General features: G+C 36.4%; 2 protein-coding genes, 1 long non-coding RNA gene and 2 pseudogenes across 3 annotated transcripts; 3 read left to right on the top strand and 2 right to left on the bottom strand.

The window, feature by feature from the left end:
• The first annotated feature begins 1,711 nt into the window (after window positions 1-1,711).
• Window positions 1,712-2,654, top strand: LOC120140185 (annotated as a pseudogene).
• Window positions 2,655-6,706: 4,052 nt separating this feature from the next.
• Window positions 6,707-24,469, top strand: LOC120140256. Its single transcript, XR_005517708.1, has 3 exons — window positions 6,707-6,717; window positions 10,353-10,360; window positions 24,268-24,469. It is a non-coding gene; the product is annotated as an uncharacterized LOC120140256 (long non-coding RNA).
• Window positions 24,470-24,537: 68 nt separating this feature from the next.
• Window positions 24,538-25,116, top strand: LOC120140329. The gene has a single exon (XM_039155313.1). It carries the CDS (start codon window positions 24,538-24,540, stop codon window positions 25,114-25,116), a length of 579 nt encoding a protein of 192 aa, XP_039011244.1.
• A 577-nt stretch (window positions 25,117-25,693) lies between these two features.
• Window positions 25,694-27,220, bottom strand: LOC120140389. The gene is made up of 6 exons (XM_039155377.1): window positions 27,175-27,220; window positions 26,968-27,087; window positions 26,564-26,637; window positions 26,415-26,494; window positions 26,014-26,165; window positions 25,694-25,832 (listed from the first exon to the last, which is right to left on the bottom strand). Exons 1-6 carry the CDS (start codon window positions 27,176-27,178, stop codon window positions 25,750-25,752), a joined length of 513 nt encoding a protein of 170 aa, XP_039011308.1. The 5' UTR covers window positions 27,179-27,220; the 3' UTR covers window positions 25,694-25,749.
• Window positions 27,221-28,376: 1,156 nt separating this feature from the next.
• Window positions 28,377-53,041, bottom strand: LOC120140390 (annotated as a pseudogene).
• Between the last annotated feature and the right edge of the window lie 967 nt (window positions 53,042-54,008).

Below are 54,008 nucleotides of genomic sequence, written 5' to 3' on the forward strand. Positions count from 1 at the left end.
CAAGCTCCTAGACAGTGGTACAAGAAGTTCGATAGTTTCATGAGTAGCAGTGGTTTTACCAGATGCCAAGTAGATCATTGTTGCTACATCAAGAGGTTCGACAATAGCTTCATTATTTTATTGTTGTACGTTGATGACATGCTCGTTGCAGGCTCAAACATGCAAGAGATTATAAACTTGAAGCAAAAATTGTCGAAGCAGATTGCTATGAAGGATCTGGGTGCTGCAAAGCAGATTCTTGGGGATGAGGATCAAGAGAGACACAAAGTCGGGGACTTTGATATTATCACATGCTAAGTACATCAATAAAGTACTCTTCAAGTTCAACATGCAAAATGTTAAACCAGTAAGTACATCTTTAGATGTTCATTTTAGACTCTCCAAAGAACAGTCACCAAAGATGGAGGAAGAACGTGCACACATGGTGAAAGTGTCGTATGCCTCAGCAATTGGAAGTCTGATGTATGCCATGGTTTGTACCAGACCAGATATTGCTCAAGCAGTGGGAGCTGTTAGCAGGTACATGAATAATCCGGGCAAGGTACACTAGGAAGTAGTCAAATGGATCCTCAGATATCTGCAGGGTACCACAAACAAAGCACTTTATTTCAAAGGTGGAGATACGATACTGGCAGACTATGTAGATGTTGACTTAGCCGAAAATGTTGACATCAGAAGGAGCACTACAGGGTATGTCTATACTCTAGGAGGAACCGCAGTGAGTTGGGTTTCTCAACTACAGAAGATAGTTGCTCTCTCCACAACTGAAGTAGAATATGTCGCTGTTATGGAAGCCAACAAGGAGATGGTTTGGCTCTAAAGTTTCTTGGAAAAGTTAGGCAAGAAACAAGAAAACAATGTCTTGTATTGCGACAGTCAAAGTGCTATCCATCTAGCAAAGAATCCGTCTTTTCATTCCAGGACGAAGCACATACAATTACGGTATCATTTTATCCGGTCTCTTCTGGAAGATGGGATTTTGAAACTTGAAAAGATTAGTGGATCTCAAAATCCGGCAGGCATGCTATAATAACAAGACCATAAATGTTGCTGCATCGATCGAGGTGTGAAGACAGATTAAAATCAGTCTTCAAGTGGGAGATTGTTGAAAATTAAAAGCATTCAAAGCAGCCGACGGCTGTGTTGAATTTCAAGTTTGGGCTGCTAAATTTTTTATTATTTTGTAATAGGGATAATTACAAAATTGAGTCATTAAACTTTAAGATATTTACAAGATTAACCCTTAAGCTTCAACTATAAATATCCTAACCCATTTAGCTTCAAAATCATCCCAAAATCAATTTCTTTCTTCCAATACTAAAGAGTTTAGAGAGTTCTCTAGTGAGTAGTGAGTGTTTTGTAAACACCTGTAAATTTTCTCTCTTTAGTAAAAGATCTGCAGCAGTCCGGAGACGTAGGCAAAAATTGGTTGAACTCCGTTATCAATTTCGGGTATTATTTTTCCGCTTTTATTTCACATTCTCACTAATCTGGTTATAGGAAAATTACTTATACTCGGTTTATTTCGCAACACCTTGCATCCTTAATAACACTGATTAGGCTTACATCAAACCTAGAAGGCCTACAATTTGTATTATATTATGCATTTGTATTAATGGAGGTGAATTCCGAATGTCCTACTAGATCAACACATTGCAGTTAAAATTTCTGTAATTATTGCTGCCCTTCTTCGTTTTCTTTTCACGTTGTTTTTGTTGGTACTTAGCCCTGTTTTTATTTTCACTTGGCAGACATTTCTTTTTCGACATTATGTTGTAATTCTTGAGGTCCGGTTTCACTTACTCGAGAATGACGTTTATGTAATCACTTATGCTCCTTGTATCAGCAACATGTGGAGTTTTGCATCCAAATGCATTGCTGGAACTGTTGGACTGAAAAATGATTCTCTAAAGCAAACTCGTGCATCATCGGAATGTTCTGATGATGAAAGTTCTTCCGTAGTTAGCAGGGATGAAGTTCTAGACTGCCCGATATGCTGTGAATCCTTCAACATCGTTGAAAATGTTCCGTATGTTTTATGGTGCGGTCATACCCTTTGTAAAAACTGCATTCTGGGACTTCAATGGGCTGTGGTGAAATTCCCCACTCTACCGATCCAACTTCCACTTTTCATCTCCTGCTCATGGTGCAATCTCTTGTCGTTTCGTCTGGTTTATCGGGGAAATCTCAAGTTCCCTCGGAAGAACTATTTTCTACTTTGGATGGTTGAGAGCTGAATGGTGATAGACTTAAGTCTCATTCTTCATTCGCCGAAGATTGTCAGCTGGACTTATCACCGAACAGCAATTTGCCTGCAGGAATCCAAATGACTCGGACTAACCATCGAAGGGGACCATATCTTCATCATTCTGAGCCATCGGGATCAACCAACGATCGTACTTATCTTGTTGATTACTTCGATTTGGAAAGAATACACTCAACCCTTCGGAAGTCCCTGGGGTTCTTCGTACATCTGACTGTCGAGTTCCCGTTAATTGTCATGTTTCTCTTGATCATCCTGTATGCAGTTCCGACCAGTGCTGCCATCTTGGCCCTGTACATACTCAACCATTCTCTTTGCTCTCCCTTCACTTCTTATCTTGTACTTTGCATATCCGAGTTTAGACTGGCTTGTGAAAGAGATCGTCACTTGAGATGGTGGCTGTTTCATGTTCACACCTACATTGTGCCGTATCTTTACTCGAAGACCAGTGCATCTCTAATCCGACGACTTTTTTATTTCTGGGATTCGCTAGTCCGAAAACGCCACCGGAAGTTCCGGGACATGGAAAAAAGCTCTAGTGTTTAACAGGGCTCTTAGGCATAAGCTTGTTCAACTTTTGAGTGAAAGCAATCATGGATGAACATGGCTTTGCGGGGTTATATTTTTCGTTTTAATCTATGTTCTAATTTCATATCCACTGCATTTGAGTTTATGATTTGATGATTGGTCAAGAGAAGTATTTTTCTAATGTTGCTTAGACTCGGATGTAGGTATTATTTTTATACGGATATACTTCAGTGTGGGTATATTTCTTATGGGTATTTTGCTTAGACGTTTATTTTACAAAACCAGTGTGTATTAAAATAAATAATTTACAATAAATAATGATAAAATTTGATGAGAAGATGAAAGAAAAGGGAACTCCTGTATTATATTGCAACGAAAATGAATTACATAGACACAAGTAATGGGTGATGTAAAAACAATAATACAATAATTTACAAGATTACAATGAAATCCAAAGGGAAAATCTATAAAAGCAATTGGTGAGAAAAATGTGGCTATACAAATAGCAAGTTGGATTAACCGAGTTGGACAGCTCGTAAGTAGTTCGAATTTGATTCCGTTAAAATTTAGTTAATGCTTGATTCAAGTTAACTCAATTCGAACTCAAGATCTTAATGAGTCGAGTCAAATGAGGTCTAATTTGACTTGATAAGTCCACGAGTAGTTCGTTAATTCTTTTTTAATTTTTTAGGATGTTGATTGTTTTATTTTTAGGAGTAATTATATAGTGTTAATTTTTTTAAAAATGATTTTAATATGTTAGTTTGGTGTATTTTTGAATTGTTACTTTGGTTGTAATATGTTATTTTGGTATATTTGTGGATTGTTAGACTTTAAAATTGCTTCATGTACTATTTTAATTATTTTTGTTAAATTTTTTAATTTTTGTTTATATTAAACTATATTTTGTATTATCATATTTTACATACACTTTTAAAAGTAAGATAAAAATTCAAATGAATTTAACGAGCAATGAGTAAAGTCAAGCATGAGCCAAACAATTTTTAAGTTGAGCATGAGTTGAACAATTTTCGAGTCTAATCGAGCACTATTCAACTCATGATCGACTCACTTAATAAGCATCCCTAATTTCAACAAATAATATTAATAATTAATTGAGCTCGGTTGACACATTTTGAAGTCGTAAATTCAAATAGATTTAGGTATAATTATCTCTGATTTAATGGAATGATAAAAAAATATAAATAATTTATGTTAAATTCCTATATTGTTAGAATATTTCAATGACAATGAGGGTGCGTTTGATTCACGGAATGTAAGATTACCAGTGGGAATGTAAGATTATCAGGGAATAGGATTAATGTGAATGTTGTATTTTGTGTTTGGTTGGTTTAGCAGGAATGTAAGATTACCGTGTTTGGTTAAAGGAATAAAATATTATTAAAATGTATATTTGACCAAATTGTCATTATATATTTGTTTTTTTAACAAGTTGAAAAATATTTATATATTTTCTTTAAAAAAATTTAAATTCATAAAATTTATATATATATTTTTTTACAAAATTGAAAATATAAAAAGGTTTAATGAAAGGGTAAAATTTTATTTTAACCCCTGAACTTCATATAAAATTTTAATTATATAATTTTTTTGTAAATCTAAAATAGTTTAAGGATAAATTTGTAATTTAACCTTCGTAGAATTTTTATTATTCAATGACAAAAGAAGGATATTTTTGAAAGAAAAAAAATTTAAGGGCATTTTAGTCCAAAACGTCGGTAATCCATCAATACCTAAGGAAAGTGAGGTAATGACATTCTCAGTAATATACCCCAAAAAATCCACTATTGGTAATAAAATATTACCGGGAATGAGATTCCCTGCCAAACAAACATGGGAATGTGGATTCCATTCCCATGAGAATCCCACATTTCTTGATCCAAACACCCCCTGAAAGTATTCAATATGACAAGTATTGCCTCACATCAATGAACAAAAACATAGTTCAAAAGAAAGAAAAAATGAAAATATGTTTTGAAATATTTATATCTTTTAATAAATTTCAAATTTCCTTATTAAAAAATATTTAGCAAAAAATTGAGAGAGTAAATATCTTAGTATAAAAGAAACTGAATCAAGTTTCTCAATTCTCATGAGCATATATTTAATTATTTTTTTAATAAAATATTTTGAAATATTATTTTTTAAGAAAAAGAGTTTTTAATTTTCTTATAGCCTATAAATATGTTTATTTATTTTACAAGTGATGTGTCTTGTTTTAAGGCACTGAATTGTGGTTGGTTTTGTAATTTCCTCAAGTCGACCAAATAAAATAAAATAAAATAAACGTGAATGAAATCAACTTAAATTTGTATTAAGAAATAAGGGATCTTTTTCATTTTGATTAACCAACAAATATCAGTTTCCTTTTTCGTATTTCTTGATTTGTACTTATTTCGTTAATTGGTCTCTTTCATGGCAGTTTTGTTAAGTGGAAACCTCTTCTTCCCTCTATATTTCTATCCGAATCTGCAACCAACCAAACGCACAATGCAAAGCTTTCTGGTTAAACAGAGAGGAGAGAGTTAATAATGAGCTTTTCTATATAAAAATAGGTACAACTTCCCTTTGTTATCGGCAGTTCCTCATCCAAAGGGCTGTTTTTGTTTGTTTACTCTTGTTTTTGAAATAATATATAACATGGGTTTTGGTTTCTGGATTGTTTAGAACAAAGGGTTTCTTCCAAACTCTGAAATTTGAGTTGGATATTCAATTTTGTATGAACTGTGAAGATACTATTTTTTTATTCATTTTATTATTATTATTATTAATATTATTATTATCATTATTAATATTATTATTATCATTATTAATATTATTATTATCATTATTAATATTATTATTATCATTATTAATATTATTTTTATTATTATTATTATTATTATTTTATTATTAAATATATTAAATACATATAAATTACAAACCAATTACAATTCAACCGGCCCAGTTACAAACCAAATGAAACCGGTCCAAATCCAACCGGAAACCCTAAATATTTGGGTTTCCAGTTAGGGTTTCCTAACCCTAATCATCCTCAGCCGCCTCATCACAGCCGTTGGATCTGGCACGATCCAACGGTCCACATGGCTCCAGAGAGGAACCCTAGGGTTTGATACCCTAGGGCCACGCGGCGCCGCTCCAGCTTCCACGCGGCTGCCGACAGCCCTCACCGCCTCCGCCGCTGCCACGTCCCAGCCGAAGACTCCAGAAGCTAGAACACCGGCCGTCCACGCCAAGGCTACGGGGTGAGTCACCACTGGTAGTCCGGTGACTCACCGAAGCCCCCTCTTCGGACCGGTCCGAGACGAACACCGGTGGTGGCTATAAAAGCCACCACCCACCTGCGAAAAAAAAAAGAGGAGAGACAGCAAGAAGAGACAGAAACAGAACCGAAGAAAAAAAAAACAGAGAAAAAAAAACAACAAACTATACCAACGATCTCAGCAGCAAAGAATCAAAAGAAAAAAGAAGGAAAAAGGAAGAAGAGACTTACCGAGGAAGCGTCGACCACCGGATCTCGTCAGAACCTTCGAAACATCGAAGGTATTATTTTAGATTTGCTCCGATTGGGAGCAGTTTAACGGGAAAAAACGTCGGAACCGTCATTAGGACGGTCCGATCTACGCTTAGATGAAAGAAAAAATTTTCCGGCCACCAAAGACGGTGGCCGGCGGCGGTGGTTGACGGCAGATGAACGCCGGTTAACGACGGCCGGCCGGCTGGGCTTCTCTCTGTGTTAGAGAGAAGCGAGAGAAATTTCTCTCTCTCAGAGAAGAGAGAGAGAAGGAAGAAATGAAATGAAATGGCTGGCCCTTCGGGCCAGCCGATTTGGACTTTTATAGTCCTTCCCAAACGACGCCGTTTTGGGAAGGACTATACGCGTAATTTTGAAATAATTAAACCCTGTACGCAGTCCTTCATATTTGTAAACTTTACATTTTGGTCACTAAACTGAATTTATAAGAATTTTAATTCGGTTTTTGAATTTTAATTTTATTCATTTTAGTCTTTTTAATTAAAATAATATATTTAGGATAAATGATAGATTTAATCCCTTAACTTTAATAAATAATTCTTTAGTCCCTAGTTCATACTTTTAATTTATTTTATTATAAAATTTGAATTTTAGATAATTTTATTTTGGTCATTAAATTATTAAATTAGAAAAAAAATATTTAATCCCTATAATTTCAATTAATTAGGAATTAAATTTAATTTTATTTTATTCATAATTTAGTTATTTATTTTACATGTTTTCATTTTATTGCTTAAAATATATTATTTTAGTGATAATTTTATGTTATTATACTGTTAAATATTTTTATATATACATATAATAAATAGTATTTTTTAAATATTTATTTTTAATATCGAAGAAAATGACAGTCTTAATACAACTGGATGTCCTATTCTGATATTTTAAAATTAAAAAGTAAACAATATTATTTAAATTAATATTTATCAATATCAAAGAAAAGAGCTGTCTTAAGGCACCTAGAAGTTCTTTTCGGATATTTTCAAATAAATAAATTTTTTTATAATTTTGAAATAATAGAATTATAAATTAAATATATTTCTGAATTTTAAATTTTAATAATAGAGACAATTTATAATTAAAAAGTACCAATTTTGGGCGTTGTAGGGGTGCTAATCCTTCCCTAAACGTAACCGACCACGAATCCCTTTTTATTATTAAAAAGAACGAATTTTTGGTTATAAAACGCAGATCAGTTCATCTTTTAAATATGGTTTTCTTAAAAACTATTTTAAAAGAAAATTTTTAGGTATTCGACCTACCTGATTCAAAAGGTCGATGGCGACTCACAAATTATTTTCAAAATTATTTATTAACATCAATTTCCCCGCCAAATTATAATATTTCGTGCCCGGACGAAAACCGGTTACGACAGCTTGGCGACTCTGCTGGGGAAAGGTCAAACTTTTAAAAATTAATTATAAATTGTCTCTATTAGTTAAAAATTAAAAATTTATATATTTAATTTTTAATTCTTTCTTTTCAAATTTTTTTATTTTTATTTATTTATTATTTTTATAATATTTATATGTTTTATTTGCAAGTATTTTATTTCAGTATTTATTTTTATGTCAAAAGTTTAACATTTCTCCTCACACACAACACTTGCATTGCATTACATAAAGCTCTATAATTGAGTTGTCCCTTTTAAGTGGGAGTGAAAGCGACGTCTTCGTGAGAATTTATTCTCCGTGTCAGACCTAGCAAGTAACTTTCGGGGTTCATATGCTCTATGTCTTCGTGAGAATTTATTCTCCGTGTCAGGCATAGAGAAATGTATCCCCTCGAATTGAACTCGATCCACTTTAGTCTGTAATGGACTAGGATTGAGGGTTAGCAACCCAAGGGGGCACTAACAAGGACAATTCGGGTACCTTTATTCCTAGATCTGAAACCTTGCATATAAAAAACCTTAGAAACTCTTCTAATCAGAAGTCATGCCGAAATTTTGTCCAAAATAGGTGTATACACAGGAGAAATGAATTCTGTCTTTCCTGTTAATTTATTAAATTACATGTTTATTTAAATTATTTAAATTCAGAAGAACATGTTTAAATAAAGAATATTTATTTTATTATTAAATTCCTTTATTATGTAAACTAATTTATTTTCTTTTTTGTGTGTTATTTATTTTTCTGTTTGCATTGCATCATACAGGATAAAAGACATTGATCCTTGTGTTAATTGTCTCATTGGAAAGCCTTCATCTATGGATAAAAAGTGTTCAAATCAAATAATTCTGAACTCAGAAGTAAGACAGTGGGCTGAGGATTTACAAAGACAAGAAGGAGATAGTCTGCAGGATGATTATGTATCTGACTTGGCCAGTTATGCTTCAGTTTCACTAAAAAGAAATGATATGCAAGATTTGCGGAGCATTTGGGAAAGTTGGGATTCAAACAAAAAATTGCAGTTTTATCAGACTTACGGAGACATCCCATATTTGCTCTATGTTGAAGTTGATGATGAATTATTCAGAGCCCTAGTTCAATTCTGGAATCCAGGGTACAATTGCTTCACTTTCAATAAGGAGGACTTGGTCCCTACTATTGAAGAATATACAACTTTGTTACATCTTGAAGGTGCTTTGGAGAGTCGAATATATTCAAAGTCAATTAAAACTCAGCCCTTTCGAGTTAAATTAGCAAAGATTGCTGGGGTACGAGAAGAATGGGTAGCATCCCGTACAAAACAAAAAGGCGAAAGCGAAGGCATTGCTTGGACCAACATCAAGGAACTTATTCAGAGTCATCCAGACGCTAAAGTACGATTCGATCTATTTGCTCTGGGTATATATGGTATGGTCATCTTCCCAAAAGTATTGGGATATATTGAAGCTGCAGTGGTAGACTTGTTTGAACAACTACCAAAGAAGATTAATCCTGTTTCTGCCATCCTAGCAGAGACTTTCAGATCATTAAATGCTTGCAGAAGGCTAGGAGGTGGACGATTCTCAGGGTGTACTCAATTATTATATGTTTGGATCCGTAGTCATTTCTGGAGAACAGAAAAGGTTTCATACCGACGCTTTAATACGGATTATTCACCATTAAAGGAATTTCTGGAGCAGGAATGGCCGAAAGAAATTAAGAAAGATATGTGGATTAATGCCTTTCGAAATTTGCAAAACAATGACGTTGTTTGGCGAGCCCCGTGGCAAATACAAAGGGAATTCATTTACAGATGTGGGGATTACAACTGGATAATGCTGCTCGGATTATGGGGAGGAATTGGATATGCACCACTTCTGGTTATAAGACAGTATGAAGGTCGTCAATTTGTACCTATTACTACTGGATTACAGTCATCTGAGTTTGCATTCCACAGCAAAAATTATAAAAGAAACATCATGGAAGCCGTTACAGCTTGGAAAACAACTTTTTGTATTCGAGCTAAAGCAGCAAAGGAAATGCTAACTCCTGATTATGAAGAATGGAGATCTGTCAGAAAAAACGAAAATATTCCTCTACCAGATCAAAATGAGGATATTCCTATGGAAGATCACATTAAGGTGGTTCCATCAGAGATTGAAATCCTGAGAGCTGAGTTTGAAGCAGAAAGAGAAGGTTGGTCGAAAGAGTTAGATCAAATGAGACAAGATAAAGCTATGTTGGGGGTTGACATTGACTTTCATTCTTCACAATGTGCAATGTTGAGAAAAGATAAAGAAAAAGGTGAAGATGAGTACAGAGCCTTACAGAAAGATTACCAGGAGTTATATAAATCTCGAAAAGCATCAGGACCCGGCCAATCGATGGTACAGATGACCAGAGAATTGAACATTGAGAAAAGACGAGTTGAAGATCTGAAAGGAAAGAATAATCGTCTACTCAAAAGCCTGGAAAAAGGAAAGCAAAAAATGGAAGATTTCGAGGTTGACAGAAGAGAGCGAATTATAAAACACAAGGCTGAACACCGTGAGATCATGAATGAAATGCAAAGAGAAAGAGATCGAGCCAAAGATTTAGAAAAGATGAAGAATGACATCTTTGTTAAATTTGAAAGTGAGAAAAGTATCATGTTCAAGGGATTTGAATCTGAAATGAACCAGTTGATTGCTGAGCTTGAAGTCAGAGGCCAAAAGATGGAAGAATCCTATGTTGAAAAGGAAAGATGGGAACTGGAAAGGAAAAATTTCAACACCAGACTTGAGGTAGAGCAGGAGGTGGCTAGCAATTGGATGCAAAGATGCAGAAACAAAGATGTTCAAATCCAGAAGCTTAATCAAAGAACGCAAGAAGCACGAACAAAACTTGAAGAGGATCTGGATCAGTCTAGAAACAAAAACTCAGAGTTTAATACTTACATTTTGCAACTAGAAGAATCATTGTTTCAAGAAAAGGTTCGTCTAGGACCTAATGATCTCAAAGAAAGTAATGAGGAAAATGCTTCATTGCGAAGACGCATTAGAGATCTTGAAAAAATTCTGCACAATTGCCAAGTCAGAATCACTGAGTTAGAGCAAACTCTTGAAGGAACGAATGAGCAATGGCAAAAGTCAACCGAGTTCTATGTGGAAAGAAGTGAAGAAAGAAGCAATATGGTGTTCGAGGCCATGGTACAGATGAGTGAAGTTGCTAGATATGTTGGGGAACTAGCTGTTGAAGCCAAAATAATTGAGCATCAAGTTGATCCAGTTTCTAGATGTGGAAAGAAGGTGTCATGGTTAATGAAAGAAATTATAGAGCTTAATAGGAAAGCTATGCCTTATCTGTAGTTATGAAATATTATAAAGAAACTTTTGTATGCCGATGAAAGTTGTTCTATGACAGTTAACTTTTGGGATCAATGTTTTTACATACATGCATTTTTCATACATTCATCATTCATTTCATAATTTTCACTATGAATTATTTTATTAAGTTAAAATTCATTAATTAAAATTTGAAAAAATAATATAAAAGATTTTTCAATCGCAGTTACTCTGGCCAAAAGAGAAATACTACATCACTACGGTACTAGACAAGCTACTAAAAGAATTATGGAGGATAAAATACAGCGTATTGAGGAACAGCATCATAAAGAACAAGAAGAAATGAGAATGAAGTTGGAAAAAATTGAAGCCAGCATTGCAAATTCACAAGACAGTATGATGAAGAAGATAGAGGACATGTTTAAAAGGCAGGCTATCAGTGGAAAAATGCATGAAAATCCTGTATCTTTTGACCAAGAACCCATATATCCTCTAGGTTTTCCACTAGAACCAATTTATCACTTTGGTACTACCCCTATACAAATCAATGCTCGTACATCTGCATTACAAGAAGTCAAATCACATGAAGATCAACAAGTGGATCCTGCATCTTCAAGCAAAAATCCACTTATATCTGATGTGAAAATAGGGGATCTTAATACTGATCAGTTGATCCCAGATTTAAATGAGCTGAATGAGAAACAAAAAGCAAATGAAGAACTGACCAAACAGATCAAGAGCTTAGAAGAACGAATGAAATCCGTGGAAATAACTGAATCATTCTATGGATTTGATGCTAGTGAGTTGAGTTTGGTTCCAGACCTAATCCTCCCTATCAAGTTCAAAGCTCCCGAATTTGATAAATATAACGGTACTACATGCCCTTCATCCCACATTACTATGTTTTGTCGAAGAATGGCAGGATATGTGAAGGACGAGAAATTGTTAATTCACTGCTTCCAGGATAGTTTGACAGGACCGGCTCTAAAATGGTATACTCAATTGACCAAAGCCAACATTAGATCCTGGAAAGATTTGGCTAAAGCATTTTTAGAGCAGTATCGCCATGTGACAGACATGGTCCCTGATAGATGGACTCTCCAAAATTTGGAGAAAAAGAATAATGAAACATTCAGACAGTATGCTCAGAGATGGCGTGACACTGCGGCTCAAGTTCAACCACCTTTGTCAGAAAAAGAGGCCACAGTAATGTTTGTCCATACATTGAAGGCTCCTTATCTAAACCATCTAATGGGGAATGCAACCAGAAATTTTGCAGATTTGGTCATTTCTGGAGAATTAATTGAAAATGTCTTAAAAAGTGGCAAGATTGAATCAAATGATGGGTCTAGTTCCAAAAGACCTACATACCGGAAAAAGGAGAATGAGGTCAACAATGCCAATTCTTACAGCAAAGATTCATCGAAAAGTGTTACAATAACCCAGCCAAGGGTTAAGAAAGAGGAAACAAACACTAATCGAGCAGATTCCAGAGGATCTCGAAAGGAAAATGAAAGGTTATCTTTTACACCTTTACCAGTACCATATGCAGAGATCTATGATTCGCTGTTAAAAGCAGATGTTATACGGCCTTATCCCTTGGTTCCCATGCAACCACCATTCCCTCCTTGGTATGATACAAAGGCACACTGTGTTTACCATGAAGGAATTACAGGACATTCTATTGAAAACTGTTTAGCATTCAAAAGGGTGGTTCAAAATTTGATCAACACTGGGAAGTTGGAATTCAATACACCATCCGCATCAAGTCATCCATTGCCAAATCATGGAGATAAAAATGTGAATGCAATTAATGAAGAGAACAGAAAGAAAGCAAAGACTGACATTTCTGAAATTAAATCTCCATTTGTTTGGATATTCCAACAGCTTTCTTTAGCCGGTATAATTCCACAACAATTCAAGCCAAAGCAGAATGAAGGCAAGAATTATTGTGAATATCATCAGGAGAAAGGGCATAAAATTCAACTATGTCCTGAGTTCAGGGATTTGGTGCAGAAATTGATGAACAATAGAGAAATAGAATTCTTTGAAGAAGAACCAGGGGAAAAAGAAGATGATGTTTGTTCATCAGAGGATTCTAAACCAAGTCAAAGAATAAATGATCCTGTGGTCATTAATGTGAAATCATCCACGGTGATTCCTGCACCAATAAAGCCAAAAGTAGTTATTACCACTCCTCTACCATTTCCATACAAAGATACCCGCAGGGTACCTTGGAATTATACTACCAATGTTTCAATGGTAGGAGGATCTGTTTCTCTAGATAAAACAGAAGAGAAAATACAGAGTTTGAGTACAACATCGACATCTGAAGCAGTGGGCGAGGTCGGTTTCTTTACGAGAAGTGGGAGATGTTACTCTCCCGAAACATCCAATGCTTCAGAACAAGTGAAAGCAAAAGGAAAAGCTGTGGCAATACCTCAGAAGGTATTTGAAGAAGAATCCCTTCCAGCATTCAATGAACCTGTGACAGAAAAGCAAGCTCAAGAATTTTTGAAATTCTTGAAACATAGTGAGTATAGTGTAGTTGAACAACTACACAAACAACAAGCGAGAATTTCTATTCTTGATCTATTGATGAATTCAGAAGCGCATAGGAATGCTTTGATGAAAATCCTCAATCAGACATTTATCCCCGAAGATATATCCCTCAATAAACTTGACAGAATTGTGGGACATATAGCCGCTGACAATTATATAACATTCACAGATGATGAAATACCGGAAGGCGGAATGGGGTCAGTAAAAGCTTTGAACATCACGACATATTGTCAGGGTCATGTGTTGCCAGGAGTATTGATTGACAATGGGTCTGCCCTCAATTTGATGCCTCTAGTTACACTTCAAAGAATGCCTCTGGATCAATCACACATGAAGAGTTATCAGAATGTGGTACGAGCCTTTGATGGTACCCAAAAAGAAGTGCTTGGGAAAATGGAAATACCTTTGTTAATTGGCCCAGTCGTGTACAATATTGACTTTGTGGTGATGGACATCCACCCCACATATAATTGTCTCTTAGGGAGGCCATGGATTCATTCAGCAGGAGCCGTTCCTTCTTCATTACATCAGAAATTGAAATTTGTTGTTGATGGACAACTAATATGTGTCAATGCTGAAGAAGAAATCATTGCGTCTGTAACAAGCGATGTTCCATATATCGACCCCAGTGATGAAGCTCTTGAATGCTCTTTTCGAGCTCTTGAATTTGTAAATACAACCTTTGTTGCAGAAGGAAGGAAAATTCCATATCCCAGATTGTCTGATTGCACCAAGATGACGGTACAACAAACTTTAGGCATCGGAGCTAAAGCTGGGAAAGGTATAGGAAAGAGTCTTCAAGGGATTTCAGTCCCTATCAATATAAAGATGAAAAAAGACCGTTTTGGGCTGGGATTTAAGCCCAATCTTCAGCAAAAGAACAAAGAGATGAAAAGAAGATGTGAAGATAGAAAGGCAAAATTGAAAGGAGGAGAAATCTTTTGGAAACACATGTCTTTCCCACAGTTGAGGACAACATTCAGATCAGGGGGAACAATTAATGTGGAACAGCAGCTTGTTGAAGCCTTTAAAGAAGAAAAGTTGACAAAAGATCAAGACATAGTTGAAGAAGCTATGAATGGATTATTTATCAACATGATCACGAATAACAACAAGACTGGCAAGTACTTGGATATGATTCGACCATGCCTTCCTGGAGAAACACTCTCCAATTGGACCACTGAAGATCTTCCTATAGTTTTTAATATTAATGCAGAGTAATATTCAGAACTAATCTTTATGTTTAGATCAAAAATATGAAAACTTTTTGTTATCTTGTAAAAGAAATTATGTTAAATATAAGGAACTTTCTTTAAAATTTTCAGATGACAATCATTCTTTACATTTTCTTACATTTTTACATTTATTTATTTTCATAAATTTACTATATTCTTTCGGAAATGTTCCGACTTAAATTTGCAGGTGTCACCGTGTTAATAGCATGTTTATTCCTAGATTTAATCCAGTGATAAATTTAGAGCAGCCTATATGTCTGGAAGAAATCAATGGTTGTGAAGATGAACTAGAATGTGATGTTCCTACTGAACTATTAAGATTGGTAGAAAAAGAAGACAAACAAATTCTACCCCACAAAGAAGAGGTTAAGACTGTGAATTTGGGAACAGATGAAGAAAGAAAAGAGGTGAAAATTGGTACTACTCTGACAATCCAGATAAAACAAGAATTGATAAATCTCCTTCAAGAGTTCAAAGATATATTTGCATGGTCTTATCAAGATATGCCTGGTTTGAGCACAGATATAGTGATACATAAGCTTCCAATCAATCCAGAATATAAACCAGTCCAACAAAAGCTTAGAAGAATGAGGCCAGAAATGTTGTTGCAAATCAAAGAAGAAGTGATGAAACAAATCAATGCAGGTTTCCTACAAGCATCTAAATACCCAGAATGGGTAGCCAACATTGTTCCCGTACCAAAGAAAAATGGAAAAGTTCGAATGTGCGTGGATTACAGAGATCTCAACAAAGCTAGTCCGAAAGATAGTTTTCCATTACCCCACATAGATACATTGGTGGACAATACTGCAGGGCATGCATGGTTTTCATTTATTGATGGATTTTCAGGATATAATCAGATAAAAATGAATCCTGAAGACATGGAGAAAACAACATTTATAACCATGTGGGGCACATTCTGCTATAAAGTGATGCCATTTGGATTGAAAAATGCAGGGGCAACATATCAAAGAGCCATGGTAACTTTGTTTCATGACATGATGCACAAAGAGATTGAAGTATATGTAGATGACATGATTGCCAAATCCAGAACGGAAGAAGAACATATTCAAAATCTGAGGAAGCTTTTCCAGAGATTGAGGAAGTATCAATTAAAGCTCAACCCCGCAAAATGCGCTTTTGGGGTAACTTCCGGGAAGCTTTTGGGATTTGTAGTCAGCAAAAAAGGAATCGAGATTGATCCAGATAAAGTAAAAGCAATTCAAGATCTTCCACCACCCAACACAAAAAAAGAAGTTCGAGGCTTTTTGGGGAGATTAAATTATATATCTCGGTTCATTTCTCAATTGACTGGCAAATGTGATCCAGTGTTCAAATTACTTCGAAAGAACAATCCTGAAGTCTGGAATGAAGAATGTCAAGAAACTTTGGATATTATTAAGAAATATTTATCCAATGCCCCAATTTTAGTATCACCAATGCCTGATAGACCATTAATTCTCTATTTGACGGTCTTCGAAAATTCGATGGGATGTGTACTAGGACAGCATGATGAATCAGGAAGGAAAGAAAAAGCTATTTATTATCTGAGCAAGAAATTTACCGATTGTGAAGTTCGATATCCACCAATACAAAAATTATGTTGTGCTTTGGTGTGGACTACTCGAAGACTCAGACAATATATGTTATACCATACTACTTGGTTGATATCAAAACTTGATCCTTTGAAATTCTTAATGGAATCACCAGCTTTGACAGGCAGAATGGCTAGATGGCAGATGTTATTATCTGAGTTTGATATTATCTATGTCAACCAAAAAGCGATAAAAGGAAGTGTCATAGCTGATTTTCTCGCCAGTCGTGTATCAAATGATTATCAGCCTTTGAACTTCAATTTTCCCGATGAAGATTTGTTGTGCATATCCATGAATGAAGAAGTCAGAATAAATGATGAATTTGCAACTTGGAAGCTTTATTTTGATGGAGCATCTAATGCTTTGGGACGAGGAATCGGGGCAGTGTTGATTTCTCCAGAAAATGTTTATTATCCCTTTACAAGCAGACTGGAGTTCTTTTGTACCAATAATATGGCGGAATATGAAGCTTGTGTCATGGGGTTAAAAGCAGCTATAGAAAGAAAAATCAAATTTCTCAAGATATATGGAGATTCATCGTTAGTGGTGTATCAATTACGAGGAGAATGGGAAACAAAAGATCCCAAATTATTGGAATACCGAAATTTTACACTCGAATTAGTGAAAGAATTTGAGAGAGTTACCTTCAATTATCTCCCTCGAGAAGAAAATCAAATGGCAGATGCTTTGGCTACATTAGCTGCTATGTTTCAAGCAACTAAGAAGGTTGATATGATGCCAATCAAAATGCAAGTATATGAAATTCCTGCACATTGTTATAGTGTAGAAGAAGAGGTAGATGGTAAACCATGGTATCATGATATCCTGCAATATATCAAAAATCAAAGTTATCCACCAAATGCATCAGAAATTGATAAAAGAACCTTGAGAAGAATGGCTGCTGGATATTTTCTTGATGGAGAGATTATGTATAGAAGAAGCAGTGATCAAATGCTGTTGAGATGTTTAAATACCAGTGAAGCTCGAAATGTCATTGAAGAAGTACACAGTGGAATATGTGGAACACATGCAAATGGTCTTTCTATGGCCAGAAAAATAATGAGATATGGATACTATTGGGCTACCATGTACATAGATTGCATTGATTACGCAAGGAAATGTCATAAATGCCAGATATATGCAGACAAGATTCATGTACCCCCATCTCCTCTACATGTAATGACATCACCCTGGCCATTTTCTATGTGGGGAATAGATGTCATTGGAGCAATCACACCAAAAGCATCGAATGGACATTGTTTCATCCTTGTGGCAATTGATTATTTTACCAAATGGGTTGAAGCTGCGTCATATACCAATATTAAGAGGTCCACAGTCTGCAAGTTCATAAAGAAAGAGATAGTTTGCCGATATGGTCTACCAGAAAGGATCATTACAGATAATGCTCTGAACCTGAACAACAAAATGATGACCGAACTTTGTACACAGTTCAAGATCAAACATGCAAACTCAGTGGCATATCGTCCAAAGATGAATGGGGCAGTTGAAGCAGCAAATAAGAATATCAAGAAAATCATTACAAAGACTACTGAAACCTACAAAGATTGGCACGAGAAGTTACCTTTTGCTCTATATGCATACCGAACTACTGTTCGAACATCTACTGGGGCAACACCGTTTTCTTTAGTCTACGGGATGGAAGCAGTTTTACCAATTGAAGTTGAGATTCCATCGCTCCGAATATTGAGAGAAATAAAACTGGATGAATCTGAATGGATCCAAGCTAGAGTTGATCAATTGAACCTTATTGAGGAGAAAAGATTGAAAGCTATTTGCCATGGACAGATGTATCAGAAACGGATGATGAAGTCTCATGACAAAAAAGTACATCCAAGAGAATTCCAAGAGGGTGATCTAGTATTAAAAAAGATCTTGCCTATACATAAGGATTTCCGTGGGAAATGGATGCCTAATTGGGAAGGGCCATACGTTGTGAAAAAAGCCTTTTCCGGAGGAGCGTTGATCTTGGCAGAAATGGATGGAAAAATTCTGAGAAATCCAATAAACTCGGATTCTGTCAAGAAATATTATGCTTGAAGAAAAAAGAAAAGAAAAAAGAAAAGAAAAAATAGAAAATAGAAAAAAAGAGAAGAAAAAGAAAGGGGGTCAAGGTGAAAACCCGCAAAGGGCATCTTGTAACCAAATGAAGGATTTGAGTTGAAAACCTGAAAAGGCGGCTCAAAGGCAGGTTGATATTAAGCATCCGGCAATTGAATTCTCTTAAGATTTTGGTAGTTTGGAAGAAATTTCACATCTACAAGCATTTCAACAACGTTTGAGATCTTCCAGACAAAAGCTTACATCATCTCTAAATTGTGTCAACTTGATTAATTTAGAAATACTTATGCTTGTAATTTGTTGAGACATTTGAATTTTTATTCTTATGCTTGCCATAATTTTGAATACAATTATATCTATTTCAAGTTCAATTTATTTGAGATTCAATTTATTTTTGGAAATTCAATTTATTCTTTTCTATTGAATTAACATAATTTTGAAATAAATTAAAGATTTCTGAATATCACTTTATGTTAATACTTTTAAATACATGGAATACAAAATAAGCAAATCATCACCATCTTGAACAATAAGGGTGTTATGCTAGATATAACCAACAACAAGGTCGAATCCGCCAAATCTACTCATCAATTGCTCCAACCGATCACCATTCAGTTCTTGCACATCTGTTTTCAAAGATATACTAAAACAGTAGAAGATGATCTTTGCAGTACTGATTCCAGCAAAAAGAAACAAGACATTGATATCACTAGGAAACATGTTTCTATACAAATCCTTGTATATGGTTTTTAAGGAAACCTATAAGCATTTCCACCTCATCAGGTTCAAGTGGAGTAACTTTATTCCTTCCAACCCATACTAGATTCCATTTTCAGCACTCATCAAGAACATACTTCTGGACACTCGAAAGTGGCTCTTTGTCATAAGCTTCAAAAACATTACAAATCTTTTCTATCAATTTGGCACTTTTTGGTACATAGTTATAAACAAGTTCAACTTTGTTCTTGGATCCCATGAAGGCCATCACTTCTTTGTCAATGGAAAAGCATCAGAACATAGCATCTTCTGGAAGTGTTCTTTGAGTTATCTGATCTGGTTGATCATAACATAGCATCTTCTGGAAGTGTTCTTTGAGTTATCTGATCTGGTTGGACAGAACATAGCATCTTCTAGAAGTGTTCTTTGAGTTATCTGATCTGGTTGGACAGAACATAGCATCTTCTAGAAGTGTTCTTTGAGTTATCTGATCTGGTTGATCATAACATAGCATCTTCTGGAAGTGTTCTTTGAGTTATCTGATCTGGTTGATCATAACATAGCATCTTCTGGAAGTGTTCTTTGAGTTATCTGATCTGGTTGGACAGAACATAGCATTTTCTGGAAGTGTCCTTTGAGATATCTGATCTAATTAGATAGAATCAAGCATTGAATGTGGAAGATGAATTTGCCAATAGCATCTTCTGGAAGCGTTCTTTGAGTTATTTGATCTGAAGAAGTGCATCAGCAGCCTTAGTCATTTGAGCAGCACATATATCAATTGATGAATCTGGAATACATTTCTACATGGATATTGAAGTTTTAGCATCTGAGAATCCCATTTTTGTCAAGTATAACAGTTTATTCTCCTCATCAGAATCAGAATTCAAGATTTCTCGGTATTAGAAGAACAATTGATATCTGTGAAATCATCCTGAAAGGTTACTTCATAATCAGATGAGTTGTTATCAGAATCAACATGTTGCCTGAATGCAAGCTTTTCAAGAGCCTATACTATTGAATTTTATTCTCAAGAGATTTTTGTGACATTATATCTACATTTGTCAAAGATGATAGATTTCTTTCATTTGAAGAAGAAAAATCTATTGGGTTTTTACAATTAAAGAAATACTCAATTCACCAATCTGAAATCAAATAACTCAACATTCATGCATCATATTTTAAGTGTTTACAAAAATAGGTGCATTTTCATTCATTTTCATCTATGTTGAATTTTTAACAGGAATTTCAAAGATTTTAGCAAAAATTTAAATCCATCACTTGATGGATCAATCTTTTCCAGAGAAAGAGTTCATAATGAGAAGAACTCGTCATCTGCAGAAGGAAGAAAAAGTTCATAATGAGAAGAACTTGTTCAATCTTTTGCTTGAATTCATCAAATTGATGGATCATCATTTCCAGAGGAAGAGTTCATAATGAGAAGAACTCGTCATCTGAAGAAGGAAGAAGAAGTTCATAATGAGAAGAACTTGTTTAACCTTTTGCTTGAATTCATCAAATTGATGGATCATCATTTCCAGAGGAAGAGTTCATAATGAGAAGAACTCGTCATCTGAAGAAAGAGGAAGAGTTCATAATGAGAAGAACTTGTTCAATCTTTTGCTTGAATTCATCAAATTGATGGATCATCATTTCCAGAGGAAGAGTTCATAATGAGAAGAACTCGTCATCTGAAGAAGGAAGAAGAAGTTCATAATGAGAAGAACTTGTTCAACCTTTTGCTTGAATTCATCAAATTGATGGATCATCATTTCCAGAGGAAGAGTTCATAATGAGAAGAACTCGTCATCTGAAGAAGGAAGAAGAAGTTCATAATGAGAAGAACTTGTTCAACCTTTTGCTTGAATTCATCAAATTGATGGATCATCATTTCCAGAGGAAGAGTTCATAATGAGAAGAACTCGTCATCTGAAGAAGGAAGAAGAAGTTCATAATGAGAAGAATTTGTTCAACCTTTTGCTTGAATTCATCAGTTGATGGATCAACATTACCAGGTAAAGTTCATAATGAGAAGAACTCATCTGAAGAAGGAAGAAAAAGTTCATAATAAGAAGATCTCATCAAGAGCTTATTCAACCTTTTGAATGACTCTATCACAAAAAGGAGGTCATCATCATCCCCAGCAGAAAGTTCATAATAAGAAGAGCTTATTTGGAGAAAAAGAAGAATTTATTCAAAATCTCCATAATAATCAAAGTAAAGTCAAATGGATAAAAAAATTTTATTATCTTTTCATCTTTGCCCTATTCTTGTTAACACAAGAATGAGCAAAGAGGGGCAGCTGAAGATACTATTTTTTTATTCATTTTATTATTATTATTATTAATATTATTATTATCATTATTAATATTATTATTATCATTATTAATATTATTATTATCATTATTAATATTATTATTGTCATTATTAATATTATTTTTATTATTATTATTATTATTATTTTATTATTAAATATATTAAATACATATAAATTATAAACCAATTACAATTCAACCGGCCCAGTTAAAAACCAAATGAAACCGGTCCAAATCCAACCGGAAACCCTAAATATTTGGGTTTCCAGTTAGGGTTTCCTAACCCTAATCATCCTCAGCCGCCTCATCACAGCCGTTGGATCTGGCACGATCCAACGGTCCACATGGCTCCAGAGAGGAACCCTAGGGTTTGATACCCTAGGGCCACGCGGCGCCGCTCCAGCTTCCACGCGGCTGCCGACAGCCCTCACCGCCTCCGCCGCTGCCACGTCCCAGCCGAAGACTCCAGAAGCTAGAACACCGGCCGTCCACGCCAAGGCTACGGGGTGAGTCACCACTGGTAGTCCGGTGACTCACCGAAGCCCCCTCTTCGGACCGGTCCGAGACGAACACCGGTGGTGGCTATAAAAGCCACCACCCACCTGCGAAAAAAAAAAGAGGAGAGACAGCAAGAAGAGACAGAAACAGAACCGAAGAAAAAAAAAACAGAGAAAAAAAAACAACAAACTATACCAACGATCTCAGCAGCAAAGAATCAGAAGAAAAAAGAAGGAAAAAGGAAGAAGAGACTTACCGAGGAAGCGTCGACCACCGGATCTCGTCAGAACCTTCGAAACATCGAAGGTATTATTTTAGATTTGCTCCGATTGGGAGCAGTTTAACGGGAAAAAACGTCGGAACCGTCATTAGGACGGTCCGATCTACGCTTAGATGAAAGAAAAAATTTTCCGGCCACCAAAGACGGTGGCCGGCGGCGGTGGTTGACGGCAGATGAACGCCGGTTAACGACGGCCGGCCGGCTGGGCTTCTCTCTGTGTTAGAGAGAAGCGAGAGAAATTTCTCTCTCTCAGAGAAGAGAGAGAGAAGGAAGAAATGAAATGAAATGGCTGGCCCTTCGGGCCAGCCGATTTGGACTTTTATAGTCCTTCCCAAACGACGCCGTTTTGGGAAGGACTATACGCGTAATTTTGAAATAATTAAACCCTGTACGCAGTCCTTCATATTTGTAAACTTTACATTTTGGTCACTAAACTGAATTTATAAGAATTTTAATTCGGTTTTTGAATTTTAATTTTATTCATTTTAGTCTTTTTAATTAAAATAATATATTTAGGATAAATGATAGATTTAATCCCTTAACTTTAATAAATAATTCTTTAGTCCCTAGTTCATACTTTTAATTTATTTTATTATAAAATTTGAATTTTAGATAATTTTATTTTGGTCATTAAATTATTAAATTAGAAAAAAAATATTTAATCCCTATAATTTCAATTAATTAGGAATTAAATTTAATTTTATTTTATTCATAATTTAGTTATTTATTTTACATGTTTTCATTTTATTGCTTAAAATATATTATTTTAGTGATAATTTTATGTTATTATACTGTTAAATATTTTTATATATACATATAATAAATAGTATTTTTTAAATATTTATTTTTAATATCGAAGAAAAGGACAGTCTTAATACAACTGGATGTCCTATTCTGATATTTTAAAATTAAAAAGTAAACAATATTATTTAAATTAATATTTATCAATATCAAAGAAAAGAGCTGTCTTAAGGCACCTAGAAGTTCTTTTCGGATATTTTCAAATAAATAAATTTTTTTATAATTTTGAAATAATAGAATTATAAATTAAATATATTTCTGAATTTTAAATTTTAATAATAGAGACAATTTATAATTAAAAAGTACCAATTTTGGGCGTTGTAGGGGTGCTAATCCTTCCCTAAACGTAACCGACCACGAATCCCTTTTTATTATTAAAAAGAACGAATTTTTGGTTATAAAACGCAGATCAGTTCATCTTTTAAATATGGTTTTCTTAAAAACTATTTTAAAAGAAAATTTTTAGGTATTCGACCTACCTGATTCAAAAGGTCGATGGCGACTCACAAATTATTTTCAAAATTATTTATTAACATCAATTTCCCCGCCAAATTATAATATTTCGTGCCCGGACGAAAACCGGTTACGACAAACTGGTTCCTCATGATCTTTAACTATTGATCAGGTACACAAATTCGAAGCAAATACCCGAATAGAGTTTGGTTAGTTCTCTTCCATGCTTTACATCTAGCACTCTGCGTACATGCATGTATATGTATGTATGTATGCATGTATAGTCGACTAGTTTTGACAGAGTTTTGCCTGGGTTTCAGGATTGTCTGTTCCAAGTATTCTTCCTATTTGCTACATATTTGATGGCTGCTGAGAGTTTTAATTCACCAATGACACCTGGGATTAATGGTGGTAACCCGAGAAGAACCTCGTTAGCTGGTTCTGCAAACAGAAGAGAGAAATCTGTTTCTCATTTCCGGAGAGCTTCAATAGGTACTTCTAATGATATCTGCATACCAGGGAAGAAACTTGAATCTTTACCCAAGAGGATTATAAAAAAGCCACTGGATGACCCCAATTTGTTTGATAGCTCAAAGAGGAAGAAGATATCAGCAATTAGATCCAAATCTTTACCAAACTCTCCGGTTGGAAATGGTTCTACCATACATAAAGTGTCTGAGGACAAAATGAAGCCCAAATCTTCACCCAGGTTAAAATCACAGCTATCTGATGCCGGTAGAGTGTTGCAGCACGACGGATCATCACCTTCCGGGAGAGTACATGTAAAGAAAGTTCCATTAAATGCTAATGAGAAAAGCTTTTCTAAACGGCCTGTTACTTCGAATACGAAATCTCGGGTCGAAAAGCTTCTTCCTGCTGCCCTGTCTGAACGTCTAAGCAGAGGTTCATTGTCCCGAAGAGCTTCTCTTTCAGGAGCTATAAGATTAACTGCAAGGAAGAACATGAACTTAAAAGTTGTGGTTCCACAGAAGAATCGGAACGAGGTCGTCGAAAGCGCTAAAACCGAGCAACTCGACACCCTTAAGGAGAAAACGCTGTATGTTATCAAGCTGGAGACGGAAAATGTGATGTTGGATTCTGATAAAAATGAAAACTGTACCATTGAAGTGTCTCCACCCGTTCGAGATGAATCCGAGTATACCCTGACCGAAGCCAATCATGACTCGCACTCAGCATACAATGAAGACAATAATGGTCCATGGCAGCTCAAGTTCAGGCAAGGAAGTGTACTTGGGGAGAACCAAAACAGTATCAGTGAAGGCCATGGAAGCTTTACGAGACAAGTCGATGCCGAACTCGATGGTGAGGCAAATGACAAGGAACATGGTGAGGGAAAGGATGTTTTAAGACAGCAAGAAGTGGTGGGAAAGGGTTTGTTTAATAAAGTGATCGAAGAAACTGCGAATAAACTTGTGGAAACACAGAAAAGTAAGGTTAAGGCCTTAGTTGGCGCCTTCGAAACGGTGATCTCCATCTCCCTGCAAGATGCAAAAGCTTCAACAAACACTGTGAGTGAGTGAAGGATGAACTTGATCATTAACAATTGGTGTGTAGTGTGATCTTTGATATACTTTTTCATATATGTAATGTGAATTGATTTGAATCATATAATATGCGAATCATTTACTTGTATCTTTCTTTGTGTTCCATTTTGATGGTGCTTTGCTCTAATAAAATTGTTAACAATATAATTAATTTTTTATACTATAAATATTATAATTAGCCAATTTAAAACTAAATATTTTATCTTTGTTATAACTGTTTGGTTAATAATTAATGAAAAAACTAAATAAAAATTAGTTAAAAAGCAAAATTTTTAAATAAAAAATAGTATAGAGATTTAATAAAGTGACTCCAACGAAGCAGTATCGAATAGATACTGTAGTTAAGTAATGATATTATGTTGGCTCGTACGAAGAGGATATCTGATCGTTGTTTCTTTTACGCATATCGAATAGAGCCGATGATTCTAATGAAGCAGTATTGTTGCATACGTCGATGATTCTATCGAAGCAGTATCGTTGCATACGTCGATGATTCTATCGAAGCAGTATCGTTGCATACACTCATCAAGCTGTCACAAAAGGGAATCTAAATGAATAGGTGATTGTATTGTTTTCATATGTTCATATTCTGTTGTACGTAAATCTAACTCAAGCAGTTGATAAATACGGCTTCGGATCTGGAGTTTCTGCTTCAAAGTCAATTCCTGATATGCTCATCCGTCCAATATTAACTGCAAAGATTCGAAAGTAGGAAGTTAGGGTCTTACCCGGCATTTCCGAAGGGAACTTAATTAGCTTAGGTTAAACTGAAGTTGCCATGAATCTAAGACGGTTCGATAGCTGATTTGCAGAGCATTGTGAACAAGAGTTTCCCAACATTTGGTACAAGGAAGAAAAGGCTAGATCACATACCAACAGCATCGAGTCCGGATAATTTAGGCATGAACTGCTTGATATGTTCTTCAGCCGCTTTGTCAGATTTCAGTGTCTCGCACTCGAACGAGATCGAAATCTTCTTCTTCACTTCTTTTTGTTCAACCATATCCACAACATCCTGTTCCCAACTGTCTCGAACAAGGATTTCAATCACTCAAAGTAAAGAATGAGAGCAACATAATAACTGAGAATGCAACTCCAACTCCAGGTGAAACCGAAAAAGTCCGGCTCGGGTATGCATCCCACAAATGTATACTCAATTTTTACTAAATCTTTTCATATATTTTGAGGGTTGTATCCAAACATATGTTGGACAACACGTACACTTCAAGAAGGAAATTAACGAGCTAAAGAAGTGTGTTTTGACATTGACTTACCCATGAGCATGGTTGATGTTATGGAACCGAGCAGCATCATGCCCTCTGCACTCCACTACAACCGTATGATCTTTCTTTTTCTGTCAGACACTGATACTAATTAGAAATAATAGATAGATGCAGATTTTTTTTACGGATAAGATTCATACATTGTAGTCTATGATTGTGAGCTTTATCAAGCGGTAATCTTCACCTCTGCTGCACTCCATCTCACAAGCCAATTCTTCAATCATGGAAAATCAAAGATACAGTGAGAAAGAGTGCATAAACACAACTTTTAAGTTACTAATAAAAAAAAATACGAACAGTTTGTGTGGAGTGATAAGAAACGCAATTCGAACGAACAAGTACCATAAAATAAACATAAAGGATTAAAAATGAAACAAACCCAAAGAAATAAAAGTACCAAAAAAGTAATTTACAGGCAGATACTTTAACTTATCAACAAATTGTTCATAGTCTCAGATTATATTTTTTACAATTTACTAAAAAGTTAAAAGCAGAGCAAAAATGGAAGAAGCGAGGATAATATAACCGAATAAAAAGGAAGTACCGGTGCCGTGAAGTCCATAACAGATAGATTGAGGAAGCTGAACGAAATGACCTGAAAGGGACCCATCCGCCAACAATGCTATTGATGCCACTCCTTCCTTTGTATCATCTTCTTTTGCTTCTTCAAATCATCAAAATCCCATATAAGAAGGGGGGGGGGTAAATCAATTCAAAAAATAATTAAGAAGCAACTGAGAAAAAAAATTACCCATTTCTTCAATTCTTCAGGAGTGGAACTGTTTGTTATCGGTACTCTTTACTTTACTGGTAGTACGGTTGCTGACATCAGAATTTAAAGACCTTAAAACGGTCCGTTTTAGTATCCATTAAAATAACGCCTCTATTAAATTTAGTAAACTTGCATTAGTACATATACTATTGTTCTATTTTGATACTTAAACTTTATGTTTTTTTTTAATTTTATTTAACGTTTAGTTTAAGTTTCAATATGATATTCGTCGTTAAAAAATTGATGTGAAATTTTTTAACTTGTTTCATTGATGACATGACATTACCTTCGACACGTCAATATCACCGTTAAATTTTTAACAGCTTGTAACCAAAATAAAATCAAAACTAAGTGTTTGGTATGTTTTTGAAAAACAAAAATAAAGTTTAAATACGAAAATAGAACAAAAGTAATAGTTTATGTGCTAAACTTGAAATTTACCCTATCTTTTAACGTTGAGAAAACTGCACTCAATTGTGATCTTTAGAATCCCATAGAACTTTACAGGTAACCTGTGTTTCATTTCAACTGGTTTTTGTTTATGGTTTCAAGCTTCTAGCTCGATTTGGGCCTTTTCCGTTTGTTTATTTAAGCCTCAAAGTTGTAATTTTTTTTCTGTGTTTGTGCCAACTAGCATACTTTCTTGGAAGAACTAATAAGGATCTACTGGTTAAATAGACGCTTGTAATTTAAGTCACAGTTGGTTTATCTACGCTATTATAATTGAGGGTTTTTATTATTTGGTTCATTTATTGGTATCATATAGTGTTTAGTTATGGGAGAATTGCTAAGGAATCCAGCTTCTTTTGTCATAATATCAGATGGATTTGGATTGCAGTATCATTCATGCAACCAAAGCAGAGATACTGTTTATTGTCGGTGGTTTTATGGCTGTTTAAGTAGTGGTTTAAAACATTTAAAAAAAAAACTTGTGCTAAAAAAACTTAATTGCATTACTTATTTTCAAGAGGGGCTTAAAACATAATTAAAACATTTTATATAAGCCGCCCCTAGAAAAGATGAATAACTGTTTATTCCTGACTTAAATCTGGAATCATATACAATGCATGCAAAATTGTTTAATACTTGGACTTCACGCAAAAACATGAATACCAACTTTTGGACAGGTAATTGATAAAGCTTCTTAACTTTCGGTTCCAAATTGATGTCGAGTCTGTTCAACTTTCAGACAGTTGACGATAAAGCTTCTTCGGTGCCGGTTGATTGTGTATTTGAATCATTGTCGAGCTTCTTGAAGATCAACTTTTGCTGGGGGAGTTGGCCGTTTGCAAACGCGGTTAGCTCAGTGTCTACTAAGATGGTATCCTCATCTTTGAACTCTCCTCGCAATATGCCCTTGGCGAGTTCGTTCTCGATGTTCTGCTGAATCACTCTCTTGACTGGTCTAGCACCGTAGTTCGGATCGTAAACCAGATTTCCAAGAAGCTGAACAGCACTGTCTGTCACCTGAAGTTTTATTTTCCTATCTGCAATTCTAGCTTGTACACGTTCCAACTGTAAACAGAGACAAAAGGCGGATAAGCACAGATAAATGACATGATCGGCTTAACGGTGTGTAAGGAACCAAGGAACTTACCTGTAATCTCCCTATACTGTTTATTTGTTCTCTGTCCAAAGGCTAGAACACTATATACTCAGCAACACGATTCATGAACTCGGGTCAAAATACTGCTCTTGCAGCCTCCATCACCCTTTGCTTAATAGTTTCATAAGTTAGGTCTTTCGGTGTGTCTTCGTCGGAGTTCAGAATGTATTGTGAACCAACATTCGAAGTCATAATGATGACAGTGTTGGTAAAGCTCACAGTACGACCCTGTGAATCGGTGACTCTTCCATCTTCCAAAATTTGAAGGAAAGCATTAAATACATCACCGTGAGCTTTCTCGATCTCATCAAAAAGAATCACAGCATATGGCCTCCGAAGAACGGCCTCCGTTAGCTGCCCCCTTCTTCATACCCCACATAACCTGGTGGAGCACCGATAAGTCTCGAAACTGCATGTTTTTCCATATACTCACTCATATCGATGCGAACAAGTGCTTCTTCCGTATTAAACAAGTAGGATGCAAGGGCCTTAGCAAGTTCAGTTTTCCCTACACCAGTGGGACCCATAAACATGAAACTTGCAATTGGACGACGGGGATCTGAGAGACCAGCTCGAGATCGTTGAATGGCCTCAGCTACGGATCTAACAGCAGGATCTTGACCCACTACACGTTTATGTAACACTTCCTCCAAATATAATAGTTTCTCCCTCTCGGATTGTTGAAGTTTGGAAACAGGTATGCCAGTGCTAAAAGTCATCACCGAAAGGTGCAAAATTAATGCACCGAAAAGAAGCTAGAAATTGTTGATTTTTTCAATAATGGTAAAATCTCATTTTAGTCATTATAATTTAGGATATTTATAAATTAGTCCTTAAGCTTCAACTATAAATACCCTAGCTCATTTAGCTTCAAAACCATCCCAAATTATTCTAGCTTTCTCCCAATACTAGAGAATTTAAAGAGTTTTCTTGAGAGTTGTTTTCTTCTTTTTATCAAGAGAGAATTATCATTGTTTCCTCCTTGGAAGATCGAGAGAGGTTGTAATTCTTATTTTCTTATAGTGAAATTCTTCTACCGTTGCCCGTGGTTTTTACCCTATATTATTTAAGGGTTTTCCACGTAAATTTTGTGTCTTATTTATCTTCATATTTATTTTCTCAAATTATCAGTTACGATTTTGCTCTATCCGATAGCCTTCTTCCGCAACAATTGGTATCCGAGCCAGATTAGAGTGTGTAATATATGCTTATTGTCTTTGTGGTTGCTACTAAAAAGTGGATCCTCCAACATAAGAAAGTAAGAAGGTATTACCCATTCTTTGAAGGTTCCATAGAACTATTCACGATAGTGAAATAGTGGGAGTTATCCGTAAAAGAAGCTATGGCAACGAAATTTGATATTGAAAAATTCAATGGGAGAAATTTCTCATTGTGGAAATTGAAGATGAAGGTCATCCTGATGAAAGACAGTTGTCTAGCAGCTATCAGTGAAAGGCTGGTGGATTTCACAGATGACAACAAATGGATCGAAATTGATGAGAATGATATGGCAAACTTTCATCTAGCATTAGCAGATAAAGTATTGTCAAGCATTGAGGATAAGAAGACAGCTAAGGAGATATGGGATCATCTCACCAAATTGTACGAGGCCACATCGCTGCACAATAAAATTTTTCTTAAGAGAAAATTGTACACTCTCCGTATGCCAGAATCTACTTCAGTGACGGAACACTTAAATACACTAAACACTTTATTTTCTCAGCTTACATCCTTAAGCTGTAAAATAGGAGAACAAGAACGTGCTGAACTTCTACTTCAAAGTCTACCGGATTCATATGATCAACTCATCATCAACTTGACAAACAGTAATGTCACCAGTCTAGTCTTCGATGACGTTGCAGCTACTAGTCTACAAGAAGAAAATCGGCGCAAGAACAAGGAAGACATACAAGTAAATATGCAACAAGCAGAAGTGTTGACAACGATGAGAGGGAGATCAACAGAACGTGACCAAAGCAGCAGTCACAAATATGATAGATCGAAGTCGAGAAGCAAGAAGAATTTAAAGTGTTACAGCTGTAGAAAGAAGGGTCACTTGAAGAAGAATTGTTGGAGTCTAAATAAAAACTTCAATCCACAAGGCAATACCGCAAACACTTCAGATGATGGAAATGCTCTATGCTGTGAAGCGCCAACCACCGTGGAAGGTAGAAAAAGAAATGCAGATATATGACTCATTGATTCGAGAGCAACATATCACATGAACTCAAGAAGAGAATGGTTCCATCATTATGAACCTGTCTCAGGAGGATATGTGTATAGTTGCAATGATCATGCCTTAGAGATCGTTGGCGTGGGAATCATCAAATTGAAGATGTATGATGGAACAATCAAAGTTGTTCGAGATGTGCGGCACGTGAAAGGCTTGAAGAAAAATTTATTATCCTACGGATTGTTAGATAATAATGCAAGCAAGATTGAAACAAGAAAATGAATCATGAAGGTGTTCCGTAGAGCGCTTGTGGTGTTGAAAGACGAAAAGATAGCTGTAAACTTGTACATGCTGAAGGGAAAGACTTTGCTAGAAGCAGAAGCCTCTATTACCTCATGTAGTTCAGATTCTGCAATGTTATGGCATCAGAAACTTGGACACATGTCAGAACAAGGAATGAAAGTCATTGTGGAGCAAAAGCTACTTACAGACTTAACAAATGTATCACTTACTTTGTGTGAGCATTGCATAACAAGTAAGCAGCACCGGTTGAAATTCAACACATCAAATTCTAGAGGCAAAAGTGTTCTAGAATTGGTTCACTCTGACGTATGGCAAGCACCAGTTACATCCTTAGGCGTAGCAAAGTATTTTGTCTCATTTATTGATGACTACTCCAGGAAATGTTGGGTGTACCCTATTAAGAAGAAGTCAGATGTGTTTTTCACTTTCAAAAGCTTCAAAGCACGGGTGGAACTTGATTATGGAAATAAGATCAAGTGTTTCAGAACAGATAATGGAGGAGAATACACAAGTGAAGAATTTGATGACTTTTACAGAAAAGAATGCATCAAAAGACAGTTCACAGTGACGAACACTCCTCAACAAAATGGAGTGGCAGAGCGGATGAACAGAACCTTGTTAGAAAGAACAAGAGCAATGTTGAGGGATGCAGACCTAGAAAAATCATTCTGGGCAGAAGCAGTCAATACCGTCTGTTATTTGGTGAATCGAGCTCTATCAACTACAATAGAGCTGAAGACACCAATGGAGATATGGACTGGTAAACCAGCTGATTATTCAAACCTCCATGTATTTGAAAGTATTATATACGTGATGTACAACTCCCAAGAAATCTCAAAGCTGGATCCAAAATCCAGAAAATGCAAATTCTTGGGGTATGCTGATGGTGTAAAGGGGTATCGCTTGTGGGATCCCACTGCCCGTAAAGTGATCACCAGCAGAGATGTTATCTTTGTAGAAGATAAACTAAAAAGAAAAGAAGACGCTGATAGCGCTGAAAAGTCAGAGACTACCCAGATACATGTGGAAAAAGAGTTTGAACAAAGAGATTCTTTTGAAGCAGAACCAGCACATGATGAACAAGAACCACAGAGTTCTGAAGCTTCAACAACTCGTCAATCAGATCGTGTGAGAAGATGTCTCAATTGGCACTCAGATTATGTTATAGAAGGTAATATTGTATACTGTCTTTTAACAGAGGACGGTGAGCCATCAACATACCAGGAGACAATAAACAGCTCAGATGTTTCACTGTGGATGATGGCGATGCAAGAAGAAATCGACCCTTCATAAAAATAATACATAGGACCTTGTGCCACTACCACAAAGAAGAAAGGCAATTGGTAACAAACGAGTCTTCAAAATCAAGTGAAATGGTGACAATCAAGTTGAGAGGTATCGTGCAAGACTGGTGGTCAAAGGATATGCTAGAAAGGAATGTATTGATTTCAATGAAATATTTTCTCCTGTGGTTCGACTGACAACAGTTCGAGTAGTTTTGGCAATGTGTGCTACATTGAACTTACATCTAGAGCAACTAGATGTTAAAACAACTTTTCTTCATGGAAATCTTGAAGAAGAGATTTACATGCTCCAGCCTGAAGGTTTTGAAGAAAAAGAAAAGAAGAACTTGGTTTGCAGGTTGAACAAATCTCTGTACGGTCTAAAGTAGACGCTGAGGTGTTGATATAAGAGATTAGATTCCTTCATTATGTGTCTTTGATACAACAGACTTAATGCAGACCCTTGTGCTTATTTCAAGAGGTCTGTTGATAATTATTTTGTTATCTTGATATTGTATGTGGATGACATGTTGGTTGCAGGACCCAATAAAGATCATATCGAAGAATTGAAGGCACAATTGACTAGGGAATTTGAAATGAAGGACTTGGGATCAACAAACAAGATTCTATGGATGCAAATTCACCGAGACATAAGTAATAGGAATATTTGGCTTTCACAAAAGAATTACTTGAAGAAGATTTTGTCAAGATTCAACATGCAAGATAGTAAGAAAATTTCTACCCCTCTTCCTATTAACTTCAAATTATCCTCCAGTATGAGTCCTAGCAGTGAAGAAGAGAGGATAGAGATGTATCGAGTACCGTATACATCAGCAGTGGGAAGTTTAATGTTCGCTATGATATGCACAAGACCAGACATTGCACAAGCAGTGAGAGTGGTTAGTCGGTACATGACGAATCCAGGCAAAGAGCATTGAAATACAATAAAGAGGATCCTGAGATACATCAAAGGGACCTCAAATGTTGCATTATGTTACGGATGATCAAACTTACTAATTATTGGGTATGTAGATTCTGACTATGCAGGGGATTTGGATAAAAGCAAATCTACTACATGATATGTGTTCAAAATTGCTGGTGGAGATGTAAGCTGGGTTTTAAAATTACAGTCAGTTGTGGCTACATCCATAACAGAGGCAGAATATGCAGTAGCTACATAAGTCAGTAAAAAAACAATTTGGTTGAAGATGCTATTGGAGAAGCTTGGGCACAATCAAGAGTACGTCTCTCTGTTTTGTGACAGTCAAAGTGTCTTGCATCTAGCAAGAAATCCAACATTTCATTTAAGGACAAAAGACATACGAGTTCAGTACCATTTCATTCGTGAAAAGGTGGAAGAAGGGATTGTAGATATACAGAAGATCGATACCAAAGACAACATAGCAAATTTCATGACAAAGGCAATCAATGTTGATAAATTTACCTGGTATCGATCCTCTTGTGGCCTGACAGAAATGTAAGCAACATGAATGTATAAGGTAAAAAGAATGGTATGAAGATATGATTATTCCAATCAAATTTTCAAGTGAGATATTGCTAAAAATCAGCACCGAAATGTGCAAAATTAATGCATTGAAAGGTGCAAAATTAATGCACCGAAAAGAAGCTGGAAATTGTTTATTTTTTCAACAATGGTAAAATATCATTTTAGTCATTATAATTTAAGGTATTTACAAATTAGTCCTTAAGCTTCAACTATAAATATCCTAGCTCATTTAACTTCAAAATCATCCCAAAGCATTCTAGCTTTCTTACAATACTAGAGAGAATTTAGAGAGTTTCTTGAGAGTTGTTTTCTCTTTTTTATCACGAGAGAATTATCATTATTTTCTCCTTGGTAGATCGAGAGAGGTTGTAATTCCTATTTTCTCATAGTGAAATTCTTCTACTGTTGCCCGTGATTTTTACCCTATATTATTTAGGGGTTTTTCACGTAAATTTTGTGTCTTCTTTATCTTCATTTTTATTTTCTCAAATTATTAATTGCGATTTTGCTCTATCCGATAGCCGTCTTCCACAACAGTTAGTCCATTTACTAACTACTTCGGCGATATCATTTCCAGTAACTTTTTCTCTCAGGATTGATTTTCCGGATTTCATATACTCATCTAATTCTTTTTCGGCATCAGCAAGTTGACGCTGCAAAGAGTTCAAACTCCCGTACTTCAGCTCAGCAGCACGATTGAGATCATACTCACGCTCGGCCTGTCGGATCTCTACATTTACCCTATCAATCTGTATAAGTAAAACAGTTAGTTGACTTCAACCATAATAAAAACCGGAAACACTAGAAGATGACCTCAACCTCACAGATGAAAAATAGAAAAAATGTATGACGGCAGCAAGATAAAGCTTTTAAAGAGATTCTTACAGAAAGCTTGCATACCTCTTCCTTGATCGACTGAATGTTTGTCATCACGGTCTTCTCATGCTCCCACTGTTCAGTCAGTTCGGACTGTTTCTCCTTTAAGAGTGACAACTCAGCCTCAAGGCGGCTCAGTCTATCTCTTGATGCTTTGTCAGTATCATTTGTAAGAGACAGCCTCTCCATCTCCAGCTTCAGTACTGAACGATTGATCTCATCAAGGGCAGTTGGTTTCGAAGTGATTTCCATTTTCAATTTAGCAGCTGCTTCATCAACTAGATCAATAGCTGCAATTTGGAACCATATATTAGTACGCAAATATGAACGTCACTAACTTGACAAAATCTGTTTGTTATGTTTGTGCATATGCTACCTTTGTCAGGTAAAAATCGGCCACTGCAATCTGATATAACGGTCAGACAAGATTGCAGCTTCCACAAGTGCACTGTCGGAAATACGGACTCCGTGATGCAGCTCATATCTCTCACGAAGCCCCCGGAGCATAGAAATTGTATCTTCTACCGTTGGCTGATCAACATAAACCTGCTGGAAAAGACACTCCAGGGCAGGATCTTTCTCGATGTATTTACGATATTCATCCAGTGTCGTTGCCCCAATGCATCGCAGTTCTCCTCGACCAAGCATAGGTTTCAGAAGATTGCCTGCGTCCATTGCACCATTCGTGGCACCTGAAATAGAAGACAAATTCCACAAAACACAAAACAAGTATTATTAGCCTATCAGCCTTAGAATTTTATCTGGGGAGAAACGCATAATTTCCATGAAGAACAATTATCTCAAATCTGATGGAAGGGCACAACATCTCACAAACTGATATAACCCATAAACCCAAACAGAAAATGAAAAAAAGGCTTTCACAGTTCAGCCAACTTTATCAATATTGAAAAATAAACCTATAAAACTAGAAACTCGTAGAAAACCTTATCGGCCCCTACAACAGTGTGAATCTCATCTATGAAGAGGATAATTTGGCCCTCGGATTGTGTTACTTCCCGAAGTACAGCCTTCAGTCTATCCTCAAACTCTCCTCGATATTTAGCCCCATCTATAAGCGAACCCATGTCAAGTGAGATAAGCTGTAGAGAGAAACTGGATTATCAGCATCCGCAACATTGTGATTCTAACAACCCACCCTTCAAAAATAAATAAATATTCATATTCATTTTTTTTTTCATGAAAAAAGAATAAGGAAAACTGCTAGTTAACTTCACCTTACGGTTCATCAAAGCCTGAGGGACATCACCCTGCACGATTCTCTGGGCAAGCCTGTAAAAAGACATAGCAAGATCATGTAGATAATGCAGAAATTAAGTTAATACTAATTTGAAAATGCTAGTTTCAACAAATTGACTTCATCATGGCAAGCAAAGACTGGATGCACATATATGATATGTTGCTCCAAATCTTCATTTCTTTTTAAGTACCCACATTTGACACCCATGTCCGACGCTTATCCAGAGATAGGTATGAGGACGTGATCTCCAAAGACTCCCCAAATACATAAAAATATCGAGAGAAAAAATTGAACATATTCATGTTGGACACATGTCTTAAGTCCGACCCTCACACTCAAGAAGAGTTGGACGCATATTAACCTACCTGCGTCAGAATAGTTGGACCTTCTTGATGTAAATGGTATTTAAAATAAGAAAAGCATTACTTAAAATCCACGATCTTGTTTCATTGAAGGTCTATTTACAACCATGGATGAAACTGAAACCTAAGAACTTACCCTTCAGAAATTGCAGTTTTTCCAACACCCGGTCCACCAATTACCACAGGATTGTTCTTTGTTCTCCTAGAAAGGATCTGGATGCACCTGCGTATTTCTTCATCTCTTCCAATCACTGGGTCAAGCTTTCCTTCTCTTGCCATTGCTGTCAAATCTTTCCCATACTTCTCCGGTGCTTCATACTTCCCTTCGGGATCTAGATTCAAAGTCACAGTGTCAGGAAAACAGTGCAGTGAACCGAAAATATGCCACTAAACCCCGAGGAATACCAAGCATCCAAATGGAGTAAAGACTCAAGAAGCAATGTTATGACATCGAGAATTGAATTAATCCCTAATCAACAAAAAGACGCCAATACAACAACAACAACAACAACAAAACCCAATTCCCATATGTATGGGGTAAGGGGGAGGTAGGGTAGTAGGCTGCCCCCAACGCCAGGTTGAGAATAGCTTCTGTGAAAGACCTCCGGCAGTCAGAAAATTAAAAATATAGATAAAATACAATGCATGTATAAATAATTACATAAATACATAGCTAAACAGTATTCATATGCAGTCATTAATACCATATGTGCTTCTGTAATGGGGAGTAATCCCTGCAAAATAATCCCTGCGAAAGAATCTCTGCATATAGACAGAAACATAAGACCCGGCTAAATTTATACAGAGGAAACATGACGAGAATGATACACAGAAGACAACGATATCAAGCCCAGTTCTAATCTTTCATAAATACCAATAACAGAAAAGTATAAAAAGTAAAAGTCATGGAAATTACTACAAATGCCTTTAAAAGAAGACAAAGATGATACACCCTATAGATTGGACCCACACTACTCGACTACCCTAGTCTTAAGCCTCCATAATTTCCTATCATAGGTCATGTCTTCGGTAAGGCCTAAATCCATCAAATCAGATCTCAAGCAGTCATCCCACTTCCGCCTTGGTCGTCCTTTCCTTCTGGCACCGTCGACTGTAATCGACTCTACCCTCCTGACCGCATCCGACGGTAGTCGCCTAAGGACGTGCACAAACCACCGTAGTCTTCCCTCCCTCAATTTTTCGGAAACAGACACCACCCCTAAGGACATCCTAATAGCAGAGTTTGTCGTCATATCCCACAGAGTCCTACCACATGTCCATCGAAGCATTCTCATTTCTGCGGCCTCTATCCTCCTTACGTGATCCTTCTTGGGTGCCCAATACATAAGGATAAACAAAAGAGAAAATAACCTCAGTGACCAAAAATCTCATATAATATACGATTTTAACCAACTTTTTCCGGATTTGCCAAAATGACCAACAAAATCGCAATGCGATCGCTAATTCGCAACGCGATCTCCATTATCGCAAATTCGCGTTGCATTTTCGCAATGCGATAGTTGAAAATCGCGTTGCGATGGTCTACAGTATCGTTGCGATTTTCCCAATTCGCAATGCGAATAAGTAAATCGCAATGCGAATAAGTAAATCGCAACGCGAATTGAGAAAATCGCAATGCGATGCTGACTATCGCAATGCGATAATAAAAAATCGCAACGAGATACTTATTTTCGCAACGCGATACTGACTTTCGCAACGCGATAATACATAATCGCAATGCGATTTTCAAAGCGCCATTAGTATCCTGGCCAAGTATTTTATTTTTAAATTCCAAACATGAATATTAATATATTGGAACACTGAACTGTCCACAGTATATCCCGTAATCGCAACTCATAACCTAAAACCTAAAATCACAACTCAGTCCCATCTCCATCTCTCACTCTCTCACCCATCTCCGACGAAATCCGTCCCCATCTCCGGCGAAATCCGTCTATCTCCATCTCTCAGAGCCACCCTCACAATCAGAAATGGAAAATCAACCAAATCAACCAACGAGGGTTAGTTTTTTTAATTATTTTCTTTTTGAAATTTTTGCATTATTATTAGGTTTTTCATATTGAAATTGATGATAAGTTTACTGGTAATTTCAATAATAGATTAACCATTTCACTTAGATTGCTTATTAAATCAACCAAGAATCGCAACGCGAAATGCAAATCGCAACGCGATTTTAGTTTCGCGTTGCGATTCTCTCGTTGCGATGGTCATTTTCGTGTTGCGATTTTCATTTTCAGAAACTATTCTTCTTCTGCAAATTGAATCTTTAATGAATTGCATTACTTCAACCAAAAAACAAAGACAAATACGAAATTCACAGTGTTGCATATTTAAGTTTGAAGAATAAACTACTACTATTTATGTTTATTATTGTTTTTGGTATATCTTCACATTGTAGTTTTTGGTATATCTAATTTAGTATGTTTATTGTTTTTGTAGAACTTTTATTCGGCTCAATTGACCTTGAGAAATAAAGTCAGCCTGGCCAAAACAATTGCGTCGAAGCTTTCACCTGCACAAAGAAAAATGTTTGAGGATACATGCTTCGGGCCATGGCTGAAAGTACAACATCCCGGTGGAGATGCGATGTTGACACACCTGTTTCTTCAAACCATGACTAGCGATCTACCAGAGACTATACAACGTCGTGATGAAGAGATATGGTTTGATTTTCCACCGGTGTATACGTGTTTTGGGCGGGAGGAGTTTTGCTTAATCACCGGTCTACGCTTCGGACACGATGATGTAGGTCGGTACACTAGACACATTACCCGCCCATCATGGCTATCCCAGGTTTTTCCTGAGCTGGAGAGACTGAGTCTACACGTAGAAGACCTTACAAGATTTTTGAATAATAAAGATGGTTTTACTCGGATGGATGACGTCGACGTTGTCCGAGTATGCCTTCTAATTCTTTTGCATATCGACTTTTTAGGCAGAGAGGCCAGACAACCTATTCCAAATGATCTAATCAAATTGGTAGAAGACCTAAATGCGTGGAACCTGTTTCTGTGGGGCTCGTATTTATGGAAAGCTACATGGAATAAGTTATCGTCTGCCTTGGATGATCGAAAAAGTTTGCATGGCGATGGTTCCAAATACACTTTGACAGGCTTTATTTGGGCCTTTAAGGTAAGAATTTTTATATGATGTTTCCAAAATTATAAGTAATTATTTAACAATTACTAATGTTTGTTATTATATTGTTTGTAGATTTGGATATTTGAGGCCTTTCCCGCCATAAAGACATATGCAATAAAAACTTCAAATTATATTCCCAGGGCTATTTCCTGGAAGAGGAAACGGACCTTGCAATGGGAAGATTTACTACGGTATACGACAATAAATAATGTAAGTTAACATAAATACTACCATATGTTTATAAACAAGTTATTACTAGTACACGTTTAACTTTGTTTGAGCTTTTATATTGTTAGGAGGCCAACACTCCTCTACAGAGGCTGACACCCACGGAAGCTGAGCTTGCCACTGATTGGTGGCAAGCTAGTAAGCGTTTTTTTGATGGAACGGTTGATGAGCAGCCTCCACTTCGGGAGCCATCACCTCGCCCAGAGCTATCACCTCACCCAGAGCCATCATTTGATCGACCCGGCTATACACCTCCACAACGACAGCCATCACCTATTCTGTCACATCATCGAGCCTCTTCTCCACCATCACCGCAAGATAGGCGACTGGCAAAGATGCCACGACGTTTATCTCCCTGTTCTCTACCTCCACCTCAACGGGATGAGTTAGGGGAGTTACGTGATGAGGTCAATGCCTTGCGTGAGGAGGTCGGTACTTTACGCAAAGACGATGGTGCATGGCGTGTTGAGGTGTCTACATTACGCGGTGAGGTAGCCGCTCTACGTGAGATGGTAGCATCGTTGCAGAATGAGGCTCATACTCTACGCAACGAGGTAAGTTTAAGATTTTTCATACTCGTAATTCATTCGGTTGCTGCCAATACTGCTAAACTATTTTTGTTAGTATTTGTTTTTGGTTTTGTCTTTTGGTTGAAGTAATGCAATCCATTCAAGTTTCAATTTGCAGAAGAAGAATAGTTTACTTTCGCAACACGAAAATGACTATCGCAACGCGGAAATGGCTATCGCAATGCGAAATAAAAATCGCAACGACAAAATCGCAATGCGAAATGAAATCGTAACGACAAAATCGCAACGCGAAATGAAAATCACAATGCGATTTGTGTTTCGCGTTGCGATTTTGTCGTTGCGATTTCATTTCGTGTTGCGATTTTTTCGTTGCGATTTTCATTTCGCATTGCGATAGCCATTTCCGCGTTGCGATAGTCATTTCGCGTTGCGATTTTAAGTTTCGTGTTGCGAAAGTAAACTATTCTTCTTCTGGAATGTTTATATATGTTGTCCTTTTAACTGTTTATATAAGTGCTTACTTCTGGAATGTTATCTGAGCATTTTGTGAACTATGATAGAATAATGATTTGGGTGAATACAATGCTAGTTTGAAACATATTTGTCTTTGTTTAATATCATGTCTGTTTATTTACTGATTTATGTATTAATTTTTTTTAGCGGTCCGATAAGGTGGATGCTTTACGTCGGTTTTCCTTGCACGATGGAGTTCACGCATCAGACGGCGTGGACGTGCTATTACGTCTCCGTTCACCCCAATGGTGCGAAGACTCCACAAGAAGAAGCCCGACTCACCGGTCATCCCTCAAGAGTCCCCTCCAATCGTTCAAGAGGCCCCTATTCTCCCTCAAGATTCCCCCCCCCCACCGTTCAAGAGGCCACTGTCATCGTTGAAGAGGTCCCTCCCACCATTCCAGAGCCCGATTCACATGGGGTAATATATCGAAGTATTGAGAAACCCCCACCGGTTCCGGACATGATGGATGAGAATTGGCTCTCGTATGAGTTACCGGCTAGTACCCTTCCGGTATCTGAAGTGGAGAGGAGACAACTACCGGAAACAATTGTGGATAATACCCTTTGGGCTAAGACCGCAGTTGATTTTTATCTACATGAGCGGAGCCAAGGGTGTTACACTGACATCAACAAACTCAACGATGAAATGTTTTTGTTGCTTGATCGGTCTTGGTGGGGTGTGCTATTAGGGGTTGAAGACAGTGGCTATTTGGATGGGGAGGTAAGTCTTATATTTGTCTTATATATGATTTTGATTAATTTGTTTAAAAATTAATGTAATTCACTAATATATGTATTTTTTTGTAAAACAGCATATCGATGCGTGGGTGTCACGTCTACTAATAATAAGGAAGGTTAGGAAAAATAAAAAAAATTCGCTATATACAATAATGCCGACGGCTTTTCACGCAGTTCACTTGAAGAATCAACGAGATGAATCATTTTTGTTGGGCAATGGACAAGCTAAACTTTATCCTGCATGGTGGGAGGTCGATAAGGTTAGTGTTTATTTTTTAAATTTTTTAAAGGTGTTCATAAATAAGTGCGCAAATAAATGAATTATTACTTATGATCGCAGGTGTTTATCCCTGTTTTAGAACGTCTTCACTGGCTTCTCGTCCAACTTCAGCTCATATCCCTGAAGATAATAGTGTATGACAGCATGATCAATTACATATCACTGTCTGATTTGAGAGATATTTTCAAGGGATGGAGCTCTCATTTGGCTAAATTCTTAGATGGGATTAAGTATTGGAGTCATTCTGGACACAAGAAGCCAAAGAAGTTCAATGTCACAGTTGTCAGAGACGAGACCGCGCCACAGCAATCGCCGGGAGCCAGAGGGGATTGTGTTCCTCTCGTATGCCTTTGCTTGGCGCGTTTGACGACGGGAAGCACAGAGTTTTTACCTCCCACCGATAGAGATAGAGCTGCAGTAGGCTTGTGGTTTCGGCATTATATGGCTAGAGCAATATATTCGAGACGCTGCCTACCTGCATCCGCGTTATGAAAGTGTCCATTGTTAATTGGTAAGTCAAATGCAAGTTTTGTTAACATATATACTCCTTTTGGTTTGAAAATGTTTGGTTAAGTACCTAGAATTCAATAATTTGATGTTTGTAGGTTTTAGATGTGTAGGAAGTCTTGTTTGAGCAAATGTTTGGTTTCTGCAGGTTAATCCTTAAGTGAGCTGCGTGAAATGGATGTACGGGGTCACAAAGTTGTTGATTCATTGATTCAATAATTGATGAAGAAATAAGAATTATTATTATTTTTTGATTGTTTAATTGGTTTGTAAAAGATGATTTGTAAATGTTGATTTGTTTAATTGATGTGTACATAATTTGTGTTGAAATGTAATAGTTGATTTGTTGATTTTCAATCTACTTTATGTTGAAGGCAAAACAGACTATCACAACGCGAAAATGGTTATCGCAACGAGAAAATCGCAATGCGAAATGAAAATCGCAATGCGAAATGAAAATCGCAACGAGAAAATCGCAATGCGATTTTCATTTCGCATTGCGATTTTCTCGTTGCGATAACCATTTTCGCGTTGCGATAGTCAAATGATTGGTTAACATATATACTCCTTTTGGTTTAAAAATGTTTGGTTAAGTACCTAGAATTCAATAATAATTGTTAAAAGTTTATGCATGTTAATCCTCGTTGCCTTTTTCATTTTGCATTGCGATTCTATCGTTGCGATTTGCATTTCGCATTGCGATGGTCAAATGATTGCCTTTCGCAACGCGATTCTGACTTTCGCAACGAGATAATAAAGAATCGCAATGCGAGTTTCAAAGTTCGTAACAGGTTTTAGTTTCGCAAGCCAAATTTTTTGTGTATATATATACGCAGCAGCAACAACTCATAACCTAAATCCCTAAATCGCAACTCATTCCATCTCCATCTATCACTCTCTCCGGCGACATCCGTTCCAATATCCAACGACATCCTTCCCCATCCGGCAACATGTCTTAGTTTCGCATCACGTTTGTTTAGTTACAACCATGAAATCATCTAATGTTGATCATGTTTGGATAGATTTGTGTTTTGGAGGGTCATGGGAGAATGTTCATGGTGTTTTACAATATATGCCTTTACCCATGAATCTTCAACTAAAACTGTCATTAAAGAAGTTAACTTATGAAACCCTAATGTTACGTGTTTCAAAGAAATTGAATTTAGAGCCCCTAAGTGGATTTAGGCTATCTTATCAGAGAAATGGTAAATTTTATTTGTTAACCGACAATGAAGATGTTGAACGATTCATTGCTTACATTAATGTTTCAAGTGATGATGTTACATTGTATATTGTTGAACCTAGAAGTAGTATTGTTGGGTCAGTAGCGGGTAGTAATCAACTAAGTGGGTCTCAAAACCCACAGCCTTTCTCTAATCCAAATCCAAATCAATTTTCAGCACCAAATTTCGGTTTTCGTATTGACCAATTAGACGATGATGAGCCAAGAGAAAAAATTGTTAGTACTAGTCAGTATTCGAAATTTGATCTTGGTCAATACCCGGACTTTGATATTGGTCAATACACGGATTTTGATGATGTTTCAGAAGAAGAAACAGACCCTGCGTGTAATGATTTTGATATTGTTCAATACCCGAATTTTGATGATGAAACACCCGTTGCCGAGGAAGATGTTGTTGATGATAATGAGGAGGAAGTTACGACTGTGAATGAACATGTTGAACATCCATTCTGTAATTCATATAATCCTGAAGAAGAAAAAGAAGAAGAAAAAGTCCCCGAAGAAAAGAAAATGCCACGGGAGTATAACTGGAATATGCCAGAATTACTTCAGTTACCGGAAGAAGAGTTGGCAAAGAAAGCAGTTGATTGTTACACAAAAGTTATTCGTATCAAGAAAGATGATTGTTTTGATACAAAGGAAGACTTGAAGATAGCTTTGTATACGAAATGTGTGGAAGATGGCTATCAACTAAAAGTTAACAAATCAAGCAAAGATCGTTTCGAAACAAGGTGTACGATTGACAAAAACTGTACGTGGCGTATGATTGCAAAGAGGATAAAAGATTGCGCAATGTTTCAAGTTAGGACTTTTATTGATAAACATACATGTTCAAGAACCCAAGTTTTTCCTCACCATAGACAGGCAAACAAAAAGGTGTTGGGTGGTTTTCTGGCTGAGTTAATGTTTTTGAATGGTAGGGTATATCGGGGACATGAAATTATGACTGACATGAATGCTCGGTTCAAGATTAGTATATCATATTCTCAAGCTTGGAGAGCCAAATGTTATGCCTTGGAATTGTTGAGGGGGTCGCCAGAAGCATCGTTTGCCCAACTGCCGGCTTATTGTCACAATTTAAAGCTGAAAAATCCTGGGTCGGTAACTCATATCAAAACAGATAGAGATGGACGCTTTGAGTTGTTGTTTATCGCCATTGGTGCTGCGGTTAGTAAATCAATATAATTCTGTTGACTCATTTCTGTTAGTTACATGCATTTCACATTTAAATGATTATATTTCTTGTGTACATTATTTTGTAGATTCGTTCGTTTATTACTTGCATGCGCCCAGTTATTATAGTTGACGGAGCACATTTGTAAGGTCGATACCTTGGAGTAAACTTATTAGCAGTAGCCATGGATGCTAACAATGGGATATTGCCAATAGCTTACGGGGTTGGCAAATCTGAAACCTCTGATTCATGGACATGGTTTATGGGGCATCCTAGGGATTGCATAGGTCCTATTAGCAATCTGACAATCATATCCGATAGGGCAAACTCAATTGACAACGCTGTTAGAAGGTGTTTCCCAGATGCTTTTCATGGACTTTGTGGTGTTCATTTGTATAGAAATCTAACATCAAGGTCTGCTGGTATAAAAAAGCACAAATGGACATACTGGAAGGCTGTAAAGGCTTATCGGGAAGTGGATTTCAATAAGCATATAAACTGTTTAAGACGTGTTTTGCCTCAGTGTGCTCAAACACTAGAAGATGTCGGGTTTGAAAGATGGTCAAGAGTACATCAACTTGGAGCAAGATATGGTTTCATGACGTCTAATAGTGCAGAATCAATTAACGCTCTAAGTCGTCATTCCCGGAAATTACCCATTACTATGTTAATGGAGTTTTTTCGAGCCTCTATTCAACAGTGGTACTACAAGAAAAGAAACCATGCAGGTATTATTTCTTTGAATTCGTAACTTATCATATATTTTACTAAGTATTATTTATTTAAATTTACAGGAACATTGGAACATCGTGTTACACCATGGACTGAAAAAAAGATAACGAAACGTGTTGTGAAGTCAACGTCATGGAGAGTTGAACCATGTTCAAACACTTTGTTTGAAGTACTGGATAATAACTTAAATGGGCTTGTCGATCTAAATGCAAGGACGTGTAGTTGTATGAAATGGCAAACATCTGGTTATCCATGTGGCCATGTTATAAAAGTTGCTCTTTATCTAAACCAAGATGATTCAAGCACATACGCTATGGATTGCTACACTACAGAAGTATATCGATAGACTTATGCCGAGATTGTCTACCCTATTTCACATCCTTCTGAGTGGGACATACCAGATGACTTACAAACAGTTTTGCCACCAGCCATGGACAGAAGGCTACCTGGCCGACCAAAAAGTCACGATCGTATACCGTCTAAGGGTGAAGAGAAGAAGAGATCGACATGTAGTCGGTGCAAGGAAAGTGGTCATACAAGGTTGACATGTGGATCACCAGTGCCATCACAATCATCTTTTCCTCTACCAAAATATGGATCATCATCAAAATCCAAAGCTCATATGGTATCAAGAAAAAGGCAATCAAAATCGCAATCATCTTTAAAATCCCAATCACAACTGGCTTCACCTTTTGGGACTGTTAACTTAGGTGATTTTCAAATGCAAATGTTGTATTATGTAGATTTTATGTGTGAACTTTTAACATTTTCAGTTAGGCATGTATTAGTAACTTGAGTTTGAAAATTGCTATGATCTGTTCCAGTTGTTATCACTTAATAGGCAATCATCTTAATGTCCATCGCAACGCGGAAATTACTATCGCAATGCGAAATGAAAATTGCAACGCTAATTTCGCAATGCGAAATGAAAATCGCAACGAGGGAATCGCAATGCGAAATGAAAATCGCAACGCGAATTTAATTTCGCGTTGCGATTTTCATTTTCGCGTTGCGATTCTCTCGTTGCGATTTTCATTTCGCATTGCGATAGTACTTTTTGCCTTCAACATAATACAGATTGAAATCAACAAAATCAACCATTACATTTCAATCAATTAAACAAGAACAAATAAGAATTATGTTAACATCAATTAAACAAATCAACTTTTACAAATCACCTTTTACAAATCAATTAAACAATCAAAAAATAAGCAATAATTATTAGAGAAAATAACACTTCTACTATTGAATCAACTTTTGCAGCCATACATCATTTTCACGCAGCTCACTTCTGAGATTAACCTGCATAAACCAAACATTTGCTCAAACAACACTTTCTACACATCTAAAACCTACAAACAGCAAATTATTGAATTCTAGGTACTTAACCAAACATTTTCAAACCACAAGCCTATAAACATACCAATTGTTTATGGACATTTTTATAACGCAGATGCAGGTAGGCAGCGTCTCGTATATATCGATCTAGCCATATAATGTCGAAACCACAAGCCTACTGCAGCTCTATCTATATCGGTGGGAGGTAGATACTTTATACTTCCTGTGATCAAACGGTCCAACGCCAAGCATACGAGAGGACCACAATCCCCTCTGGGTCCTTTCGTTTGTTGTGGTGCGGTCTCGTCTCTGCTAACTGTAATATTGAGCTTCTTTGGCTTCTTGTTTCCAGAACGAGTCCAATAATTTATCACATCCAAGTATTTAGCCAAATAAGAGCTCCATCCCTTAATAATATCTCTTAAATCAGCCAATGATATGTAATTTATCATGCTGTCATATACTATTGCCTTAAGGTATGGGATCTGAAGCTCGACGAGAAGCCAATGGTTACGTTCCAAAATAGGGATAAACACCTGCAATCATAAGTAATAATTCATTCATTTGCGCACTTATTTATGAATACCTTTAAACTCAATCTAAAATAAACACTAACCTTATCGACCTCCCACCATGCAGGATAAAGTTTAGCTTGTCCATTACCCAACACAAATGATTCATCTCGTTGATTCTTCAAGTGAACGGCGTTAAAAGACGTCGGCATAATTGTATACCGTGTATTTCTTTTATTTTCCTTAAGTTTCCTAATTATTAGAAGACGTGACACCCACGCATCGATATGCTGTTTTACAAAAAAAGACATATATTAGTAACTTACATAAATTTACAAAAAAAATAATCAAATGAAAATATAAGAAAAATATAAGACTTACCCCTCCATCGAAATAGCCATTGTCTTCGACCCCTAATAATACGCCCCACCAAGACCGATCAAGCAACAAATAGATATCATCATTGAGCTTGCATATGTCAGTGAAACACCCCTGGCTTCGCTCATGTAGATAAAAATCAACTGCGGTCTTAGCCCAAAGGGTGTTATCCAGAATTGTGTCCGGTAGTTGTTTCCTCTCCTCTTCAGATACCGGTATGGTACTGGCCGGTAACTCATACGAGAGCCAACTTGAATCCATCATGTCCGGCACGTCAGAGGGTTTCTCAAGAATCCTACATATGACGCCATGTGAATCGGGCTCTTGAATGGTGGGAGGGACCTCTTCAACGATGACAGTGGCCTCTTGAATGGTGGGAGGGGACTCTCGAGGAATGATAGGGGCCTCTTCAACGATAGGAGTGGACTCTTGAGGGATGATAGGCGAGTCGGGCTTCTTCTTGCGGTGTCTTCGCACTATTGGGGTATACGGAGACTTAATAGCACGTGCACGCCGTCTGATGCGTGAACTCTGTCGTGCAAGAAAAACCCGACGTAAAGCATCCACCTTATCGGTCCGCTAAATAAAAATACAAATATTAGTAAATAAACAAACATGATATTTAAACAGTGAAAACAAAGATAAATATATTTCAAACTTTCAACCAAAAGACAAAACAAATACAAATACTAACTTCACAGTGTTAAAGTAAAAAGTTTAGCAGTTTTGGCAGCAACCGAATAAATTTACTAAGCAATCTAAGTGAAATGGTTAATTTAAGTGAAATTACGAGTAAATTTATCATCAAGTTAAATATGGAAAATCTTAAACTTACCTCGTTGCGTAGAGTATGAACCTCATTCTGCAACGATACTACCATCTCACGTAGAGCGGCAACCTCACCACGTAAAGTAGACACCTCCACACGCCATGCACCATCGTTATCGCGTAGAGTACCGATCTCCTCACGCAAGGCATTGACCTCATCACGTAACTCCCTTGACTCATCCCGTGGAGGTGGAGAACAGGGAGATAGAAGTCGTGGCATCTTTGTCGGTCGCCTATCATGAGGTGATGGTGGAGAAGAGACTCGATGATGTGACGGGATAGGTGATGGCTCTCGTTGTAGAGGTGTATAGTCAGGTCGATCAGGTGATGGCTCTGGGTGAGGTGATGGCTCTCGAAGTGGAGGAAGTGGAGGCTGCTCATCATTCGTGCCATCAAAAAAACGCTGACTAGCTTGCCACCAATCAGTGGCAAGCTCAGCCTCCGTGGGTGTCAGTCTCATTAATGGAGTGTTGGCCTCCTAAAAATATAAAAACTAAAACAAAGTTAAACGTCTACTATTAATAACTTGTTTATATATGATAGTATTTGTGTTAACTTACATTATTTATTGTCGCATATGGTATTAAGTCTTCCCAATCCAACATACGTTTCCTCTTCCAGGAAATAGCCCTAGGAATATCATCTGAGGATTTTAATGCATATGTCCGCATGCTGGGGAAAGCCTCGAATATCCAAATCTACAAACAATATAATAACAAACATTAGTAATTGTTAAATAATTAATTATAATTTTAAAAACATTATATAGAAATTCTTACCTTAAAGGCCCAAACAAAGCCTGACAAAGTGTATTTCGACCCATCGCCCCGCAAACTTTTGCGGCCATCAAAGGCAGACGACAACTTAGTCCAGGTAGCTTTCCATATATACGAACCCCACGGAAATAGATTCCATGCATTTAGGTCCTCTACCAATAATATTAGCTCTTGAGGAATAGGTTGTCTGGCCTCTCTGCCTAAAAAGCCGGCATACAAAAGTAGTAGAAGGCATACTCGGACAACATCGACGTCATTCATCCGAGTAAAACCATCTTTCTTATTAAACAATTTCTTCATGTCGTCGACGTGTAAGTTCGGCTTCTCTATTGACTCATCAGGAAAAACCCTGGATAACCATGATGGGCGGGTGATATGACGAGTGTACCGGCCTACATCATCGTGTCCGAATCGTAGACCAGTGATTAAGCAGAACTCCTTCCGCCCAAAACAAGTGTACGCCGGTGGAAAATGAAATCATATCTCTTCCTCACCACGTTGTATACTGTCGGGTAGATCGCTAGTCATGGTCTGAAGCCACAAATGGGTCAAACTAGCATCTCCACCCGGATGCTGTACTCTCAGCCATGGCCCGAAGCAGGTTTCTTCAAACAATTTTCTTTGTGCAGGTGAAAGCTTCGAAGCAATTGTAGTGGCTAGGCTAACTTTATTCCTTAATGTCAATGAAGCCGAAAAAAATTTCTACAAAAAAACAATAAACATACCAAGTTAGATATACCAAAAATTACATTGTCAAGATATACCAAAAACAAAACAATAAACATAAATAGTAGTTTATTCTTGAAACTAAAATTTGCAACACTATTTTTGTCTTTTGGTTGAAATGAAAATCGCAACGAGATAATGAGAATCGCAACGCGGAAATGACTATCGCAACGAGAGAATCGCAACGCGAAATGACTATCGCGACCAGACAATCGCAACGCGAAATGAAAATCGCAACCGTGAAATAAAAATCGCAACGCGAAATGAAAATCGCAACGCGAAATGAAAATCGCAATGCGATTTTGGTTTCGCGTTGCGATTTTTATTTCGCGTTGCGATAGTTATTTCCGCGTTGCGATTTTCATTCTCGAAACTATTCTTCTTCTGCATTACTTCAACCAAAAGACAAAGCAAAGACAAATACTAACTTCACAGGATAAACAGTTTAGCAGTATTGGCAGCAATCGAATGAATTTAATAAGAAATCTAAGTGAAATGGTTAATCTATTATTGAAATTACCAGTAAACTTATCATCAATCTCAATATGAAAAACCTAAAATAATGCAAAAATTTCAAAATAAAAATAAAAAAAACTAAAAAAAAACTAACCCTCGGAGGTTGATTTTCCATTTCTGAATGATTGTGAGGGATTTTTGACTGTGAATGGTTGTGAGGGCGGCGATGGGGAAGGAAATCTTCGGAGATGGGGACGGATTTCGCCGTAGAGAGTGAGAGATGGAGATGGGACTGAGTGTTGTGTTTTTGGGTTTGAGGTTATGAGTTGCGATTACTGTGGACGGTTCAGTTTCCGATTTATTAAGAAAAAATTCGTGTTTGGAATTTGAAAAAAAAATACGCGTTAATACGAATGGCGCTATGTAAATCGCGTTGCGAAAGTCAGAATCGCGTTGCGAAAGTCAGTATCTCATTGCGATTTTGTATTATCGCATTGCGATAGTAAGTATCGCATTGCGATAGTCAGTATCGCATTGCAATTTTCCCAATTCGCGTTGCGATTTACTTATTCGCATTGCGAATTGGGAAAATCGCAACGACATTGTATACCATCGCAACGCGATTTCCAACTATCGCAACGCGAAATGCAACGCGAATTTGCGATAATGGAGATCATGTTGCGAATTAGCGATCGCATTGCGATTTTGTTGGTCATTTTGGCAAATCCGGAAAAAATTGGTTAAAATCGTATATTATATAGGATTTTTGGTCACCCTGTAGACCTCTACAAATCAATAGAAGTTGCTATACTTCGACTTCCAAATTCCTAATCCGCATATGGTTTGGTTAACAGTGCATAAAGTAAAGGAAAATCTGGTTACCTTGGTCAGTAACTGACTGACGTCCCCTAATGGATTCTATTGCGGATTTCAAGGCTTGGCTAGATATCTGGAAATCCTTGAACAACTGCTTCCCGAAACGCCGATCTTGTATAAATCCAAGAACCAAATGCTCAACAGAAACAAATGAATCCCCATATTCCTTCTTGTATTCTCGTGCTCGCTGCATCAGAGCCTCCAAATCACGTCCTAGCATTGAACCAGCGGATTCACCCAAAACCTAGTAGAGCAGGGAGGAGATATGATCAGGAAACATCACCACCAAATCTGGAGATGAAACTTAGTTAACAAAATCAAGCATTAACTATGAAAACAGTGAGACATAGAGGCAAGAATTACAGTAAAGTTCAAGTGAATAAAATCAACAGTTAACGTTTCGTACAAACATCGAATCAAAATAGATTAGAATGTGAGAGGAATTACCTTTGGCTGGCGTTGGATGAACTTATCAGTCGCTTCGAGAAGGCGATTATTGTCAACTCCAGCTTTCAAAAAGATCCGCCGAGCAAGACCATTCTTCTGCTCCAGTAGAGCCTTCATCAAGTGTTCGGTCTCCACTATCTGATGTTTGTTCTCTTTAGCCACATCTGGAGAAGCAACAATGGCTTGCCAGGCCATTTCTGTGAACTCTTGTTGTGTAATCTGTCATAACATCACAATCCCAACTCAACAAAAGAAAATCACGAATAAATTTGAATATAAAAGCAAGCTGCTTCACACTATGACACAGTTTTGATGCCTGGTTTGTCCAACACGTGTATAAGAAACATGGTTACAGCCATACGGGATATGATTCTCCCATAACTCTCAAAATACGTGAAAATAACATACCCTTATCGCATCGGATGCATACAATAACTTATGTCGAACACTTCATAACTATCCGAACATCCAGTAGGATGAAAACAGATTACCAATAGAAATACAAAGACAGAAGTTTTAAATGCAATGTAAAGTATAAAAACAGTTTAGCAGAAATACTGGCTTAAACCAAAACTAAAGAAATCGTTAAAATAAACAATTCTTATTCTTTTCGGTCAGGTTTGGCTAACTAATTAATAAAATTACTACCAGAAAAGAAGTATACTGAGCCGATGAATCGAAAACAATGAAATAGATTGTGGGGTGTTTATATTTTTCATAAATACTATTTGCTTAACGAGCTTACCCTTCCCGTTGAAGCTTCGCAGCGAACAATGGAAGGCCTTGAAGAAGTCTTTGCAAACCTCTCGAAAACCCCATTTTTCCTTAACTGAAGCTGTGTAAAGTATTTCAAAAAAAGGCGAGGGTGAGTTAAAAAGAGATTGTTTCTTTTTGTAGCACATAAACTGACACCACTAATCGACGCCATTGAAGTAGAAGAAGAAGTCGCCATTTTTGGACTAATTTTGAGTTCAGAAAGATGGAATGACTGAATTGAATTTACCAAAAAAATCGATGGGTTTGGGTGTAAATATAGAAGAAGGAAAAAGAATGAACGGAGAAACAAAGTGAAAGGGTCTCTTCTTCTACTTGATATCTCTCATCGATTCTCGAAATCCCTGTTTTTTTTATCCCTCGGCGTTTTATACATTTTTGAGATGTCGTTTTGATGAAAGATCGAAAATTTTAATTTATTTATTATTTTAAGTGGAGAGAATATCTGTAATCCTTTTTGTTCTTACACGTGGCTAATCATTTGTGGATATGATGGGGGGAAAATTTTATTCATTTTTTCTATGTAATTTTTGAAGTTTTAAAATATATAATACGTAAATTATAATATTTTATTTATTAATAAATTACTTTTATAATTTTTATTTTAAACAATTTAATTCTTGAAAATCAAAACTCCATGATGTTTAATAATATAAATGTTTATTAATTGAAGGAGAATTATAAATTAATATCAAATGACATTTCTATAATCTATTTATATCTATAGTAACTATAAAGAAAGAGTAAAAAAATTTAAATTTAGAAAGATATTTTTTCTTTAATTAGGTTATTAAAATTTTAAATTTGTAATTGAAAATTTGAACTTATTTCAATTTACCAATGTAATATATATATTAAAATCTTTTAGTTTTATACAAATTTAAGATTTTTGGATGAGTGAAAATAGATGACTAAGATTAACAATAGAAAATGAGAAAATATTAACTTAAAAAAACAAAGAATAAATCTTAGCTATTTATTTTTACTCATCCAACGGTCCTAAATTTGTATAAAACTAAAGAATTTTATATTGTATAAGTGAATTCTAATATAATATATATATATACAAAAATTATGACTGTGTTTTTTATTTTATTGTTTTTATTATAGTTATAAACATAACAAATGTTATTAGGGTCATTGTCAGTTTCGCCAGTAATGATTTTTTTAAAGGAATTGATTTTTATAAAAAGGAGCTGATTTTATTTATTTCTTTATTAAATA

The sequence above is a fragment of the Hibiscus syriacus genome, unplaced genomic scaffold, assembly GCF_006381635.1.
Source record: "Hibiscus syriacus cultivar Baekdansim isolate YM2019G1 unplaced genomic scaffold, ASM638163v2 tig00110783_pilon, whole genome shotgun sequence".
NCBI lineage: Eukaryota > Viridiplantae > Streptophyta > Magnoliopsida > Malvales > Malvaceae > Hibiscus > Hibiscus syriacus.

Coding starts and splice junctions, on each gene's coding strand:
- LOC120140329 (XM_039155313.1), top strand. CDS start 24,538: ATGAACTTAAAAGTTGTGGTTCCACAGAAGAATCGGAACGAGGTCGTC.
- LOC120140389 (XM_039155377.1), bottom strand. Junction 26,638..26,967: donor TTATGGACTTCACGGCACCG/GTACTTCCTTTT, acceptor CCATGATTGAAG/AATTGGCTTGTGAGATGGAG. Junction 25,833..26,013: donor ATCCGGACTCGATGCTGTTG/GTATGTGATCTA, acceptor GAATCTTTGCAG/TTAATATTGGACGGATGAGC.